This window comes from Oryza brachyantha, chromosome 8 (genome assembly GCF_000231095.2).
Source record: "Oryza brachyantha chromosome 8, ObraRS2, whole genome shotgun sequence".
Classification (NCBI taxonomy): domain Eukaryota; kingdom Viridiplantae; phylum Streptophyta; class Magnoliopsida; order Poales; family Poaceae; genus Oryza; species Oryza brachyantha.
The window spans coordinates 4418586-4490674 of record NC_023170.2 but is presented as its reverse complement, the minus strand read 5'-3'; the positions used below and the strand labels follow the sequence as shown (position 1 = coordinate 4490674).

General features: G+C 40.1%; 7 protein-coding genes and 1 long non-coding RNA gene across 15 annotated transcripts in view; 5 read left to right on the top strand and 3 right to left on the bottom strand.

Moving 5' to 3' along the window:
• The first annotated feature begins 1074 nt into the window (after positions 1–1074).
• LOC102710721 (F-box/kelch-repeat protein At1g51550) lies at positions 1075–6837 on the top strand. The gene is made up of 2 exons (XM_040526924.1): positions 1075–1795; positions 4604–6837. Exons 1-2 carry the CDS (start codon positions 1375–1377, stop codon positions 5572–5574), a joined length of 1392 nt encoding a protein of 463 aa, XP_040382858.1. The 5' UTR covers positions 1075–1374; the 3' UTR covers positions 5575–6837.
• A 2009-nt stretch (positions 6838–8846) lies between these two features.
• On the bottom strand, positions 8847–13609 carry LOC102699331 (uncharacterized membrane protein At1g16860-like). The gene is made up of 5 exons (XM_006659164.2): positions 13449–13609; positions 10630–11647; positions 9948–10103; positions 9607–9818; positions 8847–9497 (listed from the first exon to the last, which is right to left on the bottom strand). Exons 2-5 carry the CDS (start codon positions 11515–11517, stop codon positions 9305–9307), a joined length of 1449 nt encoding a protein of 482 aa, XP_006659227.1. The 5' UTR covers positions 11518–11647; positions 13449–13609; the 3' UTR covers positions 8847–9304.
• Positions 13610–23686: 10077 nt separating this feature from the next.
• LOC102722789 lies at positions 23687–26448 on the top strand. Of its 7 annotated transcripts, none has more exons than XR_423720.3 (5): positions 23687–23802; positions 23884–24081; positions 24217–24701; positions 24838–24993; positions 25154–26448. It is a non-coding gene; the product is annotated as an uncharacterized LOC102722789 (long non-coding RNA). The 7 variants fall into 7 exon arrangements; XR_001550944.2 differs by having other exon boundaries at positions 23687–23842; positions 23964–24081; XR_001550943.2 differs by having other exon boundaries at positions 23934–24081; positions 25154–26447.
• Positions 26449–30798: 4350 nt separating this feature from the next.
• Positions 30799–35103, bottom strand: LOC102722514. Of its 2 annotated transcripts, XR_001550931.2 has the most exons (4): positions 34530–35103; positions 32977–33073; positions 32318–32357; positions 30799–31371 (listed from the first exon to the last, which is right to left on the bottom strand). XR_001550931.2 is itself a non-coding variant. In XM_006659163.3 (3 exons), exons 1-2 carry the CDS (start codon positions 34978–34980, stop codon positions 33006–33008), a joined length of 519 nt encoding a protein of 172 aa, XP_006659226.1. In that variant the 5' UTR covers positions 34981–35097; the 3' UTR covers positions 30828–31371; positions 32977–33005. The 2 variants fall into 2 exon arrangements, 1 of the variants encoding a protein (XP_006659226.1); XM_006659163.3 differs by lacking the exon at positions 32318–32357 and having other exon boundaries at positions 30828–31371; positions 34530–35097.
• On the top strand, positions 35006–39799 carry LOC102710430 (BTB/POZ and MATH domain-containing protein 3-like). Its single transcript, XM_040526734.1, has 2 exons — positions 35006–35087; positions 38436–39799. Exons 1-2 carry the CDS (start codon positions 35006–35008, stop codon positions 39626–39628), a joined length of 1275 nt encoding a protein of 424 aa, XP_040382668.1. The 3' UTR covers positions 39629–39799.
• A 2592-nt stretch (positions 39800–42391) lies between these two features.
• On the top strand, positions 42392–43597 carry LOC102710144 (BTB/POZ and MATH domain-containing protein 2-like). The gene has a single exon (XM_006659886.3). It carries the CDS (start codon positions 42392–42394, stop codon positions 43595–43597), a length of 1206 nt encoding a protein of 401 aa, XP_006659949.1.
• Positions 43598–56351: 12754 nt separating this feature from the next.
• LOC102709865 (BTB/POZ and MATH domain-containing protein 1-like) lies at positions 56352–57545 on the bottom strand. Its single transcript, XM_006659885.1, has one exon. The coding sequence runs from the start codon at positions 57543–57545 to the stop codon at positions 56352–56354; it is 1194 nt and encodes a 397-aa protein (XP_006659948.1).
• Positions 57546–71589: 14044 nt separating this feature from the next.
• The window catches only part of LOC102709302 (BTB/POZ and MATH domain-containing protein 2-like), a 1067-nt gene continuing 567 nt past the window's right edge, over positions 71590–72089 (top strand). Inside the window, exons 1-2 of the mRNA XM_040526733.1 lie at positions 71590–71666; positions 71758–72089. The exon at positions 71758–72089 is cut by the window's right edge and continues 92 nt beyond it. Coding sequence (XP_040382667.1) covers positions 71590–71666; positions 71758–72089 — 409 coding nt within the window. The remainder of the gene's footprint in view (positions 71667–71757) is intronic.

Below are 72089 nucleotides of genomic sequence, written 5' to 3'. Positions count from 1 at the left end.
ATAAAACCTTCATTGTCACGAGGCATCAACACATCAAAACCCTGCCCCACATCTGCTCTAGAACCAAGCATTCTGTCCCATCTTCCCCTGCTCACCTCAGGTCTCTCCAAAATCAGACAAAATTATTCCCCTCCAAACTAACACCATCACCATCAAATTTCTTGTTCAATTAGAAATGTGGTCGAAATGTGTTGTTTTTGGGGTGCATAACTACTCATTTTATGCTTGAAACACTCCATGTATGAAAACCATGTTTCTTGGTGCATGCATGAAATTCACTATGATATTTATGCATTTTACAATCCCATTATAGTAATTAACCACAAAATAAAAATGCTACGATGTTTTTAACTAAATCTCTACTGCATATCCATCACAAATTTTATTCAATTTGACATATTGCCACCCATTTAGCACAGGGTGTTAGATTGACTTCACTCCATTTCTTAGCTTCCAAATCTGGCATGTCTTACCAAAAAAAAAAAGCCAGAAACCAACCATAGGCACACAACTATTCATATAAAATTTCTAGAAAATGCCTAATCTCGAGTAAATCCAAAGGAAAAAAATATGCAATTTACTCTTTTTAAACACGCGCACAAAAGATTAATTTCCAGAGTGAAAGCTTGACAGCCATTCTAAGAAAAAAAAAAGGCAATGCCATCTCGAGGTGAAAGGACGAAAGAAGGATTAATTTTCAGGGTAAAATCTCTGGATTTTTTTAACCAGCAAAAGCAAGTAAATACTGGGGAGAGAGGAATAAAAAAAAGAAAAAAAGACACCGAATTTTTCTAACTAGTAGTACTTCTGCTCCAAAATAAGTTCATTTTCAGTTTTTAGAAATAGTTTTTGGTTATTCGTCTTATTTAAAATTTTATAACTTATTGTTATTAGATGATAAAGCATGAATATTACTTTATACATGACTAAATTTTTTTTAGTTTTTTATATTTTCTAATAAAATAAATAGTCAAACATAGGACACGTAAAATAATAAAATCTTTTTTTGACTTAGGCATAATAAAAAATGCAGGTAAAATAAAAACATTTCACCTGCCACTCCCTTTCTTCCTTCTTCTTCTCCAGGTGATCACCACCACCACAACTCCACCAAGCCAGGACCCTCTCGCTCGCCTGAGCCTCCCCAACCCTAGAGAAGAATCGCCCGTGGTGTCCAAGAACTCACTTGCCAAGTGAGGGGATCGAGTCGCTGTTCGTAGAATCGGAGCACACCTAGCAAAAGCCAAGAACGCACGAGAAGAAGAGCCATGGTGTCCTAGGTAGGAACCTAGGCGGCGGCGGCGGTGGCGTAGGGGGTGGGGAAAGGAGTAGAGGAATGGCGAGGGGAGGCGTGGCGTGGAGGAGTAGAGGGGGATGGCCAAGAACCGATCGGAGAAGGCGGCGAGGCGAGTGATGGAGGAGGAGGCGGCGGCCCCGGCCATCGCGCGCCTGGGGTACGACCAGGTGGTCTCCATCCTGCACCTCCTGCCGGCCGAGTCCGTGCTCTCGTTCGCCGCCGCATGCCGGGCCTTCCACGCGTGGGCCTCGTCGGACGCGCTCTGGGAGGCGCTCTGCCGCCGCGACTGGGGGGCCCGGGCCACCGCCGCGCTCGCCGAGCAGCGCCGCGGCGGCGGCGCGGTGCCGTGGCGGAGGATCTACTCGGAGGTCGCCCTGCTCGGCGCGCTGTCCGCGCGCCGGGTCCCCGTGAAGGGCGCCTCGCCGCGGCCCCGGGCGTCGCACTCGCTCAACCTCGTCGCCGGTTGGCTCGTCCTCTTCGGCGGCGGCTGCGAGGGAGGTAGTTAAATTGATCTCTTTTTCTCCCGTCTGTGCTTAGATTACTTTAGACTTTCTTTGTGCAATTATGAATTTGATCTCTGCAGACTCCCGTATAGGCAAAATGAACTGAAGCTGAATTGGGTAGGATTAGTATCACTTGTCAACAAGTAATTGGAGATCCTTAGTTTGGCATAGCTGTTCTTTGTACTGTGGTTGATTTAGGAGGATGTATTTGTTTGTGCCTGCTTAAAAATTAGGATAGCAAAATGGATCTACTCACAGTGGTACTATGATCAGTACTATAAAAAAGCTTCACTTTTCTTATATTCATGATGCCTTTTGTGGAAGATAAAGAAAAATTGGGTAGCACTCCTGTGGTTTAGCAAGAAAAAAAAATCATTCTTGAGAACTTTTGATGGCACTGGATATTATTACCTTTGTTAGATTAATTAATTAATTAAAATGAGAAATCTATAGCTGCTATTCTAATCAGACCATTTGACCTAAGTACCTCAAAGAGAAATATTGGAGCCACTCAACCGTAGACTCACTTCTATACTGTACTAATACAGAAAATCACTGTACGATACATACACTGAATTAGAAGAACTTGGTATGCTCTTATGGGCCGCGTTCGGCCATGAGGATAAGTTAACTAAGCCCTCCTCGTTTTTCGCTTGCACGCTTTCCGAACTGCTAAGGTGTATTTTTTGCAAAACATTTCTATAGGAAAGTTGTTTTAAAAAATCATATTAATTTATTTTATATTTTTTAATAATTAATAATTAATTAATCATATACTAATCCATTACTACGTTTTCCGTGCCGGATAAGTTAACTTACCTCCCCTCTCCACCAAACGCAGCCATGAATGCTTTAGGTCTATGCACTATTCGGCCTATGTATTATTTCATTTCTTGTACTTAGTTTAGTTGCATTTGATTATTTCTAATTTCTTCTGTTATTTATGTTTGGCACTGGTTATTTATATAAAGGATTTTTCTATTGGTCTTTCTAACTAATTCTGAACATTGTGACTATTGCTGGATGGATTAGGGTCCTTGAAAGGGTAGAATACATAGAGGTGGTAGGCTGCTAACATATATAAGTATAAATAAATCACTATGAAGCATAGCAAATAGCAGCAAACTGAAAGGAAATAACACCTTTTGAAACTAATCATTCTATTCTCTAAATTAAGGCTTACACATGCACCTTTGCTGTTGTGGTGCCTGGTTGGGTCCCTACTACGAATCACAGGACACCATATTATATTTGGCTGCTTGCCTTGATTATTAAGCTGAAAGCTATCACAGTACCTTGGTGTTTCTTTTGGAAGACGGTGTGGTATGTTGAAAAAAATGTAAATAAAAAATTGGTTACTTGGAGACAGTGAATTTCAATGTCTGACATCTTTAGAATTACATGCATGTTGATCATAGGTGTGGTGATTGATAGGTATTTAGTAAAGTGATCTTGCTTATAAGATCATCTTAGTGCCAGCAATATTTAACAGTTGCAGTAAGATTGGTCTGTACTGTCCCATTTTACATTTCAAATAGAACAAAGTCATCTGCTTCTTATGTTATTTTTTTTGTATTATTGGCTTATTGTCCTATTGAAAACAAACCTATTTAGTTTTATGTGCTAGTCACTTCAGCCAAAGCTTAAATTGTTAGAGAAAAATGCGAAATCTACTTACCTCTACACTCTCAACCTGGATTTATTGTATGTTGCTACCATCCCCAAAGCCTCAAACCTTGCCTTGGCACAAGGGATGAGAGGGCGCAACGTGGATACATTACTTTATAACATAATACTAGTGGGTCTCAAATTCAGGCATCGTACTGTTCCATGAACTAATCAGGAAACCCAAGAATTTAGTATGGTGCTGCTTGATCCCCTGAACGATTGGTGCAATATGGAGGTGTGCTTTAGGAATACACTCTGTATCAATGCGCCAAGTGCAGAAATCAACCTCAACTACAAACTGCGCATTTGACTCTTGGACTATCCAAACCAGTGTATGCAAATTACGATGGTTTGGATTGGCTTGTCCTCTATGTGCTGACTGCTGACCACCTCATGTGGACATACGAGTAAACATATTAAGATCGATGAACACCATTACTTATTCCTTTTTGAATAAGAATGTTTTTATTACTAGCAGCATATTGGAAATTTGATATATTCGTACTACGTTGCTCTTCCAAATATTTCCTAGTCGAACAGAAGGTATAGCTAGTGATCAAAACTCATAAATTGCAAAAAAGGACACAATTGTTTGGAAGTGTTTTCTTCTGTGAAAAATGGAGATATTTCTGCTCCAATATTCTGGTCACTTTGACTAAAATGCAGATTGATGTAGTAGTCGTATAATTTGTTCAGTATAAAATGCCCGTAAATGCATATATACCTTAGTACTACTTTTGAATATTGACAACTTCATATCTGATGTTATTGTTGTTTCTTATGGCAGTGGATATTGATTGCATAGAATTTGACACAGACAATAACAAATGGGTAATTTTATGATTTTTTAAATATGGTAGCTCCTTTTTTCACCATGTTTGTAGGCAGTATGCTGACTATGCACTTTTTATTAACTTTGTTAATACATTGCACAATTTCTTTTTATGTAATTATATCACGGATTTCACCTTTTGTTCTCTCTTCATACACAATAGAGTCGCTACATAGTGCATACTGTGCTGCTAGGGTTTTTTTTTTTTTATTCTGTTATGAAAACTTATGTGATTGGATTTTATGCCAATCTATTATCGCTCTTACTCCCAGATGTCTGATTTTCTTTATTTGCTCTAGTTAGGTCGCCATCTTGATGATACTTGGGTGGCATATGTTGGAAATGGAGTTGGGAACAGATCATCTAATGTGTTTAGCTGGCAGCAATTAGACTCTGGCATTCCAAGTGGTCGTTTCGGCCATTCATGCTCTCTAGTTGGAGATTCATTAGTCCTATTTGGTGGAATCAATGATCAGGGCCAGCGTTTGAATGACACATGGATAGGTCAAATCATTTGTGAGGAATCCCATAGGATGAGGATCTCGTGGAGATTGCTGGAGGTAGGCCCACATGCGCCACCTCCTCGTGGAGCTCATGCAGCCTGCTGTGTGGATGATAAGTTCATTGTAATTCATGGTGGCATAGGGCTGTCTGGAAGCCGGCTTGGGGATACATGGCTTCTTGATCTCTCTAATGGTCTCCGATCTGGCAGTTGGCACCAAATAGGGGATACTGAGCCTTTGCCTTTATCTCGTTCTGGCCACACTTTAACTTGGATTGGCGGGAGTCGCATGGTTCTTTTTGGTGGTAGAGGATCAGAATTTGATGTTCTTAATGATGTCTGGCTGCTTGATATTAACGAAAGTTATCCAAAATGGAAGGAGCTGAAGTATGACTTGTCTAGTGTTCTGGGTGAAATGCCTTTTCCACGGGTTGGACATTCAGCAACACTTATCTTTGGCGGTAAGATCCTTGTGTATGGTGGAGAGGACTCACAAAGGCGACGGAAGGATGACTTTTGGATCTTAGATTTACCTGCCCTGCTTCAATTTGAGTCAGGTTCCAAGAAAATGATAAAAAGGATGTGGAAAAAGCTAAGAGTTGATGGTCAATGCCCAAGTTACAGGTCCTTTCATGGTGCATGTGTAGACACTTCTGGCTGCTGCGTGTATATTTTTGGCGGGATGATTGATGGCCTTGTGCATCCTGCTGAAACCTGGGGTTTGAGGTTTGATGGGCAGCTGTATCAAGTGGAGCTTGTGTTGCACCTGTAGATTTTGCATGTTGTTCCCCTATGAATCTGAGACTTTCTCAGCATAATGCCATATTGTGTAGTTTTCACATTACACTGCTCGATAAAAGATCTGGAGACCTCCCTGAAACATTTCTACAAACCGTTACCATGTTGACATTCCACACAGATATTGGCCACTGTAATGATGACCCAAACTGATGCTCGTCTGTCAACTGCATAAGGTTGCACACCTGTCTGCCATTAAGAATGGGTTTGTCTGTGTATGGGTTCAAATTGTCATTCCTTTGTCAGGTACATATGTTCCAAAGAATGTCTGTCAATACCATCTGGAGCAGATCGTTGCTTCCTTACCTGATGGGCTCTCATATAACCATGAAAAGAGGGATACCGTTGCCATCGATGACAAACTAAAGTGACATGGTTGAGGATTGCTAGGGACCATCCGGAGCTATTCTTGATCTTAGCACCCGTCACAAGTTGGCTCAGTGCAGGACCATGTCTGTATGCATTGTTTAAATTGTTGTCACATGCAGAAGCATGTCATGTTTAATTGAGCTCATGATGGTGTCTAGGACACACTGGCAGCAGCATACAACACGGAAGTTTTCGTATGGTTAGTGCACTGGTTTGATCCTGGGTCCACGGATACTAGATCGCGTCTGAATCTTTTAACGGTGCATCGACATGCAGGTTATTGGCATGTGCACATTAATGCTGTGATATTGGGACCAATAGAGGTTTGGACTTTGTTCCACTGGGACCATTTGCAGAATTGACTATGGGATCACATCAGTGGATAAAATTATGGAACTCCTGTTTGGATCCACCTTGTGACAGGAAGGTCTTCCTGCAAGCATCAACAGCTCAATGCCAGAATCGTCATCCACCATGTATGAAATCCCTAAACAGTTTTACCCATTTGTTTAGGTCTTAGCTGCTGCTTTTATTTGTGGGAGATCCTGTAGATTCCTAATAGACTATTTTCTCCATATATCTCAGTGTAGAATTTCCACTATTCTTGTTACTTTGTAAATTTGTTGCTGCTTTACTCAATACCCACAAATAAACGAATAATCTTTCTAGAAGCAATGTAGTTGAAATGTTTAACAGCTGATGTTGGTCTGAATCTTGGATATGACTTTCTGGATAACCTAGTCTTACTGAAGTCGAAGGTTAACACAATCCTCGTACTTCTAGTATTGTTCCATTGACATCTATCCCTTGCCAGTATACTTTTGATTGGAAAGAAGTAGGACATGATATCTGTCGACTTTAAATTGTTATTTGTGGAACTGTGAATTTGTGATTTGTACTTGTTTGTTACCAATCATAGCTACATCATTCCTGAGAATTTCTGTAATATTGTCTCTTTTACCTTGTACTTGTAATTACTATTAGATAGATGAAACAAACTTAAGTATTTGAGTGAGCAACAGAATCTATAGCACATAACTTTAGCAATATCCTTAATTCCTTGTGAAACAAAGTTAAGGATATAATCGCAGTTGAGGTCTTTGAATTCCACTATTACCAGTATTACGGTTGCCTAGGGTGATGTAGAGTACTTACACAAAGATAATGTTCTTTAAGTGAATATGTAAATCTCTCAGGTGGGGTGGGTGTGTTTGGGTGGGTGGGTGGGTTGGGGTGCGGGCAGCTTCGTTCAGAAAAATAAAATGAGGCCAAAATCACAAAGTTGAAAAATGGGAGTGAAATAACCACACCCAACACTCATGTACACCTGTGTCCTTTTTCTATTTTATTCACTGCAGCAATGTTTTTAACGCATGTAACTGAAATATAGTAGTACCTCTAGCAAACAAAAATAGTACTCCAGCTCGAAATTTGTACAAGTGTTTTGCTAATTAAACTTTTAGCATTGAGCTATACAGTGCCTATGCTTTGATTATTTCTTTGAAACATCTTTCCTGTGCAACTCTCTCCATGGATGACGTCTACCATACCGATATTTATTTGGATAAATAGCATTTCAGTTAATCTTTTGTTACATTCTAGCAAGTAAAATACATTGGCCTTCCGCGGTTTCTACGTTTTTTTTTTCTTTTCTGGGAGATTGATAATATTGAAACTTGCATTGTAAGTTGTGGCTATGGTTGGTAGGCTGGTGATAGTGAGTGATGCTGCAAGCCTACAGCAGCATGTATGTGAAATGTGATTGGAAAGCAGGGGACCAAGGCCAGATAGGTGCTGGGCAAGCCCTGATTGGTGAGATAATTGCTGGTTTATTACACATTTTGAGTGGTCTCCCCAATTTTTTGCTATAAAGTTCGTTCTCTCTGATCTTGTGCAATAAAGTTGGTTAGAGATTCAGTAATTTTCAACCTGGAATGTAAAATATGTCCCCATCTTCTTTGCCTTGCTTGCTGGGAATCACCTGATTCATGGCGAGGCGCACACCAGTTGATCTTCAGTCTTGGGAGCCCTATGTGATTGGAGGAAGAAATGGTTATTCGTAATTTGGTAGGGATTAATATTGTTTGATTGCGATGAATTAGTGAATTTAATCTGAACAAAACTTCGTGTCAAAGGAGCAAAACAAACGGTTTCTTGAGATGTTCAGTGGATGCAAAATGGTTTAGATTTTTTTTTTTTTTTGTAATTTTTACTCCTGCACAACAGGTTGTCTGTTTGGTGGGTTCATATATTTTCTGTATTCATATGATTAATGATTTGATTGTATAGGAAGTAAAAATTAGAAAAAAGGAATACATAATATTACTGTGGTCCTATGTGATCAATAAACGCTAAATTCTCTCATTTGTGCTACCTCGAATTCTAAAATGATTACATGTTTCAAACGAAGTACTGAGCGTGACACTTTTACAAGATACTTCAAAAGCTATGAAACTGATAGCGAAAATTATTCAATAATCCATCGGATAACATGAAAAAAAAAAAGGTCACAATTCACAACACAACCGACCATTGTAATTTTTTTAAAAAAATATTTCTCCCAATTTATAGTTAATTTTGAGGTTTCTTTGCCGCATTTTTTTTTTCAGCCTTGCTTGCAAGTAGCTAGAATATGTATATAAAAATTTTATTCATAATTTATTTTTCTTTTGCAAATACGCAGTTTGCCTTTTTCTATTGCCAAACAATCATGGCACCCCCATTTAACGGGTTGGCAACTGCTTCACATGGCATCCAAACAATCATGTGTTGACGTCTGATCATTAGGGTGAGAGATAGTTAGGAAATGTCGTAAACAAGTAATAATTGCCTGCCTTTTCTTATCCCATGTCTACAAGAACATGCAAAAGAAGTTTAGGAATTTCTCCAAATAAATTGATTCATATCTTACAGAGACCGGAATTAATTACAAAAGAAATTTATACATCATGTCCATGAAAATATACCTACCAAGAGACCAGGAAGTTTTGAATAAGGGTGCGTAAATTGAAACTGGAACGACTTATGATACTGCTGGAATTCTTCACCAAAAAACCTTGTGAACTCGATTCCACTGAATCTCCAAACAGCTCCAAGGTACAACTCAAGCCATCCATGTTACAAGTATCCATAGATCACAAAAGAAGAAAAAAGAAGAGAAAAAATACATAAAATACTATACAACCAAGACCCAAATAATAGACCACCGATATTGTACTTAGCCATAATCACACCCTGCATTTGCACATCTTTCAACTCTAACATCCCACGAAATAAATCCAAAGATTTTGACAGGCATTTTCTTTCTAGGAGTAGCTGCCAGAACAAATCTAAGCTTAGACTGGTATTACATCGATGTTCGATGTATCTTCACATCTTAAGACTAGCCCATCAAGGCTAGTAGGGAGGATGCACTTGGCCCACTGGCAACCAGTGGAGATGGGTTCCGATGGAGGAACAATCATCAACACATTGTCATTCCTTTGAACAACTCCGATAACACTTACTGTGCTGCCCTCCTTAATGTATCTGCAGTGTAAATGCCCATGTGTCAAATGAAATTGTTAACAACTATTGAAATGATTTCATCGTCATGTGCTCTAGAATTCATATGCAGAACTAGGGCAAAGAAGGGTACCCTTCTTTCAGGCGCATTATCCGATCATCACTTGAGAGATTCCTTTCACGTAGCCATCTCAAGAACTCAGGAGACATGTCCTTGTTATCTGGGTTTATGTCAATAACAACAGATTCATCAACATAAGGGGTTACCCGTGCTCCATATCCTGTTTTGACCAATGCTCGCAGTCCAGATTGGAAATCAGAGATGTAGAAATCAACAGCATGCCTCTGCAATTGTAGCAAGGAAATGGAAAATATGATGACGCACGGCTAAGTTGGGAGAATTGCAACAGTTCGCATTCTTTATTGAAATCCCATTTTCACGGTAATCAAATTTCCAGCTGAAAAGAAACTCACCTCCATTGACCTAAGACCCCAAGTAAATTGGCGGTGCTCAGTGTTAGCAGCTTTTGATTCCCAGCCTCTATACTCATACAAGCAAGTTGAAGTGTACACACATCTTGGGACCCTTTGAAATGAGGACTCGAGGGGGAAATTTCCACATGTAACAACCTGTGAAGTTTAATATGTTTGTTGGTAAATGATGATAAAAAAAGCCAATCTAAGGAAACAAAAGCTAACTGTCAAAGAGCAAATCCTTTTTTTCAGGAAGCATTAGATAGCAAGATGCTTCAACATCATTTACGAGTCCATGCATAAGGATCATCTTTGTACTATGTTAATAAAGTTACCTGCTGATGCAACTAATCAAACCTACACGTGCAAACAAGCTCCTAAGTTCTCATCAATTGAAAGTCTATTCTTGTTGTTTGTTAATATTGATATTGTTACTACTGATGACCATCTAGATAAATTTGTCGAACTTGTATAAAATACCTCAAGACAAAAGCTGCTGAGAAGAAAATAAAGATAATATCACATGACTAATCAGATCATAAGAATCAAAATTATGTTGTAAAAAGCACATATTAATAATTTTATCTTGATAATAAATTCCAATCAGCTGTGGATGTGAAAAACAACTGAATTGAAGAGCAAACTAACTGAATTAAAACTAGTCAAACAGTACTTCACATACCCCAGTAACTTTCACATACTGCCCATCTTTTGCTGTTCTGAGATCAGCATCAGGATAGCGACTGATGAACCCAGTCACACCTCTCGTTCCCCAGCAAACGTTCCAAATCACGAGAGCAGCGACAAAACAAAATATGACCACCACAACTACCAGCAGAATAGGGTTATGAACAGCTCCAAGAATGAAACCACCTGCTATGAACCCCATCAAAAAGAGCAGAACAACCATCCAGAGAATTGTCTTTGGAATGCTGCCCTTAATAGAGTAACCATCATCGGCATTCAGATTTGTAACAGCTGGGTTGTGTGCAAAAGAAGTTGCACGCATCTTCATTGATACACTAGGATCAAGAGGGCCTGAGACTTTTCGTGGAGCACCAGATGAATTCAAAGGCCCAGAGGAGATAGGCCCTGATGTGATCAGCCCAGTTGTAGGAAGAACAGGAGGTAGAGGGCCAGAATTCTGACGTGCCATTGGGGTCACTCCACCAGATTGGGGGCCAGATGACTTCTTTCCTGGTTCTCCATGCTTATTGAGAGGTCCAGAATTTGATTTTGCCCTTGCTGATCCTCCAGCACCAGGAACAGATGATGAAATAGAACCAGAGTAGTTGGACCGACCGAGAGCATTAGAAACTGGTCCAGAGTTGGAGCCAGCACCACCAAATGAAGTATTCCTTGAAGGTTGATTACCCAACGGACCAGATTTCCGTGACTTTTCAACATGGAGATCAAACATTTTCCCTAGCTCTCCAGATTTCTTTATGTCACCCCCAGTGTACGGCATAGCTGTAGAGCAAATGATAGGAGCCTTCTCCTTAGGTTGCTCAGGTCGGCCCGAGACATAAAGGCCATTGCTTAGTTGGTGTGATGGAAACCGCGAACCCATCTTCTGAACCAACAAATGCAACTAGACCTTCAGAGTGTAACCAAGTAATGCTGTTGTGTATTCAAGCAATACTGTCAAACTTATGGGCACATCATCAGTATTCGCAGATACAAACACCTTGTATCAGCACCTAAAAACAGAAAATCAAACAAACTAAATCACATAACTGTGGTAAAAGAACGACACGCAAATCAGACTAAGCATTATGTCATCCATAAAGAACAACCACACTATGAATATCATGAAAAAATACAACCCCAAGATGATACAAAAATTGTCCTACAGTATTGCTAAAGAAGAAAGAGATCGTCGATGGATGATCCTTTCGTAGTGTATTCTGCATGTTTTTAACATATCAAAAGAATTCAACACGTGGTGTGGATCTACTGGTGCATATTGACCTCCTTTAGAAGAACATATTAGCTAATGGCAAGAGGCTAGCAGTAGCACAGCATTGTGCTATTAATTAGGTAATTAATCTTTTCAAAAGGAGCAGTAATCTACCAAATTCATTACCATGTTTATGACATGTAAGCATGACAACCTAGGAATATTTTGCTCTTTTAACTTATATAAGCACCATGTCCTAACACCTAAGAACAAAGAAAAGCGCTTCAAACTGAAGCTCCTTTTTTTTCTTTCTAAAAATAAGCACCTCAAGACAAATGGTTAATTGCTGATTATACAGCTTGAAATTTTAAAAGGATGGGACAATATATGACTGGGTGGGACGATTAAAGGTGATTCAAAGTCTTGATTAATGGTACATTGGTACAAAAAAACATAGACTTAGTCTAGCAGCCCTCATTGAGGAAATACTTTCGCTTTGGCAACACCAGTACTTGTTTGAGCAACATGTTTTTGATATCGTGTATCATTGCGATAAAGTAATCTTTAGCTCCCTCCAAAAGAACCCGAGTACAGACAAGCACCACAAAACATGCAGAATTAATGGGGATGCCACCCTAGCAACCCAAACCACACTCAAGGAGATGCAGAAAAAGATTGCTAGTGACTACGGTAGCAAAAAAAAAAAAAATGCTCCCACGCACAAGAACAAACTGTGTGTTTCCAAACCATTTCAACTCGCGCAAGCTGTGGAATAAAAAAAACATTTTCCCACCGACATAATTACACCTCTAGATTTAGCTTAAAGCTTCAGCAAAGAAACCTGGCAGGTACATGGCAGCATAGTTTTAACAAGAAGCAATGCAGCAACACACACACACATGTATGTACTAGTACTACTACCGCATAACCCACAACACACTCCAAGCTGGGACCCCCAACCACCACCACCACCACCTCCTCTGAAATTCTCCTCCTCCTCCGGAAGATTGATTTGCCCATGCTACAGCTCAACCCGGAACAACTCAAATCTATGAAGCACACGACCCATTCGCAGGGGGAGTTGGGGTAAAAAAAATCAGCTCCAACGCAATGCCGCCACTGCAGATCCAGAAACTAGCGGCAGATCCAGAACACCTTCCCGCAGAGATACCTGCAAAACGCTGGGGGGAGGCAGGCATTGCCATTGCGGATCAACAGCTGAACCCCCAACCCAACCCACCCACCCAAATTTGACGGCGGTGCTAACAAACCCCAAACCGCTGTTCGCACCACCACTAATGCTCACCGCGAGGGAGAGAGGGGGAGCAGCATCCAGATCTACAACAGCACAACGCCAAAAACAAAAAACGAAAAAAAAAAAGCAGAGAGCGCGCGTACGCCTACGGTGCGGGGGGCGCTCGGTGCCGCCGACGAGAGGAGCTCTCGCTGGCGGGTGGGTGGGCAGGCGGAAGCCAAGCGAGGAAGGCTTTCCCAGATCTAGGAGCAGAACAAGCACCAGCGCAAACAAAAAATGAGGAAGCAGAAGCACACACAAAAAAAAAAGGATGCGAGCGAGCGTGGGTGTGGAGAGACGGACGTACGGGTGGGGCGGACGGCGCGGGATCGCCGGCGACGAGGGAATGCGGCGCGGAGATCGACGGCGGGCGAGTGGGGAGTGGGGAGAGGGAAAAAGGCTTCCAGATCTAGAGAGAGAGAGAGAGGGGGGGAGGAGAGAGAGGGGATTGCTGCTGTTGCTGCGGCTGCTGGCAGTGGCAGCGGCGAAGCGGACGGGGTGGTGGGTTTATATACGGGGCATCGGCTCAAGTAGGAGTGTGGTACAACCTCCGTGCCACGTTAACGTTATTTTCGATTTCTGGTTTCAATATTCAGATTATTTGTTTTATTTTAAAAATTTATAAAAATATAAAAAGTTAGTTGTACGTAAAGTATTATTTATATTTTATTATCTAGTAACAATAAAAATATTAATCATAAAAAAATTTAAATAAGACGAAGAGACAAAATATGGTATTAAAAAATAAAAAATAAATTTATTTGGGGTTGGTAGTAACCACCGAAGGCTGCAGGAAGGAAGGAAGCGGAATGCCCCAAACACCTGCGGGAAACGTGGTGCTAGTGGTAGTAATATTTTTCTTTTCGTAACGATAAATTTTGGGAGATGTACAGCTGCCTCGTCTTACAAATGGTTTTTCTCTTCTAGTTTTTTTTTTGTTTGTTGTTATATGTAGATTTTATTTTTTTTGGTAGTTATTATATCGGAGCTTGGTAAAGTATGGATAAATGTGTTGTGTTTTGAAAAGGTGAAGCGTGTTTAGGTATTTCTAATTTTGTATAGTATATGTATATGAAAGATAACTTTGTGTAGGTATATGAAGGATATGTTAAATATAAAGTTTTTTTTGGTGAAGAGGAACGTAGGAATATATAACAAAAAAAATAAAAGAGGATCAAAGGAAACGGATTTTCATGCGAATAGAGGAAAGACTACGAACCGAATGAGAAATTGACTTAAAAGAGGAAAAATAAGGCTACACGGCGTACTAATTTTTAATGTAGTCTTTTTTAAAGAAAATAAGGCACAAAATAGCACAATTAAATCATTATTTAATTCAACAGACTCGTCAATTGGGATAGATATAGAAGTAGGCTTGCAAATTGGAAAAAGTTAAGAAACCAAATGATATCCTCAACAACGTTGAGCATGTTTATTTTTATCACATAAATTTAGAGGATATAACTAAATGTTTCCAATTCAGCCTTCCCGAGCGATGCAAGTGATCAATAGGCTCCCAACTAGTACAGTAGGATGTGATCCCATTATCATATAATTTACTAATATTCTTAATGATATTTCAATATATAAAAAATATTTGACATTTGTCGTGATGACATGGGAAATTAAAATCTTATCCTTATATTCCCTTTTGTCATATATTTTTCATGTTTCCTCGCAACCGTGTGAACAGTTGGCCGCAAAATACAACATTAACATGGACATCTAAATTTTGTTCAACATAACGGTGGTAAATCTGCCCCATGATACAAGGTTTAACTCGTGGGGATTTATTAGCATCAAGATAGGCCCTTGTTGTAAATCTGCCCTCGTTCTCTCTAGCAAAAGGCCAACAGATTTGTTTTCATAAAATTAAGCATAACCGAAATGACTTATTAATATTAAAAAATAATTTTATGGTGCAAATCTGCATTTGTTCTCTCTAGCAAAAGGTTGGAAGATAAATTGCAATAAAAAAGCAAAACCAACCCTAAATATCAATTTTTGGCTTATAAGCATAAGCAAATATGGGGGGCTAGGCATTAGGCTAGCCAATACCATCATCATGAAAGAGAATGTCATGTACTTCTTTGCATTGCGTGGCATCCGTTGATTACTATTTTGCGTCATATGGGTAAAGTGAACAAATCTTAATGTTAAAAAGTAATCCATTAGTCATGCTCATAAGCGAGAGCGACATGGTGAAATGTCATGAGCATAATTTTATGGTTTCCAAATATGTTTATGAATTGAATATGGTGAAAATTTTGGTTTTGCCACTTGACAGTAGTCTAAAATGATAATGGCAAGCAAGACATAAATATTTTGACGTTATACTTTACCTTATGTGTGTGCTCTAAATTTCCAAATCTACCATTACGAACTGTTGGGAAATAAAGTAAAACTACAAACAACCCAAACAACCCTATGTGTTTTTTGCTTGCGTGTTTTTGGGTTTGCAATTGCCAGTGTATGTTTATACTAACAAATTGTTACTGATTTAGACGACGTTGTTGAGATGCCTATAACGAGTTCGTTGCAAGTGTACGATGGAAGACGGGCATAACGTAAAACACCATGCTTTCTTGATGCTACTTAACCTTACTTATTACCTGCACTACTATCATTTCACTTATGCTTATGTTTACAAACCAAAATTTAAATTTTTGACATTAAATTTAGAGGTGTTTTGGGGTTTTATATCGTAGTTTATTTTCCATCTTTAGCTTTTGGATCTCTAAGAACACGTATATAAAAATTTTATTTATAAATTATTTTTAATTTACAAATATGTTGTTTGGATTTTTCTTCCAAAAAGCCACAATCACCCCCTATTGACTCACTATGAAAACTGTTGATGTTATTAGTAGTTGCATATTAAAAATAACAATCATGTATAGAGTATGCTATATAATTTTCACAACATATTCATTCTATTAAATGATAAGTTAGTTAATGTATCTCTAATGTATGTGTTTATTAGAAAATAATTTAGTGACATTAAATGGAAAATAAAATATTATACTACAAAATAAGTAGATATTTTATTGTTTTGTATATGGGTTAGTTTATCGAACCGTTGATTACAAAATCCTACTATGCCACGGGTGAGAAAGTTCATACACTAGCCCTAGATGTTGCTTCCAAGAACCACTATTAAAAAAGCTAATTTCCCCACTTATCTCAGAAAATAAAATAAAAGAACCTAAATTCTACTATGGAAAAAAAATGAGCTGTTAAGCGACGCAAATCCCCACACCAAAATTTATCATGAGAAAGATCATATGTTGTGCATATCTTAGCACTCTAAGCTAAAAATCTATTAAGATCTGCTCCTAAATCTCACTCTGCTAACATGCCAAAACCCACGAAACCCTAAAATAGCCGTATCCGTTCATACTTACTAGCCTCATGACACCAACATGACCATCCTAAACATGCCATCCCTTAGAACACGCAACAAACCAAGAAAATCAAGAACTCCCCTCTAAATACACATCAATCAAGCACTCACAAACCAAAACCGCGCCATTGCACATAGGTCCCAACAAAATTGATGTGTCCAAAAAATGACGGAAGTTGTAATCTTACCTCAAGAAAGCCATGAGTGAGGATGACCTCACCTCCCACTCCAAAATCACTTATTTGCAATATTTTTTCTACCTCTTGCCCTCGGAGGATACAAAATGGGAAACATAGTCACAAAACAAATAACCAATGAGAGAGTGGAAAGAGAATGGACGAGGAGCTGGTGGAGTCAAAGGAAAAATAAGAGAGGAGAAAGAACTCCAGTAAACCATGGCACCAATATTTAAGTAGAGAAAAAAAGGTGCAATTGGAAAATATGAGTATCTCTACAATATAGTATTGAGCACACGCTTGCTATATCCTCTCGATCGTCAGATATGATCAGTGTTGATCTACAGTACTATAATATAAAACCACACGTAGCCAATAACGTCCAGGTGACCAATTGTGTCTATTATTGATGAGTCAATTCACCATTCCAAAAACTCATTGCTATATGAATCTATTTGTGCAACTATTCATGACTAGTAAGTAGTAATGTGCATGTGCCTATGCTATTGTGCTATAATATATTTGATGATACATTATCAAATATATTTCATGTGAAGTGCAATAATATCATATTTCCTATAAATATAAAATCCAATATCATCAACAATTATATGTCATAACTTCAATACAATCATAAGAACAATATGTACCCACATAGAAATGAATGTTATAATGTTATTACATTAACTTGTTGTGGGCATACAGAAGATCAAACCATACTCATTTCCGGTGAAACCATGGAGAATACCCTATAGCCAATTAACTAATTCTAACCTTGAGCATTAATGGTACACTTAAGGTGATCTCGTGCGTTACTAGGTATATTGCTTTCATATTCATTCTTTTGGCACTCCAATAGATTTATCAAAAATGTTTCTTTATCTTGTAGCCATCATATATTTATAATTATTTGTAAATAAATCATATGCACTATTTCTACATGATTAGTGGATGTGCTACTGTACTAACGTTAAAAGATGGCATGCCTAAAAAATGTTAGAAGATGGCAAGCGTAATTCTTCATTTTCCATGTTTGCATGAAAAGAAGGACTTGACCAGATAGTTCACTGAAAAGATTCAATCGTTTGCTACCTTTGCATTATAGAAAATAAATTTAATGGTTACAACAAAATTTTTGAAGAAAACTTACATGTCAGGAATCAAATTAAATATTTCAAAGGTTTATTTAACTCCGCATTTATATCCCCATTCCACATAGATATATATATAGCGCATGCTCTATGCATGGCTCTGTGGAAGGGTTCATCAATACCTAAAAGCTTTTCACATATATGATGTTCAGGTTATTTTTATAAATAGGATTAAGAAGATTAGGGTCTAGTACATAGAGTTCTTTGGTATCTTGATCCAATGTGACTAGAAGAAAGGTGCATGGAGATTTTTTTTTTACATTGAGTTTTGTAAATGGGATTGTGTTTGGTAGTGCATAAAATGCTAACCGTTAAAATAACAAAAACATAGGCAAATATGATAGAGGTATATCAATCTTGTCACGTTGTAGTCAATTTCGGACCAGCTACAACATGACTTTGCCAATCATCCAATATCGAGCTTTTGACGAAAGTTTAGGTGTGAGCCAAATTTATTTTATATTATATTATATTATATTATATATATATATGGCCATGTTAAAGAAATCATTATCCATTAGTTATCCTCATTTATAATTAGTTTGAGCTTGAGACTCAATCTAATGGAATATGGCCAATTATTAAATGTATCAAATTATGGTACATCTTTATCCTGTGACAACTCAATTTTGGTTTATTCCATTTCTAAATAGATTCTAGTGGCGATCAGTCTCTGGTCATCACTTTCTCCATCCACCATGCAAGCACATCCGGTGACGTTGCATGACAGAATTGATCAACATCCACTTATTTTATGTAAATACCTTAAACAAAGTTATTTAATAGCATGGCATATATTATAATTTTTAAATCAAAAAATTACCATGTACAAATGAAATCGATGATAGAAAACAAAAGTAGTAAACTGTATTCTATACTAAAACAAATACATGTTACTATTTATGTAAGCATATATATGGCATAATGGTTATAGATTTTCAACATGTAAATTCGCAAGACTACACTTATCAAGAAAAATAGCGGTGCATGTGTTCTTCTCTTCAAAATTGACATGACTAAAACATCTTACATGCAAACACATGATAACCACTCTAAGTCTTATTATTTTTATGTGAAATTAATGAAGAAAAAAAAACTATGTGTTGATAGGTGAGGAGAAAAATACTTTGCTAGCTGCTGTCTTGGTATCCGGCAATGGTGTCCCGGCCAGACACCAAGTAAGCCTTGAGTGATTGGACAATGAGTGCAGCATTGCAACGTGGCGATGAACATGAATTTGTTAGTGTCTTGACATCGTTGTGGGTGTTTTAACAGCATTTTGCACCAAGTGGTGCTATTGAGTTAGCCATAGGTGATGTTATGTTGCCATGGTGCTATTGCGCCATCCACCAATGCTATGGTTAGACTTTGATCATAAATATATATTGTGCATATTTATGAAAACTTTATAGTTGGAAAGTCTCTAATACATAGAAATAGTTTACCTTGTTTCTAATTGGAAGATAATTTCTAATATGTAGAAATTATATAATTAGGAAGATAATTTCTAATATATAGAAATTCTATAATTTTATAAACAAATTCTAATATAAAAAATTCTCTAATGGAAAAGTCTATATTTATATCTTAATGAGAATTCTCTTAATAGAAAGTGATTCAGGATGTTGGATTAACACGAAATTCTGGATCGTGGGATTTGTCTAACAAGAAAAACTTGTTGGTGCACTATAGGATATATTCCTAATTTTGAGAGTATTTATATTATGGTTTACGTGGTTTCCATCGTATATTTACCCTTACAGTTGGCACTAATGAGAAAAAAGAAGATGGATAAAAAAAACTTAACTATGTTGTCGATTTAGTTGTCTAGCCTTGATCTTGTAGTATTTATTTCTATATTCAACCTGCTAAAACATTTTTAGTACAGTATATATTGATTTTTCTAAAAGAAAAGTAACATCCCAGTTTTTTTTTACTCTAGATGTGTATTGTTATATTGTGTCTATTGTACGATCAGCCCATACCAAAAGAACTGAATTGTCTTGTCTATGTAACTTTCTAGAATCATGTAGTTGGCATTGAAACGGTTTGCATGCTTTCAGTGCAATGTGTTACCATATTATACATTATGGGCTATAACTAACGTATGTTCCCACTATTTTAAAATATAACTATTTCTTATCCAGATTTATTTTGAGAAATATGTAGATATATTTTAGAACGGATATAGTAGTATAGTAGTTCTTCTTATGAGTACCTCTTCATAGTATCTTATTTGTCATTATGCACAACATTTACACATGCAATTATTGCTTTGTTTTCTCATATCTGATGGGCATGTTGTCTACACATATGTAAATCGTGTCTAACACTAGTATTTTATTTATATATGTAACCTCAAGTCACACCAAGTCCCTGTCAATACAAAGTCGGAAGCACGTGCAACAAAATAAAATATATTAATCTACAATATAGTTTGAGTTTTTTCATTTAAAAATATATATGATATAACTAAGAAAGAATTAGACTAAGGATATCTTTTTGAGTGGAGCTAGGCAGAGTAACTGCGAACAAATGCATTAAGTGCAAAACCTACGTATACAACACCAGTGACATAAATAGTTTGGTACATTATCAATGCATATACATAGTATATTGCAAAAGAGAAAAAAAAATACTAAAAGCTTCCTCTTATTACCACAAACCTGTCATACGCTTTGATCAGCAGTCAGCACACCATTTGAATGACAATACATGAGATAGTAACATTAAAAAAATGAGTCATTTCTCTGTTTTTTTTTTCAAAAAAAGATAGAGGGAGAGACACTCCAAACTGCATTAAGTAATTACTTGTTATTAAGCTCATACGATTTTAGGTGTGGGGGTAAGCAACACCACACGCTCTCATGCATGCATGTCTTTGGTTTGGTTGGTACCACCTAATATGGCATCAACTTATTTGCTCTAACAGAAAGTGTATATATATTGCTCTCACAAAGGCACATATTTTATTTTAGGCGTCACGAAAAAGCACATATATTACAAAAAAAATATCCTCAAATAAAAGGAGAAAAGAACAAGAGGGAAGAGAAGATGGAAAGAACGGACGAACAATCTTGAGTATTAAGAAAGGACAAAATGATATATTGTCTTTAATTAACTTTGTCTTTGGCTCCTTGATTTGGAGAAAACAAAACTTACAAGTTTATGCAAAAATCAGATCATGAAAGTTAATTTGTACTTGGGGAGATGTAGCTAGCCTAGAGAGTGATAATAATTATATTATATAAACCCCTGTCCTTGATGAGTTCTTTGTATCTTTTAAGTACATGGCACATGGTAGAGTATTTGCATGTCTGGATGCACTAATTAATTGCATCTCTGGATGCACTAATTTATGAAACCCCTAGCTTGTTGCCTCATCGATAACATGGGCATAGTTAATCCAAACGTCAATGTGGCAATAAAGCAGTAAGGATGAAGACAACTTTGGTGGCATATAAATGATTTATTTTTTTTGTTTTTGGAATTGTGCTGTCACTTGCCATCACCGTATATGAATATGATTTTTGAATTTGGTTGGGGAGCACATATACGACAAATTGAACTCTATAAGTTTGTTTTGTTTAATGATATGAACGGAAATATTATTCAATAAGATGTCTGGAAAACATAGTGATGACCATAGAACCACCAAACAATATACATGTAGACAGCAAAATTTATGGCTCAGTCTGTGGCACGGCGGTGTGCTTATTTTTTCTAAAAAAGCTGTTTGAATACCTAAAATTATTAAAGTATCTTTTACGGATAAAATTAAGGGGCACTCTAAAACATAGAAACTTTACAGCTGACAGAGTCCTAATTATTCACAAGATGAGCTGAATGCAGGGATGTCTTAACTTGTGCAATTGGCTAATATATTAGTATAAGATATGCACCCGTAGATTTACACCACATAATGTTTAAGTCATCTTGAACTATTGGAACTTGACAGCCAGAACATGTTCTTGCATCTAAAATTTATGACTCTGTTTCATATTTGTTTCACCTTGGGTTTGTAATTTTGTATGTTCTTTGTATTGTGATTGTTCCACCCGGATGGCATAATGATATCCTATCATATTTGTGCGTTCTTCATATTTAATCAGGAAAGAATTGCATTTCATAGCACATGACTCCTTCCGTTTCAAAACATAAGTTATTATGGGTTTAATCCAAGTTAAACTTTTTTGACTTTTAACAACTGTATATAAAGACACAGTAACATTCACAACACTAAATTAATTTTATCAAATCGATGATTAAATATAATTTTCAAACACGCTCTCTCTGTATTTTAACTAATGGTGTCATTGAATTTTATAACATGTTTGATCATTCTTCTTATTTAAAAATATATAAATATGTAAAAAAATTAAATTATAATTAATAAATATTTGATAATAAATCCAATCACAAAATAAATGATAATTTCACAAGTTTTCTAATAAGATGAATGATCAACTGTATGCCCAAAAGTTAACGTCATCATCTAATATAGAGGTAGTACTGGTTTGGAGTTAGAAAATTTAGTAGGGAGTCATGACAACAAAAACTAAAACACCTTATATTTATTTTGAAACGAATAGAGAGGGTAGACATCCAATTCAGAAAAAAAAAACAAAATAGTTTCACAAGATCATATGTATTATGGTCTAAGTCGCACAAAACAACATAGATTTTGGCACATGACACATAAACCCATGTATTGTGGTATAGGAGTTTCACAAAATCACACTATTAAACATTTTAATTTAGTGCTAAATCAAAAAAATGATTAATGTTGCGTGACTAACTTATATATGATATGTAAAGGAACTTATAATCATATAATTTTACATGTAATTCTATAACTCATGTTTGATAAAACAAATATGGTTTAAGAGTATAAGGTCATAATACCTATAGTTATTTACCACATATAAAATATCTTGTATTTTTCTAAAACTCCATCCATAATATACATGGTTTGTAAAATTTAAACATCTAGATTATAGAATGGAATCCCTTCGGTAAAATTTAAACATCTAGATTATAGAACGGAATCCCTTCGGAACAATACAAATTATGAACTAGATGATACTAGTTGGTACCAGATGATACTAATTATCTGATATAATCACCGCGAGACAGCATAGAGGGCGGGGAAGACACGGAAAGTGAACACAGGTCGGCTCTAGCGACAAGGCTGGCGGAGGAGCATCGCAGGTGGAGACCGGCATCGCGGGTGGAGATTGGCGTGGGATGAGGGGAGCGATGTGGAGACGCGGGCGTATGGGGGAGCAATGCCGGCAGCATGAGCGTGGGGGATGAAACGTCTGTGGTGCAAGTGCGGGGAGATCACCAACGATGAAGAAGCATAGAGAAGTGATACTGTGTACGTGGAGGAGCGGCGCTGGTGAAAAAGACTTGTCCAGACAAGATTCCATGGCCTAGTTTTCCAAAATTTGAAGCCATGTATAGGGCCTATTTGTTTTAAAGGAAAAAAAATCCAATTACTAAGGATTATATTTCTTTAAAAACCATTCGGTTGGTAGTAATAAAGTATAGAAAAACCAAAAAAAAATTTTCCTTTTCTGCCAATTATAGAGAAAAAACATTGACAAATTTTTATCCACTCAAATCTCTTGAAAAAAATTCTATAAATATTATTATATATGCCTATGACTACGCCTTTTCTATTCTTCTTATTAGTTAGAAATTCCTCGAGGATGCAGTAGTAAGTCCGTAGTGAGCCGAATGGTCGACCAAATCCAGGAGCTGAAAAGACCAAAATACCCCCACTTCAATTGAGAAGGTTTTGTTTGTTTGTTCCCCTTTCTGCGGGAGTGGCAGGCGAGGTGGTTTCTCCCTGCCGACGCAAGGGGAGGGATGAGCAGCGGCGAGATCTTCCCTTTCTCGCGCGCGACCGTGTGAGCTCGTATGGTGGTGTGTACGAATCTGAGTCCAAGTTGCAATTTTTACATATGTATGGATCTTGTACCCCCTTCTTGGTTTGTGTTCTTTCAGACGAATTCCTGCTATTTTCTTTTCTTGGTTGGGTGATGCATGGGGAGTAGAGGAGGAGTTATTCAGTCGGAATGCTGCAGCCATGCATCTTGTGCTAGATGATTGCCCATCGAGAGGCAGCATGGAGAAGGGGGGAAGCTCAAGCTCGCTCACGGCGCCCGGCAAAGTATCCAGCAAAAGCAGGCATTTTTCTTCCTGGTATTTTCCGAATTCAGCATTCCACCTGTGCTAGCTATTAACCGAATTCAACTTCCCTTCTTTCTTGACCTCTGCTATGTGAAATTTAGTTTATTTATTCTGTTCCACTTTCTGTTTTATGGCGCTGAACTGAAGATGCAAGGTGGGTGTTGGAGTTGTATCTGGCAATGTTGGTTAAAAACATGACAAGTATTTCTTGGTTACATTCTCAAGGTATAGCTGAATTTGTTGGTTCAAAACGTTGTTCCATCCCATCAGCTAACCATTGTATTTGTATTGCCTTTATGTCTCGGGCCGACCTGAGCAACCTAAGGTCTGTCCTGTCTGGACCTCTCAATAAGCATGGAGAAAACCTGGAAAGAAGGCATTCATCTATCCTGTCTAAACCTATATATGAATTCATCTGGTGCTGTTATACGAAAAGTATTAGGCATGCCCTCTTGATTCTAGCGTATCGATGAAGATGCATGAGTGCGACCTCTTTTGCTCACAACCAGGCGGCATGGACACAAACAAATCTGAATGTAGAAGACAGTTACTTGATCAAGGGTGGCATTCCAGAGACAACTAATTCTCTGAATGGTTGTTCTTCTCTTTGTGATGGAGTTCATACATAGAAGGTGGCTTCATTCTTAGTGCTGTCTTGCAATCTAATGCTTTCTCAAAAAAAAAAAAGTTCTTTTGACAGCAAAGCTTGTAATTGTTAGAAACTTGATTGCCTTATAGCAATATGGCTTATTTTGACATTTTTCACAGGTTTTTACTTGTGGAAATTTTCCCCTTTAGTCCTCATTTCAAAGTATTCCAAGATGTGTGTACACTTCGACTTGCCTGTATGAGTACAGGGGATGGGAATCAAAAGCTGCTAAGGCTGAGAATTGCAGATTTACTTGGGGACTCAGGCCAATGGAGGTGAGTTTCCTTTCAACTGGAACTTTGATTATCATCAAGATGAGATCTCACAATGCACTACTGTTGTATGCCCTGAGGATTTTATTGAAGAACGCCAATTGTTGTAATTCTCCAAACATAAAAACACTGTGCCCTCACATTTTCCTTGCTACAATTGCAGCAACATGCTGTTTCTACATCTCCGGTTTCCAATCTGAACTATGAGCATTGGTCAAAACAGGATATAGAGCACCATTAACCTCTTAATTATGTTGATGAATCTGTTGTTATTAACATAAACCTGGATAACAAGGACATGTCTACTAAAGGAATGTCTCAAGTGATGAGATGGTTAAGAGAAAGGAATTTCTCAAATGATGATAGTAGAATGCACCTAAAAGAAGGTTACTCTCTTTTGTTCTGGTTCTATGTCTGAATTATTCTAGAATGTATGAGCATGAAACTATTTTCACTCACGCCGTTCCCTGAATTAAATAGCTACCTGTTTCATTTGACATGGACATTTTTTTTGAGGCAAAGTTTGGCATGGGCATTTACAGTGCAGATACATAGAGGAGGGCAGCACAGTGAGTGTCATGCGGGTTGTGTTCAAAGGAATGAAAAATTGTTGACGATTATCCCTCCATCTCAACATATCTCCACTAGCTGCCAGTGGGCAATGTTCATCATCCTGACTAATAGTTTCTATGGGCTAGTCTTAAGATGCGATGATACATCGAATATCGATGAGATACCAGTCTAAGTTCTCGCCAAGTATGGACGGCAATCTTCTTGAGGCTGGGGTTAGTGGAGGTTGCGCCTCAGCCCTCTACTGACCGCTTTCTAAGGTGGTGGAGCAAAGCGAAAGGGGATTAACTCTTTGGTGACCCTAGTAGTTTGGGAGATTTGGAAGCACCGCAATGATTGTGTCTTCAATGGTGCCAATCCTAAAATTGTGCTGGTCTTGCAAGTGGTAGAAAATGAGGGTTATCTTTGGTGTGCTGCAGGAGCTTCTGGCCTTCAAAAGCTCCTTAGTGGGATGACAAGCCTAGGGAAGCTTACACTCCAGGTGGCCTAGTGTGTGTGGGTCTCACTAGGAGGGCTCGGGTCTTCCTACTCTGTAAATATTTTTGTGTTGTTTTTTCTTCCCCTTAATGAAATGAAATGCAACTCTCCTGCGTTTTTGAGAGGAAAAAAAAAGAGATACCACTCTAAGCTTAGTTTTGTTCTTGCAGTCACGCCAAGAAATAGAAACCTGTCAAAATCTTTGGGTTTATTTTGTGGGATGTTAAGAGTTGAAAGAATGTGCAAATGCATTGCTGTGTTTATGGTTAAGTTCAATACGGGTGGTCTGTTGCTTGGGTTTTGATTGTATAGTATTTATATATTTCATCTGTTTTTCTTTCTTTTGTGAGCTATGGATACTTGTAACAAGGATGTCTTGAGTTCTAGCTACAACGGAGCTGTTTAGAGATTCTCAGTGGAACCGAGCCCATATGTTTTTGTGGTGAAGAATTCCCGTAATGTTATAAATCGTTCCAGTTTCAATTTATGCACATTTCAATCTAAAATCCAGATCCCATGGTAAGTATATTTCGAAGATGATGTATAATTGTCCTTGTAATTAATTCCATGATCTGTGTACATTATGAATCAAATTATTTTAGAAATCATAACTTTTGCATTTTTTTGTTGTGAGCCTAAGATGAGTAGATAGCTGATATGAAAAAGAATCAGGCAACTTTCACTTTATTCCCTGTTTATGACATTTCCTTCCTTTTCTTCCATACTAAAGGATCAGACATGATTGATCAGATGGCATGTGGAGTAGTTGCCAACCCTCTTAAAGTTTGATATTCCTGGGGTCCGTTTGTGATCCTTTCCCAGTTCCATGGAGACAGCAGGATACATGTTTGGATTGAATGATATTTGTTCATCAATTTGAATGAGACTTGAACTGTTTCTTTGTAAGAAGTCTTGCATCCTAAACTAAGACCAAAAGAAGAGTGAAGTTCAAGTGTCTAGTGATCCTGAATTCCTGGTGTCTCATGGTAGGCGTGTCAATGTGAGAAATTTTTTTTAACCATATGGGGAGACAGTGGGATAGATAATTGGTAGCAAGAATTAACAAAGGAGCTCAGGCAAAAACAAATCAGAGGAAGAGGCTTTCTACCACTGTTCTGTTGTCAGCTAATGCTGATTTCAGTATAAAATGTACCAATTGGTTAGGACCTACTGTGACATGAAATAGCTTATAGATTGTTAATCAATGATTCTATTCAAAATGCAAGGAAAGGAAAGGAAAGGACAGGGAAAGATATAATATCAATCTTTCTTAACTCATAAATTTGTGACGGTTAGGATGACATAACTAAAGTAGATATGTGTGTAACATTTTTAAATAATATTTTTAGCTATGATTTGGGTTGTGAGTATCTCCCTGGACCCCTGTAGCTCAGTAACTAGACCTAGGTCCTAGATTGGGGCATGTTTAAAGTTAACATAGTGCGGGCGCTCCGGTTAGAATGAAAATCTACCCCTACAAGATAAACAATATAGTAAATCCCTGCACCACGGCACATGTATATTTTTATAATTTTTTCTTATATATATTTATGTAAAATAGATAAAAAAATATAGTAAATATTTTTTTTCATTTATTTGGTCTCCTTGTGTTTTCTTCAGCCTGAGTCATTATTAACAGAACCAACGATGTTTTTCTATTATCTCCTCTCTGGCTCTCTTCTATATTAACAAATTTTCCTTTTTAGGCATATTAACAAATTTTCTTAATTAGATACTATCGTGACCTTAATGAGTGTAGCTTAATTCGGCACTATATTGATAGTATTCCAGGTATGGCTATACATAGTTGGTGCATTTGATGTGTAAGGTGTTTATGCTAAATAATATGTTATTGTTGTACCAACAAATATGTATGATGCCAGCACTTCCACCAATAGCTATTGCTCTGTCATTACCTACAACTAGCATCAAACACGTGTATCATATGAGGACTATAAAAACTATATTTCAATTAGGGATTTCATGTCCTACATGTACACATTTTAGTATCAATATTGTTGCATTACTGGAGTCCATTGTATGGTAAGACGAGTTTTCATCCATGTGAAAAAAGAAAACATTAATCAGTGCTAGTCAAACAAACCCAGTAAATATCATTTCTTCTTGTATGTATGGGATGAGAAATTATTATATATACCCATTAAAACCTACCTAAAAGTATAGGATTGTTTTTTATGACTTGGGTTCTTCAGGAGTACAACCCTGCACAAAAACATGCTGTATAGGAGTAGTTAGCTAGAATGATGCTTTATATTTCACACCATATATATTAATGAAAAAATCGTTTTTGTTAGGGATAATAGATCAAGAGACATGATTTAACGCGGAAAACCCCCTCCAATGTGGAAAGGAAAAATCAAAGTGAATAGAGCTCTGATAGCACTTGATAGGGATAATAGATTAATAGATAGGATTTAACGTACAAAAATCCCTCAAGGTGGAGAGGAGAAAAACCATGGGAGACAAATCTACTCGTAACGGTATAGTCTTACATGTATAAGGGTGTCCTATATTTATAGATATTGTATATGACTATGACTAGTAATATTCGAGACATGATCTAACAATTTTTATGCCTCTCAACTTTTATCATATTCTAACTTTAGTTCATTAACTTTTGAAATTGAGCATAATACATCCTCAAACTATTTAGACCAGGAAAATACATCCCGGCACGAAAACTGCCCGGTTTTGGTACAGTGTGGCTACGTGACGATCCATAATGGATAGCAACAAGCCGTGGTAATTATAGAATAAACTTTAATTACACAAGAGCGTGTGCATTTAAGTGTGGTCCAACCTAGGAGGCTTATCTTTTGACCTTTTCATGGAAAAACCAAACAGTATATTTAAAAAAAATAACTTATGAATAAAACTTTTATATATATGTTCTTAGTGATATAAAAGTAAAGATTAAAAAATAAAATATGGTAAAAAACTTCAAAATCAACTCCAAATTTAAGGTTAAAAATTCAAATGTTGACTTATCTATACTACTTTAAATATCTCTAAATATCTCTAGTAGTGGTGACAGTGAATTTGCCGCCTACTTTCTACAGTTATTTTACGAATTACCTCATGATATTTCCTGATATTATGGAATAATTCATATTTAGTTCAAACAAATGATATTAGGATAGTTGAGAAAAAAAATACTATAACATCTTGTAATATATTTTCATAGCAAAGCTTGTGTATTTTTGCTGGGTGCTAAGATGGATGTCTGAGCTCATTTACGAATGTTCGATAGAATTTTGGTGTTATTGTAGTGGCCAAAAATACAATTTTGACAGGAAATACTCAACAAGTCAACATAGTTAGATTTGTCCATGATACACAAATTTCCTAGCTCCACCAATAGCATACGGTACAATTGTGTGCCAATGGATGTTTCTTGACATCGATTGCGTAGATGGCGTTAGCCATAAAATGGTGGTGAATGTGGAGGATCAATGGACACAACAAATTCATGAGACAACAAACTCAGGAATGGCGAATAATTAACTTTTTGTCACTCTTAAAAATAACGCTAACATATTTTCCACTGGGTCCACGTGTCATATACACATAAGGACCCACGTGTCATAGACAGCGGATGATAAATATGTTACGTGCCATTTCTAAGACCGGCAAAAAGTTAGCTCCAAGCTGCCATCCAGTAAGGATGTGTTTTCGCTTGTGGGGCCACCAGCAAACCCTTGGTTCGTTCCATCTAATTTGGCATCACATCCAACAAACTACACGTATTTTCTCTCACAATCACAGAAACTCACAATCAAACATTATGCTGACAAGATATAACACATGAATGCATTAATCCCCTAACACAGAAATAAACTAAAGGAGGAAAGAACAGCAAATGATCTTCAATTAACTAACTTCAGTTTTGGCTTCTTGTCACTTGGAGGACCATAAGATGGTGATCTGAATTCATACAGATGCTGTACACTTGGTGAGTTGGTGAGGAACACTGAGACAGCTACTACTAGGTAGCAAGTCATGATCACTTATACTGCCTTAATGGGCTCATTTTTTCTTGTGTCTTTAAGTACACGTCATATGGTGAAATTAGTGGGGGCTCAGTGCACACTTATGACGTTGTTAGCGACGGCATTTAAGTGCACCACAATGCAAGTTTTGTCCTTCGTTTTCTTGTCATCCTCCTCCCTTTTTCATTTTTCTGAAAGTGAGGTTGTGCTGCAAGTAGGGAGCAGCATGTGCCATGGATGTACATACAGCTTTAAGCACTAATGACCCTGATTCTGGTAGATCTTGGAAAGCAATGATGATATCATGCCCTTTTGTTTTTTATTCTTTGAAGGAACAGCTGATCATGCTGTCTAGATATCTTATCCGTGTAATTCGGTAGTAAAAGGGCAAGAAATCGGATCCATTTTTTCGTGTTACCGCTCATGTTTCATGCTACATTCACCAAAGGATTTGGATCAGACACACGCAACGAGTTCAGAAATGCGCACATATTTCAGTCTTGTATAAGAGGCATGAGCATGTCAGTGATAACAGCTCCAGGCAAGAGAATGCAATTTTGGTGCAATACAGCCGAGCTAACTAGATCATCAAATGGAGTTCACTTCATCCTTGCTCCAATTTGAAGCCTGATTTATTCTACATGGTGTCGAACTGCCTTGCCTAGGACAAACCCTTCAAATCCAGCATTTAAACCCAACGTTAACATGAAATCGCAGATACAAAATCAAATAATGAGTAGTGTAGTAAGCAACCATCCAATTATATTTATATGTTGACACGACAGCAGCTCTAACTCTCATATGATATGGCATTCCCAGCAAGAAATTTAGAATGTAATCAAATGTGCTTCACAGTCCATATCCACCAAATGCACATATAATTGACCTTTTAGGTCTTAGCAAATCTAAGATGCCATTACAACACATTTTTATATGGAAATAAATTCAAGATTGGAGATGGAAGCAGATGTTTTTATCTCAGTGCTTGGCAAACAATTTCTTTCTTGACACTCATCCACAGTCCTTGGATTTCGGATAGTGTTCCATTTTCTATGGCTGTTGCAGAACACAAATACATGCATCCACCTTCTCCCTCCATATTTTATTACCGTGAACAAGGCTATGGCACAAGGGCTGGTTGATACAATAACACTACAGCTTCTGAGTGAAATATACAGAATGCAACCCCATAGCAGTTGCATAGATTATCTTCCTAGTTCAAGGGGTGGGGTGATTAATCAGCACTTGGGTCCTTGCCGTCATCCATATGTACATTGGTCATAGCAGAGACGTCTAACCCTGAACAACCTTTTCTTGTAGGAGCCTGCATAAAAGAATTTCTTTTAGCCCAAACATAGCTTTCATCAGGCATATAGTAAGAAAACAAGCAAACAAACAGGCAAATTGCTAGAGGCAACAACAAATATTAGGGGCTACTAACTATAAATGTTGAAACAGGCTGTGTGTAGTAGTAGCCTACATTTTTACCGTCTCTGTAATCATGAAACTTTTGGAGATGACAAAGTTTTGGAAATATAAGAGAAATTTAACCATTGACCCAAGTTTTTAGCTCAATCATTGTTTTTGCCAAGCATATAATAAAAATTGATCTAAACACAGAAAAACTGCAAGGGTGGGTACTGAGTACTGACTGAATGTTGAAACAGATTTTATATGTGCAGCTTCCCTTTTACAGGGTATGCACAATTGAAAGAACTTACGAGTCGATAAAGAGTTTTAGAAATCAAAAGGAAATCTAACTAGTGATCCAAGACAGTCTCAATCACCAGTGCTACCTCAAACTTTGTTTAGCAGGGAAAAGCTAACTAGTTTCACCCTTGCACGAAACATGCCTTGTCAACCTGGAAACTCACTGTTTAGCATTTACACTGTTTTCTGACAAGGCGGTTACCACCACATGTCCATGGAAATAGAAGTAACCTAAGTTGCTCCAACCTTGTATGATGTGGCAACATGAGACATGCCCAAACTTTCAAACATTGCTATTGTCATAGCTACCCTGCAAAATACTTTTAGTTTGATTTTATATTGTAATAAAATTACAAATGACTATCTCACAAGCTAACAGGTAGCAACTAACTATAACAACGTTAAAGGCACCAACAGGGGTCAACAGTGCAGGGACCAAAACCAGTAATTAGGATATCCTTTGCAGTGTGTTTTCCCTTAAAAAGTGTACCATCATGTTCTCTGTGTTTTCATTTGGTTTGATAAAAAAGAACAAATGTTTGTCAGCTAAATGTGAACACCTGACCAGTCCTCAGCAATATGGAGTACATCCGTATTACCCTGCATTATGGTGTTACAATATAACCTGACATTAGTCACTACATCCATCCACATCACATAGTAAGAACTAAGAGCAACATGGACAAAGGTGCTCAGGGACTTTTCAAGTTGACTGGTGTTATTTATTCCAAGAGCCCTAGCAGAAACTATCAAAGTATGCACGTTGAATTTTTCCTCCACTCCTAGTAGAAACCTACCCTATATATGGCCAGTGGAAATTATTTTTAGTGGCTGCAAATTATTATTACTTCCAACTATGAACATACACAGTTCTTACACTGGTACTGATTACTGATATAATGTTGATGTCATGTGCTTAAAAGAGCTCTAAGTAACAATTTTTACCAACTCCACATCGTTTTCAAACTCATGTAGACATACAACATGATCAGGCATGGACCTCCAAAATGGAAATTGATAAGGTTGCTGACCACATCATCATTAGCGTCCCTGTCAAGGTTCATTGGACAATGCTCATGATACTCTACCCTCACACTTATCAGAGCTATAGAGTTGGCCCTTGCTGTGATTAACTCTTGGATGGCCACCAATTAGTGATTCTGATTAGTAAGTGTAAACAACACGATTATAAAAAGCAGTTCACAGAAACATAAATCACCTTCCCCTTGGCAATGGAGCATTAGCCAATCAGCTTTCTTCATCATCAGTGTAGATTGCACGTTTCCTTGACTTTTTCTTTGAATGTGGAAATTTCCCTTTAAAAGAGAACTAGTTAGTTAGGTAAGGAAATAAGATAAACATTGATAAGTTGTTGAGTATTAGGCTATTAGCACACAGGATCAGAAATATTATATAATAGAATAATGGCTTGAGAAAAAAAAACATCAATGAGATAACTATTTATGCTAAGGTGATGTACTTTAGTAGAACCAATATAGAACAAATTCTATAGAAACGGGAAGGCTGTAATGTAAATTCTATAGCTGTTACTAACTCAATTTGCCTATTCATGTTTCGAGCATAACAAACAAGTAATGTCCTGAAATAAACAAATGAACCAATATAGAACAAATCGTAGAGAAACTGGAAGGCTACAATGTAAATTCTCAATAGCCATTACTAACTCAATTTGCCTATTCATATTTCGAGCATAACAAACAAGTAATGTCCTACAATAAACAAATGAACCAATATAGAACAAATCGTATAGAAACTGGAAGGCTACAATGTAAATTCTATCTCCATTACTAACTTGATTTGCCTATTCATGTTTACAGGCTTAATGTTCGCCTGTAAACTTCTACACCTCACCATAATTTCCATTCTAGTTTTTAAATCACCACATAGATTTGCATGCTATATTGTCTAGATGGTGACACCGCAGACCTAAAAGTGCAAAACAGAGCAATTGACAGACCAAGAACATTGTTTGCCAAGAGTCCATGATTGATTCAAGACATGGCATCACAATCCATTTTTCATGCGCAAACGAATATATATCAACAATGTACCATCTGCACAAGTAATGCAATAGGGATATCAAATTTAGCTTCACATTTTCCCCCTCCTGTGGCCCTGCCACTTCACGTAGAATGCAACCTTTGCATTCTATCTCTAGATTACTTGGTAACTTATGAGTTGGTGAAGAAAGAAGAGAGATTTCCAAAAGAGAATTTCCAATTTCCATGTCTAGGGTGATTTAAAAAAAATGCAGGCCATCAAAACAAGAAACGAGTCCATACAAATAGAGTAATATGGTGCCATGAGTCGTGAGAGAGTAACTACAAAAATACCGAGGTAAGAAATGGATAATTCGGACAAATAAGAACAGGCAACATGGGGACATCAGGTGGAGGAGTGTTGAATTCCCTTCTTCTTTTGTACTCTAGAGACTTGAAACAGCATGCAGATAATATACCTAACAGGATTTAAAATTTACATACTGTAAAAACTATTACAGGAAGATATTTATCCGAATTGTATTGGTTGGCATACTACATTGAAATATGGATTAAACCTAACATAACAATTAAGTTAAGTAATATTCCAATTCAATAGGCGAGCTTACATACGACGGTCCTCCACTAATTTCAAACAAAAGAATGAATGTTCTTGACCAAATCCACTAAATCAATCAACGAATTTTGCACAACCTGACCCGAGCAGGAAAAAAAAAATCCTAACTACGAGATCTCGGCCAGCCCGCCTCACCTTCGACGAAGTAGTCCGCCGACGGCCAGCCCCGCGCGGTGGAGAAGGAGAGCGCCTCCTCCTCCGTCATGGGCGCGTACACCTCGGGCTCGTGCGCGAACCCGGTGACCACCTCCGCCCCAGACGCCCCGGCCGCCGCCATCCGGCTGACGAGATCGGCGACCCCGTGGCCGTGGGGGCGCCGCATGGGGGGGACCCAGAACGAGCCCCCCGGAACGAAGGGGAGCCAGTCGGGCGCCGCGCGGCGCACGATCACGCCGTGGATCGCCTCCTCGAGGCGGCGGACCCCGACGGCCTCCACCGACGGAGGGCCGGCCGCGTCGTCGGCGCCGGCGTCGTCCGCGAGGTCGATCTCGATGACCTCGACCTTGGTGGCGAGGCCGCGGAGAGGGGGGAGGGGGGCCGGGCGGGCTAGGGTTAGGGTTAGGGTTCGCGCGAGGAGGCGAGCCATCGGGGAGGGGAGGAGGAGGTTGGTAATGGAGGATGCGGAGATTCGGAGCGACGACGACGAAGAGCGAAGGGATTGGGACGGGGAAGAGAGGTTAGCGCACGTGAGAGGTGCGTGCCTTCTTGTTTCGTGGGCCTATGTCAGTTAATAGTAGCGTCCGCACCAACCTCGCCGTGGGCATTTAACTTTTTATTACTCATTGTCTATAACATGTGAAGTTCTCATGAATTTATGATATGGGAGTTCAGTAACAAATCTATTATCATCACTAATAAAAGTGGTAAAAAGTTAATTATTTTTTCTCGCTGCAGGATCCAATTTGCAAGGTTAAAACGCTAAGGGCTCTCGTAAGCCGTCCACATAGATAGCTCTAGCATGCTAGCTAGGAAAAATAAAATAGCAGCGACTCTTTCTTCCCTCAATGCAAGTGGCCTCATTTGCAAGTCACTAGCAGCATTCTCTCTTTTTTGCTTTTCCTCTCTCTAGGATTTGCTTTTTCTCTCTCCAAGCAATATCACTCCGGCGAAGCGTTCCCTCTTCGTCAAGCTTAAGCGACGACGGATCGAGGCACCACGGCAAGCGGCGAGCGGGGGGCAGAGGAGGCGCGGCGACAGTGGGGGCGGTGGCTCAGGGCCCGATGATAGGAGGTGGCGGTGGCAGCCAGAGCGCGGAGCGGGTGGACCGGCTTTGGGTTACTCGGGGGCTAGCAACGGGGGGCAGCAGCGGCGGCCGGAGCGTGGAGCGGGTAGACGCTGGTTCTAGGCGGCTTGACCGGGGGGCGGGGGACGGTGGCTCGAGGCCCGGCAAACGGGGGCGGCGGTCGGAGCGCCTACTGTGGGTCGTGGCTCTAGGCGGCTAGGAGGTCGCGGCCAGAGCTCGGGCAACAGGTCGAGCCAAGCCGCTTGGCGATGGGGGTACGTCCCCATAGTGTGTGCCTACTGTTTTTCCCCTCACCTGCTATTTTCCTCTACTCCTGACAAAATGCACGTTTCTCCCTAGGACGCGGGTGGTTTGGCAGATTCTAACAATTTTGAGGCACACAAGATGCATGTTGAGTTGGCAACGTTGAGCCACTCGACATGTCATCCCACTGTGAAGACCCTAATAGAAATTCCCGATCTATCGTCTGTCTTTTCCGAAAATTACCAAGGAAATAGAAATGGTTTGGTAGAAACGGTAGATGAAATGCTAAGTAATACGTAAATGATTTTGGTATTTACTGACCATTTGATTGGTAAATGGTATTATTTTGATAATACCATTTACGGATACGGAAAATAATGTTTTTTCGCAACGCTCATGTCTAACCCAAAACCCAATTGCTTATCTATGATTCCACCTACTACAATGTAATAAGGTCAAGCCCACGTGCCACAACTTAAATATCTTAGATTCTACTGCCTACGTTTCATATTGTAAGACTTTCTAGCCTTATCTAAATTCATCAATTGATAAATGTATATAATTTATGTATATATCTAGATTCATTAGAATTCATATGAATCTAGGCAAGATTAGAAAGTATTATATCATGAAACAGAGAGAGTATTTGCGTATTTTATTATTCTTATCATAATCTTATACTCCTAACATAATAGTTATCTCTTGGGGTATTCTTAATGCCTCATACATGACAAGCAAATGCATACTTCGGACTGGGAGCACCAGAATACGGTGTTAGGACTGATCATGAGCACAATCAAACTCTTATTAATTAACCTCTTTAATCTTATAGATTTAAACTGTCTTAGGGAAAAACCGACATATTTAAAAAAATAATTTGTGAGTGAACTTTATATATGTGCTCTTACGATTAAAAAATAAAACTAAAAATTAAACTACAGTGAAAACCTTATAATCAATTCCTAATTTAAGTTCTAAAATTTAAAATTTGTCTTACAAGGTTGAAAATTCAAATTTAAATTGTTGAAGGATGTGGCAAACAAGTTCACTTAGATGCAATGGTTGATTTGCCATTAATAAAAAAAAATTGAAAAATGCAACTCAATATGGTGAGTAAAACTCTTAAATTTGATAGCCATGCTGTGACCTCGCGTCACGAACACAAAAAAACGTATATGCAACTACGAAAAAGTCAGTCACACATACACACAAGAAGTTCTAAGTAGACGATGTTCAAAAATGCCTCGGCACTGTATATCTTATTAACCTTGAGTTTTACAGGGTAGGGGTATGGACTTTTATAGCCTCGAAAAACCCCTTGTACAATGACCCAAATACTCATAGGTAGTTACTAATAGAGTCTAAGGGTACTAGGTTAAAATGCATGGTTTCTTGGGGACCACCATGCCAGCTGTCTTTAGTACTCGAGTGCACTTGAGTGTTGGTCCCTAGGCACATTGACAAGAATATTCCTCAGAGTCGTTAAGAGCAAGCCTCCGCACTTTGACTTGGTCCGAACCACTGAGAGGGTGTTAACGCGCTTAAGTGTCTAACTCGAATACCCAAGGCATCTTGGTCGAACATGCCACGGAGGCACGATACTCGAATGCCCAAGGCATCTTGGTCGAACATGCCACGGAGGCACGATACTCGAATACCAAGATATCTTGGTTGAACATGCCACGGAGACATGATACTCGAATACCAAAGACATCTTGGTCAAACATGCCACAGAGGCATAATACTCGAATGCCTTCGAGGCTCGCTTTAGGGCGAATAGGATGGGAAGGAGGGGCCGGTACCAACAAGCCATGTGGGTATATATTCTGCATTTGAATCTGACTCAACAAAGTTGCTTAGATGCACTGGCTGATGAAGATGTTTACTGCAGAGTCGCGTCGGACACATGTTAATTACTCGTATATGGTTCCTATCTTTTTATTTATATTTATACTATAAAATTTAAAATTTAGAATTTAAATTTAAAGTTAATTTTAGGCTTTTTTTTTCATTGTGATTTGTTTTCTAGTCTTAGCTTAGGTCGCCAAGGACATATATAGAAAAATTTACCAATAAATTATTTTTCATCGCTAATAAGTTGTTTCGGTTATACTTAATTCAAGCGAAACGATGATGCCATTAAATTGATTATGGTTATTCATGTCTCGATCCCTGTGTACGTCAATTGTCATGTCAGGGGATTTGAGTAATTACGTTCCTAATATCCTAATATCCTAAATTTCCGAAATTTCGGTATTTCAGTATTTCCGATATTTCATTCGAAATTTCTAAAATAATTTTGAAATTTCCGAAATTTCGGAATATCGGTATCCAAAGTAAATCATCACACCGATACATCGAACCCTGGCTGAGATAGGCATGGAATCCCATATTCCCATGGTCCAAAATCTGGAGAGGTATTTCTATTAATTGCGAGACGGGTAGAACTCGATCACATAATCGCGTCACAGATACATCATACATACGGAATACAGTACGTACGCCACTCAATCGAGAGAAATCCATCGGCCGGGTGGGTCCCACATTTAATTAAGTTGCTCTTGACCTCTTGTTATCACATACATACGTACGTCGATCTGTCACGCCGCCGACGACGACGACGATGGCCGATCGAGGCATGGATGGTCTCACCGGGTCGGCGACCGTCGTGGTCTCCGGCGAGAGCCTGGACGGCGCCTTGGCCTCCACGTCCCGCCCGTTCCGCGCCATCCGGTCCTTGCCCTTCGCCGCCGGCGGGCACCAGTGGCGCCTCTTGTTCTACCCAAGGACGGTGTTGAGCGGCTTCTTCGCCGCCGGTGCCGAGCTCCTCACCGGCGGCAAGGTGAGGGCGCGCTTCGTTGTCACCGCCTCCGTCGGGCCCGTCCAGCGTGTGCTGGTACGGACGTCGCCGCCGGTTTATTTCGACTACTCCGACGCGGACATCCAAGTCGTGTACCAGAACAGGGGCTGGCTCAGCGAGATTGAGCCGATGGTCGCCGACCATGACCTCGCCGTCGTGTTCGAGATGAAGCTCACCGTCGTCCCGGATGAGCCGCCGCCGGCGGAGGACAGGGACAGCGCTGCCGCCGTCGGTCGGATGGCCGACGACGTGCCGCCTTCCGACATGGCGCAGCAGCTCGAGGAGGTGTTCAACAGCAAGGAGGGCGCGGACGTGGCGTTCTCCGTCGACGGCGAGCACTTCGCGGCGCACCGGGTCATCCTCGCGATGCGGTCGCCGGTGTTCAGGGCGGCGGTGTACGGGGGGATGAAGGAGAGCGACCGTGGGAGCAGCGCGCCGCCGATCACCGTCGACGAAATCCGCCCCGCCGTGTTCGGCGCGCTGCTCCGCTACATCTACACCGACTCCCTCCCGCCCGCGATCACCCGCACCGCGGCCGACGACGACGACGACGTCGACGAGCACCAACAGAACGGCACCGGCACCGGCAACGACGACATGACGTGCGACCTCCTCGTGGCCGCCGACCGGTACGGCGTGGAGAGGTTGAAGCTGATCTGCGAGCGCTCGCTGTGCAAGAGGCTCAACGCCGGCAACGTCGCCGACTTGCTCGCCATGGCCGACAGGCAGCACTGCAAGACCCTGAAGGAGGCTTGCATCGAGTTCATGGCGACGTCCGGAAGGATGAACGAGGTGGCGGCGAGCCAAGGGTATACTCAGCTTCGTAGTTCTCGCCCTTTGCTCTTGCTCGAAGTTTTGGAGAAGTCAGCCAAATTTTGTAAAGATTAAGAGTGTGTTTGGTTTGTAGAGTAGATGAGATAAGTTGGTTCCATACCAAATTTACATGATAGGTTGGTAGGATAGATTGATCCCTTTATTTTTATTTCATTGGAGGGGTGAGATGGAATAGAGTGAACTCGTTTCTTCTTTGGTTTAAGGAACGGAGATGAGATGACTAGATATGATTATCTTCTATAATAAGTTGGTGGAGTTATCTTTCATCTTTCTAATACAACATACGAATCTTTCTAATACAACATACGAGATAGTAGGATTAATATTTGAATAATCTAACATATTTTTGTGTTTGTTTATGCAAATTATATTTAAAATCAATTTAACAAACAACAAAAAAATCCCAAATTCAGAGACATATATGTACTGCTATAACATTAATAAGCATATATGTGCAACAAGAAGCATATATGTACTGTCCTATATGTCCAAGAAGAAGCATATATTAACAGCCACTCCCCTCCGGCGACAAGTCCGACGTGGCCAGACCTCCCCCCACCCCTAGCCACTCCCCGCGCCGGCGGCGAGCTTGGCTACCTACCGGCGAGGCGACGTCCCCCCACGGCGCGACGGCTTCTTCCCCCACGCCCACCCCCGGACACTCCCCTACGGAGGCGTCGAGCTCGGCTCCCCACCCCCGGTCACTCCCCGACGCGGCGAGCTCGTCCACCTCCCGGCGCGGCAACCTCTCCCTCCACGGCGCGGCGGCTTCTTCCTCCCACCCCCGGCCACTCCCCTGTGGAGGCGTCGAGCTCGCCCCCTCCCCCCACCCACGGTCACTCCCCGACGCGGCGAGCTCGTCCACCACCCGGCGCGGCCAGATCTACATCCCCCGGCGGCGGCGACCCCAGTCTCCTCCCGCCGGCGGCAACCCCGATCCTGTCCCGACACCCGACGGTGGCGAGCTCTGTGTGACGCGATGCCCTCACCCCGTCCTTGTGCGATGCGATGCCAACCCCTCCCCGGTTCGTCCCGTTGCACGACCAATTTGGTACAAGTATCCCATCCAACATATTGAGTAAATATTTTTTATTGGGTTTAACTTAATTCACTTTGTCTATAAACCAAACACTATCTGAAATGGGATGGTTCTATCTCATCCCATCAAATTCCTGCAACCAAACAGACCCTAATAGTTTAGGGTTGGACAGAAAAGTCTATATATATCTACAAAAATTGCCCGTGTGTTGTAACAAGTGGAGATAAATTCAATTGTATATAATTAGACATGATCTCCTCATGTCTATATTAGAGTAGTAGAAGTTTTATGTGTAGAGATAAATTTAATTATATATAATTAGGTATGATCTTCTTATGTCTTACATTGGAGTAGCGGTTCTATATGATTTTGGTTCCGATTATAACCTTTCTGTAGCAAATAAACCAATGAAAAAAAATCAATGGCATTATTAATTACAAATCTATTAAAAGCCAGAGTGAGTAGGTCGCATCATTTGCCCTATAACATATATTCAGGTGAAATATCTATTTGGTTTCTTCTTAAAAAAACATAATTATAGCACAATTAAGATTCTATTTTTATGTTAATTAGATTTTTACTTGGATTTTTTGAAAAATTAAAGATAAATTACATTCCACTTTAATTCTATTTTTGTTGTGCGCCATGTCGGTGGGTCCGTAGATAAAATATTTGTAGTCATAAGCTTTATGCATATGTATTCATAAACTTTAAACATAAATAAAATATTTATATATAAAAATTTTTTTCTCGTCAACTTTATACCACAGTCAAACTTATGTACCCTAAAATCACAATAATAATGATCTATTTGGAGAATTATTTAGTTGACAAAATTTTGGTGTTAAAATTTACAATATATTGTTAGTATATTTGACGATAAAAAGTTATAAGAAATAACACTATAAATTTAAAACTAAACTCTAAATTTTAATAATCGGTTGGGCTCCTCCGCAGCCTATTTAATGGGCCACGAAGAGGTTTTGTAAAGTATACCGTGATACAAATAACCTTGCTCGGGATGCCTGGCATGTTATATATCACGGATATCGTTATGTTCATAAAGTAGCAAACCCATTCATATATATGTCGTGTACAAGTTAGCGGTGCATGACTGTGGTGTACGGTCATACATGGGATTTGTGTATATAGTGTTCAAAGCTAAATGAAACACAAAGGCATCATATTCAACACAAGGTTTAAAATAGATCTAACACTATAACACACTTGTCTTTTTGGCTTTCGTTTATGTTTATAATGCAAAATTTAAATTTCCAACCTTAAATTTAAATTTAAAGTCAATTTCGACTGTCGGGATATGACTATAATCCAAATTAGACATAAATTAATTTCATGTCCTATTCAGATGGTTTTTTTTAAAAAATGTTAGCGCTATTATACATTTTTGTTGTTAATTGTATTTCGATTTGGATTTTTTTAGAAAAAGTAAAAGTAATTTATGTTCGAACTTTACTGCTTGTATATTTATGTTGAATATAAAAGGCAAAAAAAAAAAACCAATCTGCTGGGATCGAACCGATAATCTCTAGTTTGATAGGCCAGTGCCTTATCATATAAATTCCTAATATGTTTTATCCGACGTGAAAATGCAGCAGCACAGAAGACCGATCGGACTCAGAGTCAAACTCGGAATCTGCTGACTGCTGTTATATAACGAGAGGGTTTTCCCCTGCTCAACGGCTGCAGGGTGCAACTCCAGACGGCTCGCTGGCCTTCTTCAAAGAACTCGCACGGCCGGCGACTGACTGCTGAGTGAGATGGATTCGTCCTCGTCCTCTCCGAGGCCGGTGACGAGGACGGCGTCGAGGTGCATCCAGGAGACGGCGCGGGGCACGCACGTGTTCACGGTTGATGGGTTCAGCCTGCACAGCAGCCTCGGTGCCGGCGAGTACGTTGAGTCCGGCGTCTTCGTCGTCGGCGGCTATGAATGGCGCCTCCGCTACTACCCTGACCGGGACAATGACATTGGCGCCGACGCCGACGCCGGCGACGATGACGATGGCGAGCGCTGCATCTCCTTCGTCCTCCAACTCCTTAGCAAGGGCGTCGAGGTGCACGCGTTCTTCAGCTTTCGATTGCTCAACCACGAGACAGGCAGGTCGCAGCTGGTATACAGCACCAGCGAACGCCATGTGTTCGACAACACGGGTCGCAAGATTGGCTACGGAGACCACGCTTACCATGACACCGGTGGCCTCATCACGAGGGGAGAGCTAGAGGAGTCCGCGTTTCTCCGCGATGACCGTCTCGTGATCGAGTGTGACGTCACCGTCATCAAGAGGCTTCGGGTGATCGACAGGGACCACCGGCGGCGCCGGCGACCTTCCCCACCAGCATCCGACCTATCCATGGACATCGTCCGGATGCTCAGGGACAAAGTAGGCACCGACGTGCTCGTCAACGTTGCCGGTGAGGTCATCGCTGCACACGGGGTGGTGCTGGCAGCACGGTCGCCGGTGTTCAAGGCGCAACTCTACGGCCTGATGAGGCCGACCGTGAGATGGCAGCAGAAGCAGATTGCTGTCCATGACATGCAGCCTGTAGTCTTCAGGGAGCTGCTTCATTTCATGTACACCGACTCCATCTCCCTCTCCACAGATTCCCTCGATAGAGGCGACAAGACGGAGATGATCAAGAATCTGCTCGTGGCCGCCGACCGGTATGCCGTCGATAAGCTGAAAAAGATCTGCGAAGACAGCCTCTGCGAGTGCCTCAACGTGGAGAATGTGGTGAGCATGTTCGCCATGGCTGATCAGCACAGTTGCTACAGGTTGAAGGATGCCTGCGCTGAATTCATGGCTTCGTGGGAGAGGTTGGACCGTGTGGTGGACAGCAGAGAGTATGGCCGGCTCAAACGATCTAGCCCAGCTCTCTTGTTAGATGCCGTTGAGAGAGCGGTTAAATCTCAGAAGATTAGAGAGGAGACATGCTGCCATGTAGAGCCCAGTCAAAAAATGTTTTGAGAGATGGAATTATTAGAGTAATATTGTTTGTATCTTCATATTGTATGGCCTCACTGCGCCAGAACCCTACATCTATGACGGGATAACAGTGACGGACCTAAAGATTGGTCAGAGATGCTGGTTACCTTTGACGGGTCATTCGGTTTGCCGTCATCGGTGAGCCATCCGGCCGCAGCCCGTCACAGGTACTCACCTGTGACGGTCTTAAAGAAAAAACCGTCAGAGATGACTTAGTGACGGATTTTCCGACCATCCCGTCATTGTTATCCCCCCACCCGGGCCACAACATTATAAGCCGTCACAGGTGATGGGCCGCCACCTGTGACGGATTTGTTTTCCGACCCGTCACAGATGAAGTTATAACAGTGAGGGAGGAGATTATATTTTCTCCCAGCGGGACTCGTCAGAGATGAGGTTTACTCACCTCAAACGGGTTTAAGCTCTCACCCGTTTGAGCTGAGGGAGGATATTTTATTTTCTCCCAGCGGGGCCCACAACAGGAGGAGATAAGGTCGGCCGATCTCTTGGTTCTCTCCCCCATTTCTCTCGGTTCTTTCTCCCATTCCCCATTTCTCTATCTCTCCCTCTCTCTATGTGCGTGAGCGGCGGCCAAGCAGGGGCGGGAGGGGCGGCGGCGCCCTCCCTCCACTAGATCCGACAGGGGCGGGAGGGGAGGTGTGGTGGGATCGGACGGATCTGAAGCCGTGGCACGGTGGCAACCAACGACGGGAGGAGAGGCGGTGGCGGCCTGATGGCGGAGCCCTCCACCTCCGGCCGCCGCTTACGCCACTACCCGTGGGCTCCGCCGCCTCTACTACCACCTGCGCCTCCGCCTACACCTCCACCGGCCCAAGCTTGCGTGCGTCGGCCGGATTTGGAGCTCCTGGGTGGATCCGGGCCCCAACCGCCAGATCTGACAGTGGTGATGATTTTTTTGATTTTGTTTTGTGCCCAAATGATTGTGAATGTGAAGTAATTTTGTTCTTTGGCTAGATGAACGTGGTTGTGATGTTTCTTGTGATTCTGTTTTGTGTTTAAATGATTATATGTGATTTTTTTTGTGATTTACGAATGCCTAATGAAAGTCTGCGACTAGCTATGCTTATAATTTTTTTACTGTCATGTATCTGTGTATTCAGAGGGCATGGCTAGCGAATCCTGAGGCTAGCCAATTTTTAGCATTTATTTTTTTTGAATTTAACTCTTCACTGACGGGTTTGTAGTAAAATCCGTCATAGGTAGTATCTCCTCTGACGTGTTTTCACTAACGAACCGTCACAGGTGTGTTACCTGTGACGGGTGCTACCCTTTGGGCCCGTCACAGGTGAGTTACCTATGACGGGTCCTAACTGGCCTAACGGTACCGACGATGAACACCTCCGACGGGCGAACAAATATACACCCGTCAGAGGTGACTTCACTCACCAGTGACCACTGATCACTGACCATGGCCAAAACCGTCACAGGTGAGAGTTTGGGCCCGTCACGGGTGACCATGTCCAGTGTAGTGCCTTTAATTAATTAATTTGTAGATTTTGATTTGTTTGACAATTTGAGTTATCGTTTGATGAATTTTATCGGCTTATAGGGTCATCTTTTGGCATATTAAAAGAAAAGGTCAAACATCATATCTAAATTGAAAATAATTTATAAATAGCAAATCTCTATATGTGTTCATAAAGTAGCAAACTATTGACGTTGAAAATTAATTACTGACGTGTCATACACGAAGGCCTGAGAGTCACTTCTTAGAACGCTACAATGTAGTACCTAAATTCTTAGAAACCAGTTTGATCCTTTAACTAACAAGATATAAAAAATACAAGAAAAATTGTTAAACCTAAAATCGCTTCAGGACCCTGGTCGATACGTTATAGCAGTCGGCTTTATAGAAATTTAATGATATGACGCAAAAGTATACCTTATCGGTTGAATTATGGGTAGGATAACAACAAAATAGTTCAATCAACTGATCTCTTGTGAAAGATCGGACTTAACCGAGACAGTTTCAAGATTAATCAGCCGATCGAATCAATTTAGTACTTATCACACATGCAATCAGCAGCCGATAGGGTGCAAAGTAAGTCATGACAAAGCTAGACTACTAGACTAATTATTGGCATAAAACAATAATAAATGATTACATGCATGCCCATGTTAAACCTAGAAGATCAAACTAAACCAAGGTAGTTCAGATTTAAACATAAGTAAACATGAAATCAACAGAACATTACAACATACTGAGAATTAAGTATAAAACTAGTGCAATCTACCAATTCATATGCTAAGCTCAGTAGATTAGACAAGCTTCTATAGTCAGATCGGACCGAATTAATATAGATCAGACCAAACTGAGACAATATACAATCTGGCTAGAAAACCATGATGATCTATAAACTTAACAAACAAGCCGATAGATTACTCAAAAATAATGCTGGCTAGAACTCCAGCAATAAGATCATGCGAACACTCGAATCTAATCTATAAACATGAATTTGACTAATCAGATTGATCGGACTTAACTGAGACAAAATGAAGTTAACCAAGCTCATATCGACAGATCAAACAAAGCACTCATATAACCCTGATCGAGAACCTATTACTACTTCAAACCAAGAACAGATCAAAGCAATCACAAGCCTCAGATAAATCATTGAACAACTAGGTAGATGATTGAACTAAATCGAGATAGTCTTATCTAGCTGATCGATGAGTTGACAATTACGAACTACATTGCGAAGCTGACAAACCTCGTGTCGAGAGCTTGCTCCTGTCAAAAGTTTGGCATTGCGCTGAAGATGTATTGATCATAAGATTGTTGATGTCTTTACAGATCGTGGGGTGCTATATTTATACCACGAAACATAAGAAACTTTAGATATGGATTCGTATTTGTTAACTAACTTATTACACACGGATTCTATTTAGAGATATTGCCTAAAACAAACTCTAATATTTACATATAAAAGCTTACACGGATTCTATCTACTCCTGAATCTATCTGCATGCTTCTCAGGCTCAATCGGACTCCTTTTCCAATCTAACTTCAATTCTATTGGCTGTATCCAAGTCGTTTTCCACTTTTCTTCAGTCCGATCACCCTTCCTTCTTGTCCGATTCGGTTACTATTTCTGATTTTTTCTCCAACGGTTATTTTCAAATTCTGGCGTTAATACATGCCCCCAATTTCTGCCTTCTTGTCCGATTCGGTTACCATTCCTGATTTTTCTCCAACGGTTATTTCCAAATTCCAGCGTTAATACATGCCCCCCAATTTCTGAATGATTTTATCGTCCAAAATTTCCTCTGTTGTAACCGATTATACATTGGTTCATTTCTATTTTAACTGCACAATCTTAATGGCTTCCACTTTCTGTGCACAGTGTTAATAGTCATATTCCCGTTGGCTTGCTTTATAAGCTTCTGCTTTTTCTCGATTCCGCCATCTTCAAATTTGCTCGTGCTCACCCCTTGAACTTTTGCGAACCCTTTGTGATCACCCTCGAGCTCTTCCCTCACTTCCTCTTCACCATGCCATTTTTCAACATCCTCTGCTTCTAACCGACATCCACTGTCGCTGCTCTGATTCTGCACCGCCGCTAGGGTTCCTCCATCTTCAAGTTTACCATCTCCAGCAACACTAGTTTCCGTGGCAATGGCTCCATCGTACGAGATCCCTAGGTAATATCTTGCCTTTTAACTTTCCATTATCCTACTATTTTACCTATATTCTTGCCGCAATATGCTCTGCCTTAATCTAGGGTTTATTGTTCAACCATGATTCTCATAGTTTCGTACCATCGGCCGATTCGCTCTTTTTTAGCATTCGTTGGCCTATTCTTGTTGGCATACTTACTTATATACTCTCTCAATTTTCTGTTACTCGGCAATCCAAGAATCAAATTCTCATCCCCTCTTTAGAACCGAAATTTTTCTTTCTTGGCCCTATAGGAAACGCAAACCCCACTGATATAATTTGCTCTGAAACCCATCGGATCCCCTTAAAAAATGCTCAGTTGAATACCAGTGACTGGACCCAGTCTTTTAGATCATTTCCATCCCCTCTAGCCAGATGGATAGACTAGTACTATATAATTTATGAGTCCAAACAAGCTCATTGGGAAGACATGGATATTGGACACTGCATGGGCTTATCTTTTTCTAAAATGGAAAAGGACGAACCCCTTTTAGCAGCAGCTTCTTACTTCTGGTTTGATGCTCTTAATGATTGTTTGTGAGTAAAATGGTACACATGTCCCCACCAGGCGTGCCAAAAATGTGTTGACGCTGAAAATGACAATCAACGGTCACACACGTAGGCCTAGGAGTCAATCTTAGACAGCTCCAGTGCAGGACCTAAATTCTTAGAAGGTGCGTGGGCATGGCAGTCAGTTTGATCCTGCAACTGACAAGATAAATAGTAATACAAGCCGATCGACTATCGAGCCGATAGATAACTAATAGTCCAGCCGATCGGATGTTGGCACAGCAGTACTTGACCGATAGGATGAATGATCGGTTGTACCAAGCTTGGATCGGCCAGAAACATGATAGAAATAGAGTTAAATTAAATATTATACCAACATAATCCGCCAAGTTACTTGTTAATCTTATCGATCGAACGTGCCCCTATAACCAGATAGAACCAGACGTACAGAGATTGGACTTAACCAAGACAGTATGCAGTCAAGCACGAAGATCGATATGGCTAATAAATAAACCGACGAATTACTTGGAATAAACAATGAATCATATGTTATGATCGGCTAAAACCAACTTGCATGTAATTCTCATAAGCCGATGCAACATAAATAACTGCCGATTTAACTAAATCAAGCCGATTGGTATAAAAATAATGCAGTAAGGCAATCGGTTGCTCTATTGATATAGATATAATGAACATGTATATCGGCAAAGATCATCGGCTATAAATGACTGACAAACAACCAAGATCTATAAAATATCTAGCCCAGATTGCTAAGAATAATCATAGAAGATCGGACCCAACCGAGACAGTTCAAGATTACGCATAGTAATGTTAGGCTAGATACTAAACAGATCTAGATTGCTATCAAGCCAATGAGTCGATGACTGATAATTTATCGGCTGGTACTATAATAAAACAATGAACAAAGTACATCAATCTGATATAAACCATCTGACAAACACAATCTACTAGATCGGACTGAACCGAGACAGTACTAGATTGAATATGTCAAATAGCGAATATCAAACCAACATAGATCAGCCAAAGTGGCCGACCAGATCAACTCAAGATACCGAAGTAACTCGAGTTAAAACTGATACGGTAACTGGCAATCGCACAACCAGATTAGAAGATTCGACCGAACCGAGACAATCCTAATCTAGCCACGCGATTACCGTGGCCCGGCAGAACGTAGGACTTACCCTTCCGCCGGAGATCGAAGCGATGCAGCCTCGCGTCAGGTGCCAAGTTCCGCCGGAGTTGAAAACCTCGGACAAGACGGTGGCGATGCGCCGAAATTTAGTTGATCTGATTGTAGATAGATTACAATGACCCCGGGTATACATATTTATACCCTCGGGTGGATGCTAGTCCGTATTGTAAACGACATACGACTCCTAATAGATAAAACAAACTCTATCTCTAACACGACACGGTTTCTAATAGATAAAAGAAAACAAACAAGTCCCGATTGGACTCTAACTCCCTTAGAGATAAAATAAAAATCCTAACTAACTCTAATTAATAGATAAATTTATGCCGCCAAGCCTTGCCCTTCACGATTCCTTCTCGAATCTGGTCTCTTCTGGATAAGATTTCCATCTATTAATTGCGCCTTTCCTCAACCGAATCCACCAAGGAAATTTACCAAATTTTGGTGTTAACAGATAGGTACCTAATAATCCAGCCGATCAGACGTTGATGCTGCAACAGTTAACCAATAGAATGAATGATCGGTTGTAAAGAGCTTGGATCGGCTAGGACCTTGATATGATTAAACTTGAATTAAATATTAGACCAACGTAATCCGCCAAGTTACTTATTAATCTTAGTCGATCGGACGAGCCCCTATAACCAATTCGAACCAAATGTACATAGATTGGACTTAACCAAGACAATGTGTAGTCGAACACGATATGATTATAGGAAATACGAAGATCGGTAAGGCTAATAAATAAACCGATGAATTACTTGGAATAAACAATGAATCATGTGTTACGATCGGCTAAACCCAACTTGCATGTAATTCTCATAAGCCGATGAGACATAAATAACTGTCAATCTAAATAAATCAAGCCGATTGGTGTAAAATAATGCAATAAGGCAATCGGCTACTCTGTTGACGTAAATACAATGAACATGTAGATTGGCAAATATCATCGGCTATAAATGACTGACAAACAACCAAGATCTATAAAATATCTAGCCCAGATTGCTAAGAATAATTATAGAAGATCGGAACCAATCGAGACAGTTCAAGATCACGCCTAGCAATGTCAGAGTAGATACTAAACATATCTAGATTGCTATCAAGCTGATGAGCCGATGACGGATAACTTATTGGCTGGTACTCTAATAAAGCTATGGGTTCAAGATCACGCCTAGCAATGTCAGAGTAGATACTAAACATATCTAGATTGCTATCAAGCTGATGAGCCGATGACGGATAACTTATTGGCTGGTACTCTGATAAAGCTATGAGCAAGATACATCAACATGATATAAATCATGTGACAAACTCAATGTACTAGATCGGACCTAACCGAGACAGTACTAGATTGAATATGTCAAATAGAAAATATCAAACCAATGTAAATCGCCCAAAGTGGTCGACCAGATCAACTCAAAACACGAAAATGATCTAAGTTGAAACTGAAACGATAACTAGCAATCGCACAACTAGATTAGAAGATTAGACCGAACCGAGACGGTTCTAATCTAGTTGATACGATTACCTAGGCCCGGCGGAACGTAGGATTTACCCCTCCACCGGAGATCGAAGCGATGTAGCCCCGTGTCAGGTGCCAAGTTCAGCCGGAGTTGAAAACCTCGGACAAAAGGGTGGTGATGCGCCGAAATTTAGTTGATTTCATTGTAGATAGTTTACAATGACCCCGAGCATATATATTTATATCCTCGGGTGGACGCTAGTCTGTGTTGGACACGACACACGACTACTAATAGATAAAAAGAAATAACAAGCTCTATCTCTAACACACAAGTCCCGATCAGACTCTAACTCTCCTAGAGATAAAATAAAAATCCTAACTAACTCTAATTAATAGATAAATTTACGCCGACAAGCCTTGGTCTTCATGATTCCTTCTCGAATCCGGTCTCTTTTGGATAAGATTTTCATCTGCTAATTGCGCCTTTCCTTAACCGAATCCACTAAGGAAATTTACCAAATTTTGGTGTTAACACATGATGTGAAGGTTGCTGGCTATGTTTCTATAAGATATTCTGTCTAAGATGCCCGAGGTGCACTTAATTATTGGTGACAACACACAATGTGGTCCCAAAATGCTGTGTAGATTACAGTACTACCACTATGCACCTCATGTAGATTAGTGGGTATTCTTGTAAGTTCTCATGGGATTCTGTAGCTATAAAGACCATATCACTCAACATAAAGGAAAGATTAACAAATAATACATCATTGAAGTATTTCATCATTTTTACATTTGGTTCACTTTTGATAGTCGAGGGAAGTTGCCTTTCGTCGTCTATTTATCTTCTAGTTTGTGACATTGGGTCATAACAAATGACATAACATGTTTTTAGTGTGTCTCTATCTTTCTTCTTTATTAAAACAACATATGTCTTATGTAATTTGTTTTGCGATGTTGAACATAATTTACTATTCTTAATTATTGTAATAATTAACTTTTTACCACTCTTGCATTTGGTTCTAACAAATTTGTCACTGGACCCACATGTCATAGACACATGAGGGTCCACGTGTCATAGACATCGAGTGACAAATCTGTTATCGTCAATTTTTAAAAGTGGCAAAAAGTTAAATGCCCCTTAATTATAAGCTTCTCGCTGCAATATATGCTTCCCAAATTAATTGTATATTCACCATAATTTATTATTCTTGACTCGATATGTCATTTATTTTCGAAACATATTGTCAAAATTTATTTTAATTTGCATAACTAAAATTAACTTAACTCAACAATCAACTATCAACAATCTTAATCTAAACGTAGGATGACGCAACAATCAACTAGAGAGACAAAAAGTATAGAGATAACTTGAATTAAAACTAATCTTATAACCAATGGTTGTACGAGATTAATCAAAATATTGCATGGAACAATAAAAGTCTTGATCTTGCCGATATAAGTACTATATGTCGAGAACTTACCCAACTTCTAGAGATTCAACTTAACTGATACATTCTAGCCGAGAGATTACTTGTAACACTTTAGTTTGTTTGAAGTCTGGTAGTAGTATAGGTTTGGCCCCATGTGGACTGGAAGTAGATGTGTAATAGTGTTTTAGTATCATCTTGAAAGTTTAGGTGAATGAGGGTCTGTTTATAAGCCTTGTTGCTCCAAACATAGTATCCCCGTGTTAACCCTTTTACATGAAGTGAGAACAAAAATGCTAGTGCACTATGCGAACATGAGTCCGCATAATGTGTAAAGACGACTAATGCAATTTTGGAGGCAGTGAAATAACCATTGAAAAAAAATTAGGAACAGTAAACAAATCGACAAGTAGCAGGACAATTGGACTGAAGCAATTGAAAAACGACTTAGATAGAGCCGATAGAGATTGACTCGGATTGAAAGAAGAGTCTGATTGGGCCTGAAAAATCCAGATAGATTTTGTAAATAGATGGAGTCCGTGTAACATTATATATGTAAATATTAGAGTTTATTTTAGGTAATATTTCTAAATAGAGTCAGTATATAATAAGTTAGGTAACAAATATGAGTCTATATCTAATTCTAGTTAGTTTTAGGGGTATAAATATAACACCCCGCGGTTTTGTAAATCATCAATAATTATATGATCAATATATCTTTCAGTGCATCGCCAAACTTTCGACAGGAGCGAGCTCTCAACGCGAGGTTTGTTCGCTTCACAATATAGTTCATAATTGTCAGCCCGTTGAATCGGGTAGATAGAACTATCTCGATTTAGTTCGGTCTCCTATTTAGTTTGTTCGAAGGTTTATCTGAGTTTTATTGTTGCCTCGATTTATTTATTGGTTTGAAGTAGCAATAGGTTCTTGATCAAGATGGTATGAAAGCTTTATTGAGTATGTCGATATGAATTTTATTAACTTGATTATATCTCGGTTTAGTCTGATCAAACTGGTTTGTTAGATTCATGTTTATATATTAGATCAAATATTCATATAGTCTTATCGTTGGAGTTCTAGCCAGCATTATCTCAAGTAATCTATCGGCTTATCTATTAAATTTATAGATCATCATGTTTTCTATAGTTATATCGAATCTAGTCCGATCTGCCTATAGAAGCTTGTCCAATCTACTAGGTTTAGCAGATGAGTTGATAGATTACGCTGGTTTAGTAGTTAATTCTCAGTATGCTGTAATTTTATGATGATTTTGTTGACGTTGAAAATAACAATTAACGATCACACACATAGGCCTGGGAGTCAATCTTAAACAACTCCAGTGCAGGACCTAAATTCTTAGAATGATGCGCAGGCGTGCCAGTCAGTTTGATCCTGCAACTAACAAATTGATCGGCTATCGAGCCGATAGGTGAATAAATATCCACCCGATCAGACGTTGATGCTGCAATGGTTAGCCGATAGGATGAACGATCGGCTGTAAAAAACTTAGATCGGCTAGAAACTCGATATAAATAGAGGTAAATTAAATATTAGACCAATGTAACCCGCGAAGTTACTTATTAGTCTTAGTCGATTGGACGAGCCCCTATAACCAATTTGCCTGCAATTCTCATAAGCCGATGTAACATAAATAACTGCCGATCTAACTAAATCAAGCTGATTGATAGAAAAATAATATAGTAAGGCAATCGACTACTCTATTGATGTAAATATGATGAACATGTAGATCGGCAAAATTCATCGGCTATAGACGGCGGACAAACAAACAAGATCTATAAAATACCTAACCCAGATTGCTGAGAATAATCATAGAAGATCAAACCCAACCAAGACAGTTCAAGATTAAACCTAGCAATATCAGGATATATACTAAATAGATCTAGATTGCTATCAAGCCAATGAGTCGATGACTGGCAACTTATCGACTGGTACTCCGATAAAACAATGAGTAAAATAGATCAATCTGATATAAACAATTTGACAAACGCAATCTACTAGATCGGAACTAACCGAGACAATACTAGATTGAATATGTCAAGCGGCAAATATCAAACCCACGTAGATCGCCCAAAGTGGTCGACCAGATCAACTCAAAACACGAAAGTGATCTAAGCTGATACTGATACGATAACTAGCAATCACGTAACTAGATTAGAAGATCAGACCGAACCGAGATAGTTCTAATCTAGCCGAACGATTATCGTGGCTCGACGGAACAATGGACTTACCCCTCCGCGGGAGATCGAGACGATGCAGCCCCGCGTTAGGTGACAAGTTCCGTCGGAGTTGAAAACCTCAGACAAGAGGGTGGCGATGCGCCGAAAGAAGTTGATCTAATTGATTGGTCGATGAAAAACAATGACACCGAGCATACATATTTATACCCTCCGGTTGAGGCTAGACCGTGTTGGACATGACATACAACTCCTAATAGATAAAAAGAAATAGCAAACTCCTAGATAGATTCTATCTCTAACACACAAGTCCTGATCGGACTCTAACAACCTTAGAGATAAAGGAAAAAATCTAAACTAACTCTAAGTAACAGATAAAATTAAATTACACGGACTCTGATTATTCCTGAATCTATCTGTAACATTCGAGGCCTAATCGGACTCTATCTCTTATCCGATCCGGACTCCATCGGCTGAACCCGAGTCGTATTTTGCCTGGCCTTCTATCCGATTACCCTGTTTCCTGTCTGATTCGGTCTTTAATCAAAGATTAATCCATAGCGGCGATTTGCTAAAATCTGGTGTTAACAGATTGCATGTTTGACTATGTTTAAATCTGACTTGCATGCAGTTATTTACTATTGTTTTATGTTGATGATTAGTCTAGTAATCCAGTTTTGTTATGTTTAATTTACATCGCACCCTATCAGCTACTGATTGCATCTGCAATAACTGCTAAATCGGTCTGATCGACTGATTAATTTTGAAACTGTTTCGATTGAGTCCGATCTTTCAAGAGAGATTAGCTGGTTGAACTATTTAATGATTATTCTACTCATAATTCAGTCGATAAGGTATTTTATTTTATATATCATGAAATTCCTATAAAGCCGATTGCTTTAATACATTGGCTAGAGTTTTGAAGCGATATTGGCTATCTGGCCAGTAGAGTTTTTAGGTTTAACAATTTTTCTTGTTTTTTTATATCTTGTCAGTTACAGGATCAAACTGACTGGCACGTCTAGTTTTCTAAGAATTTAGGTCTTGCACTGAATCGATCTTGTCAGTTACACATCACGAGTCAACTTTTAACGTCAACAGGGTATTACAGTTGGTATCAGAGCATAAATCTTCGATGTATGATGGATGTGCTTTGGGCCATAGTTTACCCCGGAATGAGGTCTAGGTCTTTGCCATGTAAACGGTAAGCTTTTGGAGCATTAGCTCTTAAGGGGGATTAATGTAACACCCCAGTCCGTTTAAAGACAGTTAGTAATGTGTGTTCGGCCCATGTGGCCCGGAAGTAGATGTGTAGTGGTGATTTAGTACCATCTTATAAGTTTAGATGTGTGAGGGTCTGTTTTTGGTGCTACAGATTTATTTCTGTCTATAAGCTCCCAGTGCATCATAGTAACTAGAAAAAAGAGATAACCATGAAATGCTCGGTTTAACCCTTTCACATGAAGTGGATGTGTAGTGGTGCCACCTTAGAAGTTTTGGTGGGTAATGCTTATAAGTCTTGGTGCTCCAACCATGGTATCTTTAGATTAACTCTTTTATACGAAGCAAGGACAAAACCGTGGGTTCGCTCAATATGTAGAGAGTACTAATGTGGATTACTAAGGTAGGATGTTACATAGCACATTGCTGAAAAGTTTATTTATGGAGATTGATATGTTTTTACAAGACTTTGGACAAATATATTTATACCCTTGGGTAGGATCAACCTTTCTTGTTGTCCCTTCCTATATATGAATCGGATTTACAAATCCTGGCTAAACATGTTAGGAAACTACTGGCCTCGCCACCAAATCTAACTTTTAAACCCATCGGCTTCCGTGTTTTTACCGTATCTCTGCAACGATCAAAACGCTAATGGATATAATAAAAATCTACTGTTAACACCCGCCCCTGCCTATGTTTTTCTGGACGGGGAGAGCTTTGCCTGCCTTCACGTACCTTCGATTATGGGCTAGGTAGGTTCTCTACCCGCCAACAAAAATATGTTTTGACCGCTAAAAGTTGATTTTCATAGCAGTGATTTAAGAAGGATTCAAAGCTAAATAACTGAGAAGAAACAACAGGAGCAACATATAATAGACTAGGTGTAGCATAGCTAAACATAACATTATGTAGTCCAAATTGGTTGAACTAATCAAAAGGTGCCGATACACACAATAGGCAATACATGATAGCTAAAATATCATGTCAGTCAAATCTAAACTATCATTAATATCTCTACTAAGATGCCCACTAATTAATTTTGCGAGATTTAGTTGCCCTCTCAAAGATATCTACCAAGACAGAAGGGTAAGATGTTTTGAGGCTTTCATACCCGTCGGTTGCCAACACATCATCCAACCTGTCTGATGAAGCTATAAAATTGAGACAAACATCTTTCAATCTTCCACAATTGTACTGATCAGCTAGGGCAACGATTGTCGCCACATTGTCAACACTAATGCTGATGCACAGCGTGTTCTCGCAAATGGTTTTCAATCCTTGGACACCATAACGATCTGCAGCTACGAGCAGGTGCTTGGTCAACTCCAACATCTCATCTGTATCGAGATCATGATCAGTAACCGGAAGGATGAACCCTGTGTACATGAAATGAAGCAGAGCCTTGAATACAATAGGTTGCATATCTTGGATGACTATATGTTGTTCTGTCTTCTTCCTCATTGGTCCATAGAGTGCCGCCCTAAAGACCGGCGATCGTGCCATTAGCACCGCCCTATGAGCGGCGAAAATCTCTCCTCCAACGTCGAAGCTCACATCGGCTCCGACCTTGGTCTCCAACAACCTGCCAAGGTCTTTGGACAAGTTTGTCGAAGGCATTTGCAAGCGAACGATGCTGCCTGCCATGGTGGCTTCATCCTCCGTCTTCACCAGCGGTGTCTTGATAATAGTTAGGTTGCACTCGATCATAATGCGGTCATGGCGCAGATAAACTGATTCCTCTATCTCACTCCTCCTCATGAAGTTCTTGCTTCCCCATGTCGGACGATCGGTGTCGAAATTACTTGTACCAAACACTCTCCTAGCACTATTGTTTCTTGTCGCGACTAGAATAAATGACGAGTCGGTGTACTGATCCAAGATTCGGATGTCGAAGAAGGTTTTCGCCTCGGCGTCAATCGTGATGAGCTCAAGGAAGATGGAGACATAGCCATCATCAGCGCCGTTGCTCCCATTGTGGTAGTACCGAAGACACCAGTCGAATCCTCCGACGTCGAAGGCAGCAGAGCGGATGAATCTCCCTCTGCTGGCAGCGTCGTCGACCCCTTGCAGGGAGCTGTATCCGTGCACGGTGAACACGTGAGTTCCCCGTAGTGTCTCCGGCGTGCAGCTCGACGCCGTCTTTGCCGGTGACGCCGGCGGTGGTGATGACGCAGCCGCCGGAGCTGGGTCGATGTCGTCGAGGCTATCTAGCTTCTGCAGCATGCCAAAGCTTAGGAGAAAGGATATATATCTGGATTATGAAGCTGACCACGCCGGACGGTCGAGGCCACGGCCGCGCGCTGCGGCGGCGGCGGCGAGCTTCGCGTAGAAACGTTGACGTTGGGCAGGAAGGTCGAGACATCAAGCTAGGGAAGAGAAGACAAGCCGTGTCGGATGTTGTAAATTGGACGAGTGATATTAATAACCTCGATCCAGAACTAGTGGTAGGGAGCAGTGGTCGGAACGTAACCGTATGCTTATATATTTCTCTCCTGGCCGTCGTTAGCGTTAGGGCATCCGATTCATGTCGTAGAGATTGTTTATCGAATATATATATATATATATATATATATATATATATATATATATATATATATATATATATCTCCTGGTTTAATTGTGTTCTCTCCGTTGTCCTACTCCGACGGATTCTTGGGCGCCGCCATAGGAGTACACGACGGGGAAGCCGGGAAGCTGCAAGTTACCGGTCGTCAGAATCAGATGGCATCTTCAGCAGTTGCCCGGCCAACTGACAAAGCAGCCAGCCGGTGAGGGTTTTTTTTTATAATTGCTACTGGATCGATCGAGGGAGCGATTTCTTTGCACTGTGGTTGGTATCGTGGGTTCGGTCGGATCGATCGTCACTAGCTCGTCAGCTATCCATGGGTTGTGACACTGGGTTGTGCAGTGTCTCTAGTGCTTTAATCTGTGTTATAGACGGTAACAACGTGCTAACGTACGTCAGGCATGAGGATCCGTAAGAGAACACCAATTCCAATTTTGCACGAACTGTTGTAAATCTTATATACGAGTAAGTATGAGACTATATACGGTGGTTAGAGATGTATACAGTATAATTCATTTGTATTGGACTCTTTTCAAATCTTTAATACTTTCGTATCTCTATGCATGGCTCTTTTAGCGTACTCCATTATAGATGGCTATATAGGCCGCCCAGCCCAGCATGACCTAGATATGATCGAGCCCGTGCCAAAATTCGACGGGCCGTGTCGTGCCGGCCCACAGGCTGCACCGGAGGCCCATGCATGGCCAATAACACTCGGGCCATGCTGGGCCGGCCCGAAAACACAGTAATCATTTTTGAGGATGTAAAATTACCTTTTACACACACTAATACTATTTTAAAAAAGAAGATAACCTTCTTTATTTGTGATATGGCCTAGGGGTATATGTAAAGAGAAGGAGGCTGTCCTTAGGCCATGTGGCGTACCCCAAGAGGGATCGGTCGCAAGGGCAGAAAGGCAGCCACCTTCCCAGACCAGGGGTCGAGCCGCCTGCCCCCCGCCCTCTCAACCTATTCGCGATGGGGCACGTGGCGTGGGAAGCGTCACCTGCAGGTGCACTTGACGCCCTGCCACCGGATTTAATGGTGATCTACCCCTTGCAGGATGATGCATTGAATGCGGCATGCTTGAGGCACGGTAAGTCATCTGGGATGGAAACGAATGATGTGACAGTAGACACGAAATGGGTCAGAGCCATGTGCACATGCGCCTGCCCCTATGTTAGCCCCATCTCGTCAACCATTAATGAAAGTCCTTTTTACCCCTCTCTCAAGACTAAACTAGCGCTCTGTCTTCGCCGAGTCATTATCTCTCTCACGACTGCTTGATGTCACCAAGCAGTCGGAAGTTTTTAGCATTTAATGAAGAATAATGTGGGTATTTTCGCCCATGTAGCAATGGGACACGACCCATGCCACGGTGAGGCATATGCCGTTCTGCACGTCGGTACATTTGACAGTCATTAATTACCCATGAAAGAATGTTTTTCTTTTCTTAGAGGATGGTTCGTGGCACCTTTAGGCACCCAGTGAGCTTCACAGGTAGCCAAGCCATCTATAATCCCTTGTGCTCCAAGCAACGACCCATAGGAGTAGGGTACGTATTACGCTACTCAGCGGCCTAAACTTCCGCCACCAACATCGCACTCATTCGTCCCTGTCGTCTCACTGAGAACATCTGTCAGCGGGGAACGTGCCCTAGTCCCCAACGGAGGCGCCGACGCCGAAAGAAAGGTTGCTACAGCAACTGCATGCGATCGGGTTAAGGGCTCCGCATCTTTCCCGGTGGTCGGCCGGGAAGGGAGGCACCCGAGCAGGGGGCGCCGCCGCCTGACCTATAGCATGGTCGGCACACCTGAGGGTGCGCTCAAGACAGCGAACGCATTTTGCGCCACCCGCCCATCACTCCGGGGCCAGAGACCCCATGCCCAGCGTTCGATGGAGGACATGGCCAAGTTGGTCACCACCGCCTAACAACAGCGGGTCACGAGCAGTTAGGCGATCGCAGGCAGGTCCTCTCGCACCATGACCGTGGTCTCTTCATCCTCAAGATGAAGAGCACACCGAGAGGCGACCGCCGCCCGCACGTCAACACCTTCCTCTCTTCCCACGCAGTTAAGCGTGACTCTTTATCAAAGTCCATTTGTAGAGGCAAAACGGTGCTGTTTTTAATAAATTTCACCAAAAATACAGCTGGAATGCATAAATGTGCTAAAATGGCAAAAGATCAAAGGTCATCTAGTTAAACATGACTCTTTATCGAAACTCATTTCTATAATGACGTATCATCAAATCGGACCTTAAGAGGCAGTGACACAGTCTCAAATTTCACCCTTGCCGCCAGCTACCCGACCGCCCCTCTCCTCCGGTCCTCCCTCCACGCGCCGCCAGGGGCCTTCTCTGCTCCGCGACGAAAGGCGCGGCCACGGCCGCCGGTGCCCTCCGCCCCGTCCTCGCCCACCCTCTGGTTCCACCGCCAGCTCGTCGCCCTCCCCTGGAACCGTCGCCTCTCCTCCCGCCAAGCTCCCTCTGGAGTTACCCTCCTTCCCCTGTCGTCGCTGGCCTCGTGGATGGTTGCGGCGATGTGGGGCTCCAGGGCTGCTCTCGTGCCGGCGGCGCTGCTGATGCTTCTGGCGGCGCTGCTTCTGATACTGCTGCTGTTGCCGGTGGCCTACAGAGACGTCGGCGAGGAGGAGTACCGGTACATGTTGTTCAAGGCCAACCGCCGCTTCGTCGTCAACCTCAACGCCGCGGCCCCTGGGAAAACAGCGTACGGCCTCAACCAATTCGGCGACCTCACCAACGAGGAGGTCCGCGGTAAGTGATATACTTACTTTCAGTCCCTAAATGGTTTTACCGGAACTTTTGTATAATTGTGTGATTCTGCTACCGACTGGAGTACAGATTGGAAGAGAAGCAGGGGTTTGGTTTTGTTAGGAATAATAGATCAAGACACAGGATTTAACGTGGAAAAACTTCTAAAGTAGAGAGGAAAAAATCACGAGAGACAAATCCATTAATAAAGGTACATGATTACATGTACAAGGGTGGCCTATATTTATAGACATTGAATAAGACTAGTACTACGACTAGGATTAGGACTAGTACTAGTATTAGGATTAGGTTATTTGAGTCATAACCCAACAAATCTCCTCTTGAATCAAAATCCCTATAAACATGAACTAGAAGAAAAATGTCTCCAAAACCCCAAAGGGTAGCTAAGCACCATAAACACCTACTAAGTTCAGGCAATGCTTGAACTTAGTATTGGAAAGTGACTTCGTGAGCATATCTGCAGGATTGTCTTCAGTGTGTATCTTTCCCACAGTAACTTGCCCTTGAGCAACAATATCACGAATAAAGTGGTGCTTAATATTAATGTGCTTGGTTTTGGCATGAAACATGTCGTTCTTCGTCAAACAAATAGCACTCTGGCTATCACAATAAACAACATTAGTACACTGTCGAATACCAAATTCAGAAACCAGACCTCGCAACCAAATAGCCTCCTTGACACCTTCAGTAGCTGAAATATATTCTGCTTCAGTGGTAGAAAGAGCAGTAACAGACTGAAGTGAAGCTTTCCAACTGATAGCTGAACCACACAAAGAAAAGATATATCCAAAAATAGACCTTCGTTTATCAAGATCTCCAGCATAATCAGAATCAACAAACCCAACAACATCATTTGTCTTCACTCTATTCTTATCAAACATCAAGCCAAAATGAGAAGTACCTTTCAAATAACGAAGAATCCACTTTACAGAATTCCAATGTTCTTTGCCAGGATTATGCATGAATCTGCTAACCACACTAACAGCATGAGCCAAATCGGGTCGAGTACAAATCATAGCATACATAAGATTGCCAACGACACTGGCATAAGGAACACGAGACATGTAATCTTTATCATCTTCATTAGTAGGACACTGACTTGAAGATAATTTAAAGTGTGAAGCAAACGGTGTAGAAACAGGTTTACAATTATCAAGATTAAATTTCTCAAGTATCTTTTCAATATAACTTTTGTGAGAAAGAAACAGTGTACCAGCCTTACGGTCACGCTGAATTTCCATGCCAAGGATTTTCTTCGCAGGACCAAGATCCTTCATCTCAAATTCATTACTAAGTTGAGCCTTCAACTGATCAATCAGTGACTTGTCATAAGAAGCAATGAGCATATCATCCACATAAAGCAGCAAATAAACAAAAGACCCATTGGGAAATTGTTTAAAGTAGACACAACTGTCATAGTTGCTGCGTGAATAGTGTTGTGCAATCATAAAAGAATTGAACCTTTTATACCATTGCCTAGGAGCTTCTTTAAGACCATAAAGAGACTTCTTCAAATGACAAACTAAATGCTCTTCACCAGGAACAGCAAAACCCTCAGGTTGTGTCATATAAATCTCCTCATCTAAATCTCCATGTAAGAAAGCAGTTTTAACATCAAGTTGCTCTAACTCGAAGTCAAATAAAGCAACAAAGGCAAGCATAACCCGAATCGAAGAGTGGCGCACAACAGGAGAGAAAACTTCATTGAAGTCAATACCTTCCCTTTGGTCGAAACCTTTTACCACTAAACGGGCTTTCCATCTTGCAGGTTCAACTCCAGAAATACCTTCCTTCTTCTTATAAATCCATTTGCACTTCAATGGCTTTTTATCTGATGGAAGCTTTGTCAAATCCCATGTATGATTTTTATAAAGGCTATGAATTTCTTCATTCATGGCAATCAACCACTTAGAAGAATTTTCACATGAGATAGCTTTAGAATAAGAAGAAGGTTCAACAGTATCATGAACATCTTGAGCAGCAAGAAGAGCAAACCAGGTCATACCATCAGTGTCGCGATATCTAGTAGGACTAGAAGCATTCCTTCTAGGTCTGTCTCGAGCAATACAATGATCATTGTTACTAGAAGATGTAGAACCAGAAGCTTGTTCTGTAGTAGGGGGAACTGAAGAATCAGAATAAACATCAACAGTAGGTGAAACTACCTCAAATTCTAAATTCCTTTCAACAACTTCATCAGTTTCAGTTTCAACTGGGGGAGTATGACTAACTGATGATAGAAAAACATCTTCATGAAAACTAACATCACGACTAATGATCAATTTATGAGCTTTAGGACACCATAAGCGATATCCTTTGACACCAAAACCTAAAGTAGAGAGGAAAAAAAAAACCACGGGAGATAAATCCACTAATAAAGGTACAGGATTATATGTACAAGGGTGGCCTATATTTATAGACATTGAATAAGACTAGCACTAGGACTAGGACTAGTACTACGACTAGGATTAGGACTAATACTAGTATTAGGATTAGGTTATTTGAGTCATAACCCAACAGGTTTTATGGTCAATGAGTGTTATAGAAAAACATGTTCTTTCGAGTGTGTTCATCAAACATGGACATTAAAGTTTCTCAGCATTTGGACTGAGATAATATTAGCTGAAGAGGGGTCGTTGGCTAATGGCTGATAAGCCGGTAGATCCATAAGCCGGATTTCTCTAATGGATCATCTCACCATCTGCTGTCATTTGACATGATGCTAAATACCCTCATGGTCTTGGAAACTCTTAAATCTGAATCTCGTGTGGATGTTTCAAAATCGTATTGTTAGCAGCGTCCACTGTGCATTGTCATCGCTGGCATAAAACCTCCTCGTAACTCAATTCATTTACAAAAACTTGTCTGGTATAGGTTTGCCGGTGCGTTACTTCCGAGCTGAAACAAAGAGTCTGGAGGTAGCGCCATTCCTGGAGATGAAGCACACATGCAGATATGAGCATCACTTCCGTTTGTTGCCGGAGAAGTTTAGAATAAAAATGTTGCTAATGTACTCTGGTAAATCTGAGATGAAAATATATGCATTTCCAAAACCTATGATAAAGATTGTTCTGATGTGTGTTTTCGGCTATTTGCTACGTCAAACTTGTGCCACCATTGATTTCTTGGCAGTGACAAGGCGGACTTTCCCGCCTATCCTGGAATTGAGCTCGAACAGAGAAAGCGTTCTGGAGACAGAGATATTCTCTGCCTACGAGTTAACTTATCCTATCGTTTTCCGTGTGCACGTTTTTCAAACTGTTAAACGGTATATTTTTTAAAAAAAAATTTATATTTTGAAAAGTTATTTTAGAATACCATATTAATTTATTTTATATTTTTTAATAATTAATAATTAATTAATTAATCGTGTACTAATTTATTACTATATTTTCCGCGTCGGATAAGTTAACTTATCCCTACCTCCACCCAAGGCAGTCTTTCTATAAGGCCACCTTCAATGGGTATCTATAAGCTATCTATAAGATATACTATACAATTTTTTAAAGATAAGAGATAAAAGCTATCTCTTAATTAAAAAATAGTCTCTTACACATATTTTAATGTCATGTGAGAATGAATTATAGGACCATTTGTATTATGAGCTATTGGCTAAGAGCTAGACTATTAAAATAATTGTTTTTTAAATACTTAGAGATAGAGATAGTATGCTATCTCTTGGAGGTGGCCTAATAATTGAATCTGCTCTTGCTACAGGATCTCGGCCTGTTTACATAGCCCATGACTATTCACAGGAGATTACATTTGTACCCCTATGGGCTTCTTCGGAATTTACAATTATTGTTACCGTGGCTGCATTACTATTCACAGGAGATTACCGTTGATTATGAGTTGTGACTGGAATTTTGGCACTTTGGCCTTTTTGAAAAACTTATTTTACAAACAGACTCCTGAAAAAACTTATTCCAGAAATGGATCTTCTGAGGGCACAAATATCTCTGGCACGCTCCCTCAACATGAGGGCACCAACGACATTGGCGTCGCCATTGTGCTACGTAGACGGGCCGTAGCGGGGAGGGGCTGATGTGGCAGGAGGTGTTCACTCCAACAATAGGCACCTCCTCGACCATTACATCAGCAATCTTTTCACCGTTATTTAAGACCTCACAATCAATCATCACCCTGTCTAAGTCGTTCTGCCTACTGGGACACTCCTCAATACGAATTATGTGCTCACCAAGAGCACATTCTCCTCTACAGGACAATTACAAATCGCTAAATCCAATGATTTTCTTGAAACAAACACCTCTAAGGATCTAAACTCAGATGCTTTCACTAATTCAATATAACAGTCCAATTCCATCTCTCCTAACACATCCACAACATATTTATGACCCTTTCCAACATCATATCTCCCACATATATCAACCCCGATATTCTCATCCGTCCATCCAAGAATTTGTCTCACTTGAGACCTAAGTTGTTCTAAACTGGGTTTTGAACCAAACATAATAGTGCAGACATTCATATCCTCAAATTCCACATTAGCACCAACATACGTTTCCACGATTTTACCACCATAATATACTAGGACAACTCTTTCCATCTACATCCATAGTACATGCTATAAAAAATCAGTGTGTACATAGAACAATTTTTTTTAAAAGTTATTTATGTACGTTTGTGAATCACCAATATCTTTTTATTTTTAAAATGGTGAATAGCATCACTACAATTACAACCACGAAAATCAACGTAATCAAAATAATTTCCACCTACCCAACCATGTTTCTAGTGTCATTTCTCACCATACCAACACTAACAAGTGTCATACATTTAATCTATACATAGGTTGCACTCAAATTTGAATTCATGTGACCAACTAAATTCATGAAAAAATAGTACGAATCACACACATGGCATGCTACTAAAATTCCCCCACAATACCAACCTGGGGGGTTCAAATTGAGCAAAACATCAAAAATCATGAAATTAGGGTTTCACCCCGATCTACTCATTCAACCAACGAAAACAAACGAAATAAGAGGGGAACGATGGAGTTTACCTTGCTCTTTGATTCCCACAAAAAACCCCGCGAAAAAAGCTTTCAAATGGAGTGGATTTGAGAGGGGAGGTGAAGGAGGAGAGAGAGGGCGAGAGAATGAACACAGCAGGCTGGGGATGAACTGGCTCGGGTGGGGGTGGGGATAGGGGTGGGAGTCGGGCGGCTAAGTACCCCCAGAGGACGGCGCTAATGATGGCGCCGCCCTCTGCCACGTCAGCAGGCGGCGCCAACGTCGTTGGCGCTGCCCCCTGCCACGTCAGCCCCTCCCTGCTACGACCCGTCTACGTGGCACAATGGCGACGCCAATGTCATTGGCGCCGTCATGTTGAGGGAGCGCGCCAGAGACGTTGGCGCCCTCAGAAGGTAGATTTCCGGAATAAGTTTTTTCAAGGGTCTATTTATAAAATAAGTTTTTCAAAAGGGTCAAAATGTCAAAATTCCAGGAGTTGTGATGATTGATGAAGAGACACTACATATGTGGGTATTGTTAAGTGATAATGCATAACCTTATTAGTCAGAAGCTAGCGGACAAAAGATTATGCTGGTTAGGTATTTTCCACGTGTTAATGTAGAACTTCAGAGACATGTACTTTTACCAGCTCTGATATGTATCACATGGCCATACGCCTGATCGTGAAGCCCGTCTGATACAAAGTACGGCGGCAGGCCCTGAAACGCCAAGCCTTCAACCGCGAGGAGGTGGCACGCCTCCCGGAGGCCGGCTTCATCTAAAAAGTGGTGTACCTATAGTGGCGGGCAAACCAAGTCATGTCCCCAAGGCCAACATCAAGCTTCAGATATGCATTGACTATATCGACCTCAACAAGGCATGATCTAAAACCCATTTTCCTTTGCCACGCATAGATCAAATCATTGACTCCACCGCAGTGTGCGACCTTTAATATTAATGAGAACTATCTCTATATATAAATTACGCGCAAATTCTCGGCCAGACCAGCATGCCACGTGGCACGGTAAAAATCAAGCTTTCGCTTCTAGCCTGTGAGCCTGTCGGATTTGCTTGCTGCTGCTGCTACCACCACCGCTTCTTCTTTCTTATTTCCGGTGCTACCAGTACTACTACACTGAGCTGCAGTGTGTAGGTGAAAGTGAATTAATAAATTTTGAGGGACAGATGGCCCACAAGACCTGTTGAAACATCACTTTAATATATTATATAGAATATATATAGCAACCTTATGCACCTATAAATAAAGGCTAAAACACTAATATATTCATTGTTTAATCAAATTCAATACAATTATCTTACTATAATTATTTTTTCTGATATACTTATTTCTTACTTTTATAAAATTAAATGTAATTATTTAGAAATAAACTTATTTAGGACAAGCTAAATTGGATGAAAATGATTGGAACATCACTAATAGATTTGGAACTTGACACAAATATTAATAAAGTAGGACACAAATATTAATAAAGTAGGTGCCTTAATGCATATACTAAGAAAGCAATTGAGAATGATTAAATGGAGATTGTGATGGATTAAGAAGAGAATACATATTTAAAAGGTTGATGACGAATCACTATCACCCTTACAATATCATTTGGGTTTATGTTTATAAGCCAAATTTAAAGTTATAACCTTAATTTTGAAGTTGATTTTAGAGTATTTTTCATCATATTTTATTTTTTAGTCACTTTTCAATCCCATAAACACATATATAAAAATTTTATTCACAAACTATTGTTGTTTATAAATATATTGTTTGATTTTTTGCCTTGGAAATTGAATGTTATAGGCGAGTTTTAGACCCCTGTAGAGATCGTAGAAATCAGATAAGCTTTTATCTGATATTTTAGAACTCCATTTACAGTGAACAACTTGAAAAAAATATATAATAGACTCAATAAATCTAACCCATTTGCACGCGGTAAAGCCGGGCTTGCTTTCTAGTATACTACCTAAGTCGTGCATATTGTTAATGCTCAGGTTTACTTAGGAGGATGACAAGAACATAGAACGAGATGACTACAAAGAAAAGTCGGTCCAGTTTAGTCTATTTGAACCGATCGAAAGAAATAGCCATAACTTTTGATTTTCCAAAATCTATGAAGCTCCATGAGGACATTTTGGAAAGCTTATGGAGTCTAGTTTCCCATGCCACCAGTTCCGAGTAGTTTGCATTTGTAATTTATGAGATCCGAGTAGTTTAGTACAGACTGGTCACCCAGTCGGCATGGTCAACTTCTCATATAAAATTGTTCCATTATACAATGTTTCATGGTGCATGATTCACATGGTCTGAAAGTTTATCAAGTTATCTTTCAAACAGAACCAACGACATATCATTTCGACTTCCCAATAGGGAGTAATGGACAAATCATTGATGCATACATGCGAGTCTTCTCGGGAATTCACTTCTTGTGACCTTTGAGCTAGCCTATGTCCAGTAAACTTCCAAGATCTTTCATCCCTATGTAGGAGGGTTGTTCCTAGTATAAATATTCCCTATGTTTTATCATTTAAGGGACTTTTGACATTGAGAATATAGAATCCTTTGTTCAACTATGTGCTAACAAATTCATAGGAAGATCTCTACACTTTTGCTCTTGTGATTTCCTTGTGAGATTACGGAAGTGGTGTTCGACACCTCCCAATTGGTGCTCCTAGTCCCTTTGAGGATTTTTTTTCTCGATTGATTCCAGGTTGTGTTGGTTGGTAACTTAGAGTGTGGTTGGGCGAACCCTCGATTCAGGTTGCCGTGATAGAGACGGTGATTGGCTTCGAGTACGATCGTTAGGTTGCACTATCATCTTCGCTGCTTGCAGCTAGTTATCTTGGTCTCTTTGAGGCTAGATATCGGTTCTTGATCCTACGACGTGAAGATCGGGACATCACCCCTACTTGGGTCATATCATGGGTGCTAGTTAGTTACCGGTGATCTACGACGATAATAGGAGCATTCCTAACAACTCATTCAAATTTAACCATTCAATTTGGATCGTCATCTAAATTAGATTCTCTCTTCATATCAGTTATCACTAAAATATAACATCCATAAATCACTAAAATATAACATCCATATTACATCCTTCATATATATTTTATTAATATTTTTTTACTAATCCTCTCATGTATCATGGTTCGCTCTTGTTGAAATATAAAGTGAGGAGAGAGAAAATTTAAATATGAAGTTTCTTTCAATATAGAGGATGCTCAATTTTTGGAGGATAATGTTGGGAATGCTCTAACTAAGATAATAATTAAGTGGAAAAACTAGTGCATAGATAGTTTATCAAGAGGCTGAGCCGAATTGAGACAACCTAACGCAGTGGCTGGGAAAGGCTAATCGATCAATTTGAATACGATATATATAATTTGGAAAATTAAGGTGTTACAAATAATTTACATATATCTCAAGATTCTCATCATGCAAATCTACGGTTTTCTAATTTCTACAAAAATGAGGTTATGGAAAAAATAAAGTTAAATTTTAGAAATACAAACATTCGCCCCTTTCTCGGGTAGCATGGAATTGCTGCAGATTCATTGTGAAAGGTTTAGATTATATGTGTCTCATCTTTTCGCTTATCCGTATGCTTATAAGAGAAAAATTAAATTTAAACCCTAAATGTGAAGTACATTTTTGAGATTTTTCATCATTTTTCTTTTTTCATTCTTTATTTTTAGATCACCAAAAACATATATATATATATAATTATATCCATAAATTATTTTTTATTACAAATAAGCTGTTTAGCTTAAAAGGCCTATAACACCAGACCAGGGAAAAGATAATGCCAAATCTTAGGGCCAAACTATTTCTGCTATTATTGAAATGAGGAATTTATGGGACAGATTTGGATGCCAATCATGGCATTTAAAACAGTTACCTGGATAAATAAGCATGCAACGAGCTACCAGACGCTGGTTATAGCTGGACCTGAAGAACTTGTGTCACTGACTGGTGGGGACAACCAGCCATGGAGCAGTCTACTGAATACCCTTATTCCACGGTTCCACACAGGTGCCAGGAGGGTCAGACAGGCTGCCAGTGTAGTGAATGCCGTTCTGGGCTTTAGCTAATAATCCCTTCAATTAATTCCATCCCTACAAATACATGTATTCCCCCAAGTTTCAATTCCATCCACCAGTATAAATACAGGTATTCACCAAAGCTTTCTGCTTCACTTCTCTAGCTGTGTTCCTATCCTCTCTTGCTGATCTGCTGCTGGTACGCTCGATTTGCTCCCCTCTCTCTTCAGCAATATTTTTCTAGTTTTCCTAAACCCTTTGCAGATCATACATTACCGTGTACCTTTTATTTTCTTGGATATAGCAAATATACTTGTGATGATTTGGTTGTTTGATTTGCGGAGATAAAAGATTTGTTAGGAATAAGTTAAACGTTGTACATCTAGGGTGGTGTAGCTAGCCGATCTGGCCATCAACGTTTGTGTTGTGTATTTTATTGTGCTCTTGATTGTTTTTAGAATATATATGTAGGGCACATAATTAAATAGATTGTTCCAAGTAGTCTAGATCTACACAAGTAAGTATGGCACTCTACTTATTTATGCATGTGAGATAGGATGTTGTTGCTTGATTAGTATTTGTTCCGTAGAAGAAAGGAATCTGACATAGAAATACTTAGCATCGGGTAGTTCGGTGAATTTTTACAAACCAAAGAATAATAATAAGATGGAGGGCTTAACCCTATAGAGTATTAGTTGGTCTAGGCCGGTTTGATGCAAAAGTCCTAAAATCAATGGTATAAGTAAAACATGTACTCTCTTGCGGAAATTAGTCTATGTTAGAATGATAGACAAAATAAAAAAAAGTTCTATATATGTTCAATAGCAGTCATCTTAAATTAGTCATTAATGTGAGACAAAAAGGAGAAACTATATATGTAGGTCAGAAAGCGATTAATTAAACATGATTAGCTAAAGTATGTGTTTATATGAGTGCCTAGGTCTAAGTACATTAATTAAGAGTTTAAGATCGACGCCCTAGCTAGCACAGATGTGCTAAGAAGATTATCTAACGTGTTGAAATGATTAAAAGGTTTCGGTACTTAGGAAATTAAACTATTACTACGTTTCATTTACGTGATGACTGTTGCAATAACAATCTTGACAAGAAAGTGGCAAATTAACATTCATATATACAGCACATGAAACGACTGTGACATTAATCTTATACCTTTACTTAAATATAATTCATGTGTAGGTGTATATATATGATTTTTTATGCGTGGATATATAATTGCTTATTAAGTCCATAGTCAGCATAATTATTCTTTATGTTTTTACATATGTACTCTTATGAAAATTAGTCTCTGTTAGAATTGCAACCAATTTAAATCACTCATTGATCGGAGAGAAACATGATGATCTATATACAGGTCGACCAGAAACGATGAAACTCTATCATCGGCTAACGATTTAACTCCATCTGCTAGATACTATATAGCATGATAAGGCATTTAAATCCCTTCTTCAAAAAGATAGGGCATTTATATATGTTTACTTGTTGATGGCAAGCAGATTAGAGCACTTACGTTTACTTGTTGAATTAATGTTTACGCATATAATTATTTAGAGCAATTTTACGGTCCTTGAGAAGGTATCGTGAGGTATCAAATTTAAAGTAAATTTTGGTAGCTTATAGTATCTAGGTATCAAGAGGTACCTCGTGGTACCTTCTCAAGTACTGTAAAATTACTCAATTATTTATGTTTGAGATATATGCTGTTTAGTCTTGATTTCAAATTAAGAGATTCCCAAACTGATCATCAGATGTTTTTAGGTGGTCAGGACACATCCGCTACACAGAGATGGAGAACATTTCAGTTTCACATTGTACCGCTCCCATGACACATGGCGTTCTCCGCTTTGTCATCTCTCACTAGTCCATGAACAGGGCAATCGGCGTCCGTAAATTCATCAGCTCCGGCAAGTTCACCGTCGGCGACTCGGACTGGGCGATCAGGTACTACCTCGACGGGCACAGCCGCCGGTGCAAGAAGTACATCGCCGTGTACCTGGAGCTCAAGTCGGAGAACCGAGAACGACGAGGCTAGGGCATGGTTCGGGGTGCGGCTGCTCGGCAAGACGCAGAAGACGACATGGAGGATCGCGACGACGCGCATGTTCCGCGCGAGGGGCGGCGCCGACAGGAGGTCGCTCGTGTCAGGCTGGGACAGGTTCCTGGAGAGGACGGTGCTGGACGACGCCAGCCATGATCTCCTGTGGAACAACCGGCTCTCGATCGAATGCTGCGTCTATGTCCTTGGGAAGCCACTGGTTTCATCGGCCATACCCATGTCGCCGCCGCCGTCGTCGTCGTCGTTGTCGTCTGCTGCTCTGACCAACTCATCTTCTTCAGATGAGCTGTCGAGAGATTTTGGGAAGC

What these genes read in the sequence shown, in the direction of transcription:
- LOC102710721 (XM_040526924.1), top strand. Translation starts at nt 1,375, where the DNA reads ATGGCCAAGAACCGATCGGAGAAGGCGGCGAGGCGAGTGATGGAGGAG. An exon ending in CGGCGGCGGCTGCGAGGGAG is followed by an intron (nt 1,796 to 4,603) that starts GTAGTTAAATTG and finishes TGCTCTAGTTAG; the next exon opens with GTCGCCATCTTGATGATACT.
- LOC102699331 (XM_006659164.2), bottom strand. Translation starts at nt 11,517, where the DNA reads ATGGGTTCGCGGTTTCCATCACACCAACTAAGCAATGGCCTTTATGTC. An exon ending in AGTATGTGAAAGTTACTGGG is followed by an intron (nt 10,104 to 10,629) that starts GTATGTGAAGTA and finishes TAAACTTCACAG; the next exon opens with GTTGTTACATGTGGAAATTT. An exon ending in ATAATGCGCCTGAAAGAAGG is followed by an intron (nt 9,498 to 9,606) that starts GTACCCTTCTTT and finishes TTTACACTGCAG; the next exon opens with ATACATTAAGGAGGGCAGCA.
- LOC102722514 (XM_006659163.3), bottom strand. Translation starts at nt 34,980, where the DNA reads ATGGCTCGCCTCCTCGCGCGAACCCTAACCCTAACCCTAGCCCGCCCG. An exon ending in GGCGGACTACTTCGTCGAAG is followed by an intron (nt 33,074 to 34,529) that starts GTGAGGCGGGCT and finishes TCTCTTTTAAAG; the next exon opens with GGAAATTTCCACATTCAAAG.
- LOC102710430 (XM_040526734.1), top strand. Translation starts at nt 35,006, where the DNA reads ATGGAGGATGCGGAGATTCGGAGCGACGACGACGAAGAGCGAAGGGAT. An exon ending in GAGGTTAGCGCACGTGAGAG is followed by an intron (nt 35,088 to 38,435) that starts GTGCGTGCCTTC and finishes CATTTAATTAAG; the next exon opens with TTGCTCTTGACCTCTTGTTA.
- LOC102710144 (XM_006659886.3), top strand. Translation starts at nt 42,392, where the DNA reads ATGGATTCGTCCTCGTCCTCTCCGAGGCCGGTGACGAGGACGGCGTCG.
- LOC102709865 (XM_006659885.1), bottom strand. Translation starts at nt 57,545, where the DNA reads ATGCTGCAGAAGCTAGATAGCCTCGACGACATCGACCCAGCTCCGGCG.